Below are 72,089 nucleotides of genomic sequence, written 5' to 3'. Positions count from 1 at the left end.
CTAACAAAAGATGCAATCCTTTGTTTACTGTAAAATGTAGTAAGTTAGTGGTTGACATGTCATATCACATCATAGGAAGGGATTTGTTACTGACTTTTTAAAATGTATTTCCCATTCAAATTGCAATTTCTGTTTATTCGTTGTTAATAAGATTAAAAATCGAGCAACATTAGTATTTTACAAACTGCTGTCTGGGCCAGTGTAAAACAATTATTGTCTCCCATTGAGGAAGCCATCCCTTATTCCTAAAACAGATGTGATGATGAGCCATGCAGGGATGTATCTTAGTTTCCAGTGACTGATGGAAGTTGGTTTAGACGTAATCTGAGGCCTGGATGAAGATTTGAATGCTGAGATGAATGTGAGGTTACATTGAAGGAGTGTTACAAAAACATGTAACTAAATTATCTGTCAGACTGGGTCATTTGCTTTAGTAAAGTTCAGGGAGCAGACTGAGACAGATCGAGATGAGTTTGCTATGGTTTCTCAGGAACAGGTCGCTTCTTGGGTAAAATAAAAAAAAGGGGCTACCTAACTAACCATTCATACACTGCAGGAGCAGCCTGCTATGTTACCTCATGTTAATGTAATTACTGGTTGGCACAGTTTGTCAGGCTATTTGATCAATGCAGGTTTGACAACAATGGAAAACAAATGAGTTTGGATTAAAAATGTAGCCTTTTTTATGATTTAACAAAGTAAAAAATACAGACAGTGCACATAATCACTTCTGTGAATACAGCATATCGTTGAATATTCTTTGCTGCCATGGATAAATATTGTACTGACACAAGGGACACAGAAATATTGTCTATATAGATAGATAGATATGTACATACATATATAAATTGAAAAACATCTAATATAGTCTGTTAACTAGACATCTGGCATAACAAATGCATATCCACTCGGCCGGGGAACACCACTGTGTGTTCTCCCATTGTCTATCTTCATCCACGATCAAGTATGGTCATTACGGAACATGTCTTTTGTTTTTCCAACTCAGGATAACAGGGTACTTGAACAGAAGTGTTGTTTTCCAATCCATTATTTTTGCTGAGAATGTCTCTACCATGTTATATATGTTTTCAGCTAAATAGCCTTGGATAAAACATATACAGAGCTTAACACACCATGCATAAGTTGACAAGTAACCTGCTTGGAAGTCAGATAAATTTAAAATAGCCAGGTCAGCAGAGACCATTCATTAAAAACAGAAAAAATACACTTAATATTTTTTCAGAGCTTTCAACTGCATCAGTGAATGTAGCTTTCTTAAGTGTCATCACATGACCCTGGTGTTGAACTTGTCATCCAACACAGCAATATCAATTGCCAATGCTAAGCTGCAGAGAGTGTAGCACAACTGTCACTGAAAGTTTCAGACTTATGCAGTTATTATTTTCATACCCAGTGTCCAGGGTGTGTACTTGCACTTATTTGGTTCCCATTGGCATGTTGGTCTTAAAATCAGGCCTGGCCAGGCCCTTAGTTGGCACACTGATGTCTTGAGTCAGCAGAAAGGGATTGTGCTATTGACTAATAAAAGCATTTAAGAATTATTCAGATAGCAAGAATAATCTGCATTGGAGATTCTGTTGGTCATAAGCTTTCCAGAAAGATGCACCAATACATGCCAAGCAAGGCTGTGTGGAATATCGTTTATCCTTTGAAGTCATGTTTCAGTTTTTTTGGCTGGAAAGATATGCTATGTGGTTGTGCTAAGGCTCACAGGGGATTTAGCGGCATTGTCGTAAGCTTTCCAGAATGGCGCGCTAATCATGTGTGGCATCAAGCTTGGGATATGAAAATGTATAATTCCATAATTTGGGGAGCTCTCGAGAGTCACGTTCAAGTCCTCTTGAGTCATATTTATGGTTTATTTTAATATGGTTGAATTGTGTTATAACATATTGTGTTATTGCTCTTGTAAGGCAGGGCTGTGCAGTTTGGAGTGTCTGTCCACTCTTTGCCAGATCCTTGATACAACATCAGAGGTATTTTGCTCGTTCTTGGCTGCTCAGTTTAACATACTTTTTTTTTTAGAGTTTATCTAAGTGTTTTCCTTGCATTTACCCTGTTCTGTTCTTCCTGTGCCTAGAGTTTGCATCATCCTCCCGGTTCCCAAGTCTGCATGTCCTGCCCGATTTCCACCTTCCCCCTCCTGTGCTCGGATTCCCCGCTGTTCCATGACAGTTTTTCCTTTGTGTTTTCCCGGGAATAAAAACCCTTAAATTCATACTTTCTGGTCCGGGTCAATAGTCTGGAGTGCCATGCACTCCAGACTATTCACTATAGATTGTTAAAATAAGGCCCAACGTCTTGTAGAAGCTTTTCATAGCCAGCAGAGCAAAATATCAACCACCCTAATGACAGATGGTGATGTAGGAAAGGTATTTCAAAGCCGAAGACATCTTCATTCTATCAGTACCTATCATCCTAAAGCTCCAGGAGTAGCTCTCCCACCTTTTCTTGTGATTCATTCATTCAGTCATTAAGTCCCTCACACATGCTAGAAATATTGCATTTACTCCAACATCCTGGCAAGAATACCCCCCCTACCCCCCCCCCCCCCCCCCCCCCCCCCAGACAAAACTGCTTGGAAGGGACTCACTGCTTTAAACGCAAGCAATGAAATACTGACACTTACACAGGCAAAAATTAAAGAATTATATGATAATTTGCTAGTGTAAGGGAAAGACATGGAGAGCCAAGAGATTTAAAAAAAATATTAGGGAATATGAAATAGTAAAACGGACCAGGAAATGCAGTGCATAGAGAAACCATGATGAAAACAGTGAGGGTTTAGAGGTAGGATGGATCGCCTCTTTCAAGACGTGTCAAAGTCGCCTGGCTTTGGAATTGGCCGCCGGTCAGCGTAACTGATAAAGTGTGACATTTATTGAAGCAAATAGACCAGCATGTGCAGATAGAGAGAATAAATGAAAGGGAGAGAAAAGAGTATCAATTGTGTCAAAGAGACACAAGACACAAAGAGAGAGAAGAGAAAATAAGAATGAGTAAGCCACAAGGAACTGTGCATTTCTGCGTAAATGCGAGAGCTACTCATGAACCTCTGTCATAACAGAATATGTAGCCAAATGTTTCCTTCTTCATTCTAGCCTCATCTTCCTTTTCTCACTGCCCCTCCACAAGGCAAATGAGAAAACTCCAATATCTATCAGCCATTAGTGGTAAGGCAAAATACTTTTCTTATGAGGGGGAATAGGGCTTCAGTGCCTCATGATCCATTCTGTCCCCTCCCCTTTCCTCTCCTTGCATCACTCACCTTGGCATCTCAAATCCCATCACAATGACATTTATTCAGGAATCACATGCATCCATAGCAGCGTCACAAATACTACGCAGAATGTCCTAGTGTCTTTTTTTTGGGGGAGTGTAAAAGTCACTAAAAAGAGGAAAAAATGAATTACTCCACATTTCAGATCTTGACACGCATTAGTTTTCAGTTAACACGCATTTTGTTTTTCAGCAAAAGGGTCCTTTGGTAGGTAACTTTGCCTCTGCTTATGTAGGGTGACGCGGAGGGAGAGAGGGGGGGACCGCTTCACAGTCGTGCATCTATGCGATCTTTAGCTCATAAAAAAGAACGAATCGTGCTAAGCTACCCAAAAAGTTTGTCGCTGAAATTACAGTTGATTATTGATGCGGCGATGTTTTATGCCAAACTAGTTTCTTCAGAGCGTAACAGGATATTTGTCGCGGGTGGAGGTGACAAGGTGCTCAGTGTTGCCAGATTGGAAATGCCGTAGTGTTGTACCAAAGGCTCAAAATGGTTGTATTTGGAGGATAATTATCGTGCATCTGGCAACACTAAGATCGGTCGACCAATGACAGTTCTCTCTACAGTCAGAGCTCGCGCAAGAAGGTGAAACGTAAGGGAGATACCGTTTCCAAAACTTATAAGGGCGTAATAACTAGCTTGTAAACAACCCAGAGAAACACAAATATCCAACTAGGCAAACTCCTGGACGTTTTTGGAATCCCTGCCAGACACATTTTTTAGATCTTGAAAAGAGGACATGTCCGGGGAAAAAAGGACTTCGGGTCACCCAAGCATATGGAACTAGGTTTATAGTGTTTTGCAATAACTCATACAAGCTTTACCTGGAATAACATCGGCCCTCCACACTGACTGCATAAAGTGTAGATGCTGCTGACCAACTACCATCATTAGACACCCTGCACAACACATTCATCAAGGAGCACAGGGACATGTCGTTGTCGCCCCGCTGGATTCACCACAAAACAGCAAGCAACTGGGGTGCACTAGCGTTAGTTAACCCACTTTCTTAGTTGAGGTCAGTGAATGCTGCAAAGCTGTCTTTAATAGCAACTTATTCAGCAAGGAGAGCTCTAAAACTTCCAAGGAACCCCAACTTGGTTAGTTGTTAGTTGCACGGTCTTCGAGATGAATAAGCCCAGATTGACTCAATCGCACAGCAGCTACAGCACCGTGTCCACATATTCTCTTTAAATTAAGTTGCTAGTAGCCAGGGCACAGTCCAGCGTAGTCGTAGGCTATCCTCTGAAAGGTGAAACACAATGATATCCTGGGTTCAAAGCCACTTCAATCTGAAGCTCTGCACCTTAAATCAATGAATCCATTGCCACGTCAACATACGGGAAAGTCTTGGGGACAATGCACAAGTTTAGGTTGTAGAGATCTAAAATGGGTCGGGAATCTCCTGTCTTCGTGGGAACCAGGAAGTAAAACCATTTCTGTCTCTCACGGGTGGGTATGATAGACACCGTCTATTTCTCGAACAGGTCCTGGATTTCAGCTGAGAGGTAATCCATCTCCTTTCGGGAGTATATATTCACCTCCTAAACTTGCATAAAAGGAGGAAGAATGCTGTAGAGCTAGAGAAAATAACCCTGTCTAAATGCATCGCCACTTCTCATAAAACTGCATTCAGGGGGTCGAGCAACATTCTGTCTCAGACCTCAGAGTCACCAGACCCTCCATAAACGCACATAGGATGCCGAGATGGAGCGTCACTGCTTGGCCAACTTGAAAAAGATGCAGCAAATGAATCACTGAGTCCGATCTTTTCTGTTTGCAGTGTGGAGGTAAAGAAGATATTATCAGAAAACACCCCGTAAACGTTCATTGTTATGCAGATGATACTCAACTGTATCTATTAATCAAGCCAAACGAAATCAACCAGTTCGTAAAAACCTGGATGACCTGCAACTTCCTGATGTAAACTCGGACAAAACTGAAGTTATATTACTTGGCCCGGAACACCTTAGAAATCAATTATCTAATGGTATAGTTTATCTTGATGGCATTGCTCCGGCATCTAGCATCACTGTAAATAATCTTGAAGTTATCTTTGATCAAAACTCCAGAATGCTGTAGCTTGTGTACTAAGAAATTTTATTTTTTATTCGTATTAGTATTTGCTGCACTGCACTGACTCCCAGTAAAATCCAGAATCAAATTTAAAATCCTTTTCCTCACCTACAAAGCTTTAATTGGTGAGACACCATCATAACATAAGGAGCTTATCTTCTGACACAGCCGAAACGAGACTGTGTTTTGACAGTGTTCACATTTTTAAAATATTCATATCTTCGCAATAATACATCGCAGAAATATGGTTTGACATCTACCGGAAAGGGGACCCATCCTGCTTCCGCTGACTTTCCCCGTATCATCTTCTGCGACTCACACAGACAGATAGGGGCATCGGCGTGTCATATGACGTGGTTTAAAAAAGTACTCGTCACACGAAACCCTTCACCGAGATTTGTTGAATCATGTGTCCGTCACCATTTTGTGAAATAAACTAACCAATGTTCATTGGAAAATCACAAAGAACAAGCATGAAACTACAAACCTGAGCTTTGAAAACATGCTGGCTTTTTCACTCATAAAGAAGAGAGCTATGATGGCATAAAAGCTGTGGCGGCAATTTTGGCGATGAGGACGATGGGAGCGTGAGACCCTGAAGGCTTCGACTCCTGCGACAAAGAGGAATATGAAGACGGGATCCATTTGAAGATGGGTAAGTGTATTTAGCTACTAAACTTTGTGTCGCAATAGCATATTTACGCTAGCAGAGTAAGCACATTCAGCTGCCCCCCCCCCCCCTCCACTGGATTCACTGCATGCAGCTTCGCTCAGGCCACCAGCATCTACGCTGTCGTGGAAGACTGACCAAGACTTGGACGCTGCCCACCAGTTACACCGCTCACATGAATACCCGTTGAACTGTTAGAACTGTGTGAACTGTATTGACTAGTCATTTATTTTACGGAGAAGATTCGCCACCGCCATCCCCATCAGGGTCTGTTTTCTATTTCTGAACTTTTTTCAGTGCATATTTTATTTGAAAACAAAAAATGTTGTAATGGTCATTTTTTATTTGCACACACAATCTGAGTAATTTCTCAATAAGTAATTTCTCAGTCCCATTTTTTTTAATCATTTTGGTGAAAGATGTGAAAGACCACATTGCTACTAAAAAAAACCCATAATAAAATGTTTGGTTTTAGACATTTATTTTATATGTATCTACCATTTTATTCATATTCTTCCCTGCTTTTGTGAACCTAAGACCTTTGATAAACCAATTTCAAGCACCAAAACCATTTGACCACCTGAGCTTTCACAAGAGATATGAAGAATTTCCAAAAATCTAGATTACATTTTTCTGCTTTAAAGTCATATTTTCTCATTACACTTTTGCATTATGACAATGCTGCCTCATTATATAGAGTTGAGATTGTTCTGCAATGTTTGATGTAAAACACATATTTTATATGCCTTTAACCCTGAATTTAAGAAATCATGTAAAAGCGAGAAAATTACCTCAGAGTCTGAAGGGTTAAAGACCTGTATTATATTACTACAGACGTGAAAGTTATGCAACAAATTAATCAACATTGATGTTTCTTGTTTCACACAGGCACAAACAGCAGCCTATTGGGTGAAAGACAGTTTTTTGTTTGTATCATCCTTGAAGTTTGGAGCTAAACCTACATTTGTACACCATGTATTCTGTACTGATAGCAATTTAAATGCATCTGTGTGACCATGTTATACTCTGAAAAAGTGAGGTGTAACATGTAAGACAACAGCTCTTATGGGCTGTTGGGGAGGTAGATGGCCCAAACAAAAACCGGACTGGCAACCAGGAGAACAATTACACCATAAAATCCTAAAATACGTAATGATTAAATCTAATGCTATATATAACCACGAGATTAGCAATGCACGCAACCTCCTTGTAATATGACACTTCCAATCGCCATTGTTGTTGTTATACACAACGGAGAGGTGTCCAAAATGACTCATCACTGGTATCGTTAGTCTCAGACTATTCAACCTACCATGTTAGTTTAACCTGAAAAAGGCCGTCAAAGAGAGGATGATCACATTCATTATTCAAAATGGAGGAACCAATCTCCTCCAGGATTTACCTTTATACTTTGTGGATAGTGGGTGTGTGTGTGTGTGTGTGTGATTGTGTCTAGGTTGGCGTGTTTTAGGTGTCTTGTGGGGACATACATCTATTTAAACAGTCACATTGTAGGTGAATCCCCTTCGATATGGGTACAAAATGTCATTACCGTGAAAACTTGATCTAGGTTAAGGTTTCGGTAAGGGTTAGGAGTGTGTGTGTGTGTGTGTGTGTGTGTGTGTGTGTGTGTGTGTGTGTGTGTTTAATGGTCCATATGGATTTTGTTTTTCTTGTTTCTGCCAAAATGGTCAAACCATTAAAAATTAACCTCATAATAGGACTTACATTTTATAAAATGATTAAAAGATATTAAAAGAGGAGTATTAAGCAAATATTGTTGGAAAAGTATTGAATTAATAAATTGATAGAATGTAGGTTTACGATAAATAAACACAATTCTTTTGGAGATACCAAATAAATGCATTAAAAGTTTTGAAGGGTACATCCCAAGTTCTTAGATTTTAAAGGGAAAGCGGTTCATATCACTTCATACATGTACAATAAACAAAATGGTGTCGTATTTACAGGTAAAATAGTGTTTACTATCATTCCCAACTCTGTGATACACAGACATTCAGTTTGATTTCTCACATGACAAATGACTCGGTTTTGTGTTTTTTATTATGTTTTTACCAAAGTGATTTCTCTTGAGATTGCATGAAAGTCTTTATCCAGTGTACGAGATGAAACTTTATTTATCTTAGTTGAACAAAGTGACAGCAGAATTGTCAGAGACACACATCAAACGTAAATCTTCATTGTTGGATTACACTATAAGTAACTGAGAAAATACTTTTTGAAGGATTTTTTTTTAAGGCCTGTCCTTAAACATATTTTAAGTTCTCCATACTTTGACTCTACATATATTTCAAATGAAAATGAAACAAAGTCAGACAACCAGTCTCTGAGATGACACAGCTCTGACCAGAAGGGAGAAAGAGAAACCTTGTGGCATTGATTGTCTAGCAGCAATTTTCTGTCTAGCTTCCCCCTATTTCTGAGCCTCCGGGGTGATTTGTCAACTAAAAGCCCATTAATCAGTGAATGGGAGGGCGGAGGAGGGCTGTTTAGAGGCAGAACATGACCACCCATCCATCTATACCAAGATCCAGACACCGCACACAGATCCTGAGGGGCAGGTTCAAGGCCAAGGTGGAGAACTAACCCTCGGGTGGATACAAAGCTAGTGGCAAAGCAGATCACAGCTCAACAGTAAGTAGGTGAAGAAGTGTAACCCGCAGCTTCTAAAATCTTTGGAGGTGTGGACACAAGTTTAGGTTTCCAAAACAATAATGAATCTTACATAAATATTTAATCTATGAATTGTCTGATCTATCCTTATAAGACTATTTCTAGATTGCTACATAATAGTAGGCATAAGGAAAAAACTACGGAAATATCAACAACATCCATGCTTCTGTTTGTGTCGAGCTCTGCCCTTTACTGTGATTTGTCCATTTGCGTGTCAATCAACATTTTGTGTAAAACTATCCAATGAACACTCTAAGGACCTACCCACCTTGCACTGCAAAAAAACACTGCCGTTCTTAGTTAAAGAGACGACAGATCAGGACCCCATTCCTAAGATTATCCATCTTAAATCACCGCAATAATTGTCATCAGGCTAACTCGATTTCTCAAAGGTTGACCCGACCTCAAACGGTCTCGTTAATTCAAACCAGATGTCAGTCATCTGGATAATTGCGTGTGCCCATTCCTCTTCAGAAGGGGTAATAATGGAGCACTGACACCACGATGTTTTAACAGTATGATGGCAAATAAACTCAGAGGAACAGCCTATTTGCGAACACATTGTGAAGATTCACAACGCTTTTGCAACACTTTTGGTGTGAACGCAGCTTAACACCGTCACAGCTGCGAGGGCAAAATATGGCTAAATATCAGACAAGTTAAATGCGTCAGTGTTGGGAAAATTTATCGGCTAATTTTAAGTGTGTCATCACCCAAATCAATCAGATTATAATTATTTAAATGTTCCTGCTGGCAATAGTATACAAATTAATATATACTTATGAGGATATATGTACTGTATACACGTATGTACCATGATTATATTCATGTATGTGTGTGTGTGTAGATTATCATATAACTAGAAATTTGAATATGTGTTTGTGCGGATCAGTATGTATTATTCATAATTAGAAATACAATCAATTGAAGCAGTGAACATACATTGTGTGTGATTCCTTTTATTCTTATCATGAATCCACCCTAATCATGTTCTACAATATTGATATGTACAGTAAACTAATAACACTAATATAATTCTGAGTGTTTTCAACACATCCATAAGTTTCTTAAGCACTAAATAAACGTTACAAACAACACAGCATGCAGCAGCTTTCACAATGTTCTTTGCCGACGCTATACAAACATGTACCATTCACAAAAAAGCGCAAAGCTGTGATCCAGTCTGCATACAGTATGTGATCCAGTCAGCATACAATATGTGATCCAGTCTGCATACAGTTTGTGATCCAGTCTGCATACAGTATGTTCATACAGTATGTGATCCAGTCTGCATACAGTATGTGATCCAGTCAGCATACAGTATGTGATCCAGTCTGCATACAGTATGTGATCCAGTCTGCATACAGTATGTGATCCAGTCTGCATACAGTATGTTCATACAGTATGTGATCCAGTCTGCATACAGTATGTGATCCAGTCAGCATACAGTATGTTCATACAGTATGTGATCCAGTCTGCATACAGTATGTGATCCAGTCTGCATACAGTATGTTCATACAGTATGTGATCCAGTCTGCATACAGTATGTGAGACGGCCAATGCTCGGCTGCGTCGTGTGGCGTTCAATGTACGAAAGTCATCATGATGTGAGAACGGATTTTGGCGAACTCTCAAAGAACTCTCTCCCTATATAACTAATATTGTTCCTTCATCACTGAGGAAGAAGAGAGCTGCCTTTTTTAGCCAGTTCGAGTGGCCAACATAAAAAGTGAATTTTACTAAACCTGCTTAAGGGATTTCGATGTGTTTCTTTGGTGATTTTTCCAAACTTGCTTCGAGGAAAAGCCTGACCTGCGTAATCTTATCCTGAAAATGATCCGGCTAACTCAGTAAACCAGGTACGAGGAATAGGGATTAGCTCAGATTAGACCAGCTGTTCAGTTTTACTCTGCACAGCGCGACACACGGCCGTGCGCTGGTAAAGAGTAAATAATACATGAATAAATCTTGTTCTAAAAACTGAAACATTCAATAAACATGCACATTGTGTAAAAAATAGTAAATAGTTTGTTTTTCTATATAGTACATATTTTGACTCAAATATATAGTAAATATTTTAGTTTGAAAACAAAAACTGTTGTAATGTTAATTTTTCATGAGCACACACCCCATGAAGTATGAAGTCATTCCTCAGTCACATTTTATCTCAGTCCCCCACACATTTTGGTGAAAGTAGTGGCAGACAACACCTCTACTCATATTCAAAGCACATATGATTATTGAACAACAGTTTTTTTCCCCCAGATTCTTTATACATTTTGATGTTCAAGAGAAATGGAGGGGGCTTGAGCACAGGAAAGCAGTTTAATTATGAAGTTAAGTTGTTATGTTATGTTTCAAATGTTTAAATGAGCAAATTAACGAGCAAAATAAAATAGAATGCCTTCTCTGCCGGCCTAAACAGAATCACAAAGTTATAGCACATCCTATCATGCACATATTTATGTACACGATATCAGACAGCAGGCGTAGGTATGAAGTATTTTGGAAAGAAACTGTTGAAGCAGTATACAAGATTATCCGTCAGCAGACAGACAGACAGAGAAATGCACACGTGCAACAGGCACACACACTCACAAACTGGCAAGGCATGTTGTACGAGTAGCAACATGGACACATGCATACACAATCATCATATATCAGAATAAATAGCGTTATTCAGTCTTGTCAGTACAGCACTAATGACACCCAGCATGCTGCTGTGAACTCTGGTGGTCAATGGGTCAAAGTGGAACCTCATCCCTCACTTCCTGCTCTCTTCGGCCGAGCCCATGTTCTGTCAAGATTAATAAGCTTGTTTAGGGTTGAGTGATGGATCAGAGGAGTACTGCAGGGAGCCTGCTGGATCCAGATCCACTACTTACATCCGGCAAAGAACTTCTGAATAATGGACAGACATAAAATTCACTTTTGTTGGATGAATGTCGATTGAACACACAGTAAGTCCACATCTTCTAAAGAACTCTTCTTTGCCAGTTAAATTCACAATTGCTTGTCTGTATCATATCTTCCTCACAGTTGATTTTTCTATGTAGGCAAATGTTCCCAGACGTAATGCTGTGGCCCTTTGTCATTGGGTTGAAAAATATAGCCACTTGTCTTGTTAATGTGATGCCTGAATGTGTGAGGAGTGCAAGGTTGGGTTCTGTCTTCATCTGGACAGGAACTGCTTCAGGGAGATGAACAAATCTCTACAAGCCTTAACATGGACACATATAACAGCCTGTAACAAGGACACACATAACAGCCTGTAACATGGACACACATAACAGCCTGTAACATGGACACACATAACAGCCTGTAACATGGACACATATAACAGCCTGTAACAAGGACACATATTACAGCCTTAACATGGACACATATAACAGCCTGTAACAAGGACACATATTACAGCCTTAACATGGACACATATAACAGCCTGTAACATGGACACATATAACAGCCTGTAACATGGACACACATAACAGCCTGTAACATGGACACATATAACAGCCTGTAACAAGGACACACATAACAGCCTGTAACATGGACACACATAACAGCCTGTAACAAGGACACACATAACAGCCTGTAACATGGACACACATAACAGCCTGTAACATGGACACACATAACAGCCTGTAACATGGACACACATAACAGCCTGTAACATGGACACACAAAGCCACTTCATCCACCAGCGCGGACTCCCGCGCGGCGCACCGCACATACAAGACATGCAGCGGGACCAGCAGCCACAGCGCGTTGGCTTGTTTATGATTAAATATGACCGCAAATGTAACAGTAACACAACCAGGATTAACCGATGACCCCTTCCCCACATAGGGTTACAGAGAGTTATGTCTGTCTGGTGAGTGAAATGCCAGTAAATCCAGTATATCCTGAGATTCTTGGCTCTAGGTTCCAGATTCGAGCTTCACTGACCAACCACAGCAGACGTTAATGGTCATGTGGGCCCTGCAACGAATCAGACGTCCAGACACTCTAGAAGACTGTTTCATGTACTTTGTAATTCTGTTTAGGCCACCAGAAAGAAGGCCCTGACGGCCTGATGACACATATAACAGCCTGTAACATACACACATAAAACACATATAACATGGACACTGAAAGCTCTAGGGAAAAATGTAATGTAAACGTAAAATTGGTTCAATTTAATTTTTGTAATTTCAAAAGTTTACAATTGTTTATGAACAGAAACCTGATGATAATAATAATAATGTTTCTTTACTCTCTTTTTTTTAATTTTCTTTATAGTTTTTATAAACTATATAACAATAATAATAATAATAATAATAATAATAATGAGAAATTACATGTTATTTTTAAAGTTAAATTTCTCCTGAAAAAGGGAGCAAAAATATTGAGCCAAAGGAAATTTTCTGACACATTTATATTGATAAAAAAGACAAAACGGACCAGGCGGACTGCCATAATTCTAGATATAAAAGGGTTGATACTGAAGGCACTTTACATGGTAAACACAAAAAATAGAAGCAACAACAATATCAACAAGAAAAAATGACAATAGTAGGAAACTAAATAAAAACATAATGAACTAGCATCGCAGATTTAAATAAATAAGGTTTAAGTGCAGTTTTGAAAATGACGAGTGACTGAGAATGTCTGAGGTGATGGGGAGAGCGTTCCAGAGGGAGGGGGCAGCAAGTTCAGCATGTATTGTAGTTTGTTGATGATTTTGGTGGATGTGCCGTAAAAGGTTCGGTTCAGAGAAGTGAGGAAGACGTGGACGAGTGTTTCAGCTGCTGAAGAGGAGAGAGAGAGATGCGTAGACTGGCGATGTTTTTAAGATTAAGGAAGGCGGTTTTTGTGATGTGCTTGAAGTGACATTCAAAGGAGATGGTTGGATCGAAGATGACGCCAAGATTACAGATGTGTGTGGAAGCGGGAACAGTGGTGCCATCGTCGCAGAGGCACAAGTTGTGGTGGGATTTGTTGACTGATTTAGGGCCGATGGTGAGGATTTCAGTTTTGCCGCTGTTGATTTTGAGGAAGTTTGCTTGCATCCAGGTCTTTATATCTGTGAGGCAGTTGCTGATGGTAGAGTAGGTGGTGGGTGTGATAGATTTAGGGGAGTTATAGAGCTGTGTGTTGTCAGCGTAACAGTGAACGTGGAGACAGTGGCGGTGTATGATGTTGCCATGGGCGAGCAAGTTGGGAATGAAGAGAAGAGGGCCGAGTACTGAACCTTGAAGGACTGGGGCTAATTCAGACTGGCAGAGGCCAGTTGATTGTAGATGGTCTCAATTTTTGTTTTATAGAAACAGTCCATGACGTGTCGAACATTTTAAAAATCGATCTTGACCATTATAGACTGTTGGAGGGCGGTCTCATTGATTCCCACATGAACAATAATTTGCTGAACGGTGGTCGGGAATGGATGGAGGAGCCGAAGATTTGGCCAGTGATGACGGAGAGGACGAAGTAGGACTGAGAGAACAGAGCGTAGGATTTTTGCCGGTGTGAAGAGTGGTATCGAGCGACGAGTCCCGGGGAGTCTCTGTCGGTTTCAGTGAATTTGTAAACAACAATACAGTAGTATTTTCACCCGGCGTTACTGATAGAGGGTGAAAACATTTTTGGGATGATATTACTATTGAAGGGAGACTCTCCCTTCACAGGATAAGGAACGTGTCCCATGAACGGGTGGATCAAACAAGTTCATAGCTCTATTATTTATATTTTTAATTTTAAGAGCGGCATTTATAGACTGGGTGAGATAGCAACTTATCCCAGTGAGTTTGGGAACATGTGTATATTTATTGGTTTGTTGGAGCCTCCTTTTTTTTTAAAGACTTTGTATGTGTGTTTCCTGCTCCTGTAACCAGACACTTTTCTTGTCGCGCCTCATCAAACGAGTCCATTCACTGTTCCAGGGCTGATTTATGGCCTGCTGTTGTTGTTCCTCTCTGATATTGTTGAATACTGCAGACTGTGATTGTCTCTTCAGACCCCTTGCCACTCCGTACCCTGTACTGTCGCCGCGGGGGCCCCCTGAGGACCTTACATACACTTTAATTGGTTTGGGAAGGATTTGGCCGCCTTTGAACTAAAGAGAGACAGAGAGGGAAGTGGAAAGTGAAGCAGAGAGATGGAAAGAAAGAGCAAGAAAAAGGGGAGAGGTGGATGGGTGTGTATTTTCTGGGAGGTTGTTTGTCCTCAATCCTGTTATGTAAAAAAAAAAAAACAGAAACACATGCAGCAACAACACTGACTATTTAAAACGGTATGCATTTTACTCTTGAATAAACACTATTGACATGCGCAGTAATGCTCGTCGCATGCAAAGTAGCCATCAAATTGGACAGATCGGGGTGGAGTGAAAGGCATTCACACGCGGACACAGAAGGGGCAGATAAAACGTGTCAGCCAGTCAGAAAACTGTCAATTAAAAATGATCTCTGAGAGCCGAAGCTACTTTGAAGTCAGACCTACTACTGCCCTCTCCCAATGCAAGTCTGATGAGCAGAGTTGGTTATGAGACACAAATCTCTATTTTATCATTGGAACCTTTTCAAGTATTAGAGAGTAATGGCACTTTCTAGGGAAAGGAGTGGAACTCAGTTCAATGATTGTCCTAAGCAGTATGCAGAAGACTTCTAAATGTATTTGTGAGTGTACAGCCACCCAAGTCATACTGGGTAAGTCATACTGGGTGTGTCTCACAGTTCCCTGCTCCAGTGAGCAGTGAACTAACCATTCCCTGAATGATCCAATACCAAAATGATGGAAGCATCCATCCATCTACCCATCCGTCCATCCACCCCTCCATCCCTTAAGGAGTTTCTAGGCCATACGATATGACACTTAAGTACATTTTATACTACCTTGTCATTTGAAAATGCCTTCTTTATTTTAAGTGTTCATTGTAAAAAGGAAAGTTAGTTATGGTACGAATGTTAAAGTGTAACTAAAGTTTTCAGATGAATGTAGTAAAAAGTGCAATGTTATCCTGTTATTCTAGAAATAGAAAGTAACATCAAAGAGAAATACTCAAGCACAAATACTTTAAAACTGTAGCCTACTTAAGTATAGTACATGAGTACTTGGTGACATTCCTCTACTGTTAGCTTAAATACATTTAATATCTGTTTTTCCAACTTTAGGCAATACAGTTTGAACTGATTCTGTTAGAACTCGATACTGCTACTGTTATTGAACAACTAGCTATAAATAGCTATTCACTCTTAATATTGGAATTCCTAAACATTTTGCCGTTTGTCATAGATTAAGACATCTACTTTAGGTGTTCCACTTGCTTGCCAGTCAGTTGCTCAGCCCTGAGAAAGGAGACACTGAAGTCCACGTGCTGCATCCACTGTGCTGGGAGGGGACGGGGGGGCTGCACAGGTCTTAGTGATGGATGGCAAAGCCCAGCTGAGCATATTGCTCCCTTAATAAAAGCTGCCCTGCAATCCACATGCAGCTAAGGGTGTATTTTCTCCTTGTGGCTCCCTCCGCTCTCCTCACTCCACCATCATTTTTAAGAGCGAAAACTGGTTTAGGTGTCAGAAAGAATGATGCCCCTCGTCAGACTGCGACTCACCTCTGAGCGGTATCCACAGCTATATTCACACCGAGTGCCTCTCTGTTGGTGCGTGCTGTTTTCTTTCTCGCTCGTGTTTTGACCAAAGGTCCAGAACAAACAAAAAAGACAGAAGTCATCATCAAACTTTCACCTGCTGACTTCAGACCCAAAATGAGGCTGGTGTCTTTATTTGGCCTTTAGACAGAGTTACCCGAAATAATACATAATATGTTGGTGGTCATGAAACAGGAAGTTTAATATTTACTAATATAATAATGGATTGAATTTAATTCAATCACAAATTTCTAATTTTCCTCAGAGGGCTTCACAGTTTGTACACATACAACATCCTCTGTCTCGGGACCTCACATCAGATCAGGAAAAACTCCTTCAAAAAAAAGAAAAAGGAAGAAACCTTCCGAAGAGCAACAGAGGAGGATCCTTTTATCAGGATGGACAGAAGCAATAGATGTCATGTGACCAGAATGAACAATGTAACAGAGTTACAGCACATTATACATATGACAGAAATTATTCATAGAATAAGTAGTAGGCATACAACAACAAAAAAACGCAATAGTGGATATCGTAAAATAATAATGATAATAAAAGCAGTAATATATTATATTGGTATTGATATTGACAGTACTTATTGCAATGCAACAATAATAATAATAATGGCGTTAGGTGTCGGGTACGACCAGAGTCAAGATAAAACCACGATTGATGGATACCTGTGAGAGTTCGTAGAGTTCGCAGTACACATTGATGGGACATGAGAAGAGAGGAGCTCAGTGTATCCTTAGATGTCCCTCAGCAGTAGAGGCCTATAGCAGCATATGTATGGGCTGGACCAGTGCAAACCTGAACCAGCCCTAACTATAAACGCTGTCAAAGAGGAAAGTCTTAAGTCTAGTCTTAAATGTGATGACTGCGTCTGCACCCCAGACTGAAAGTGGAAGCTGGTTCCACAGAAGAGGAGTTTGATAACTGAAGGCTCTGAAGGTAATATGCTACTATGAGCTCTCCAGTGAGTTAATATGGTACTATGAGCTCTCTACTTGGGTAATATAGTACTAGGAGCTCTCTAGTGGGGTAATATGTTACTCGAAGCCCCTCAAGATTTGTTGGTGGTGCCTCACCAATAGCTTTGTAGGTGAGAAGGATTTTAAATGTGATTCTTGATTTTACAGGAAGCCAGAGCAGAGCAGCTAATACATGAGTGATGTGATCTCTTTTCTTAGTTTTTGTTAGTACACGAGCTGCAGCATTCTGGATCACTGGAGAGACCCAAGAAATTTGATAATAAGGAATTAAAGTAATGTAGTCTAGAAGTAACAAATGCATGAACACATTTTTCTGCATCGCTTTGAGACAAGATGTGTCTGATTTTTGAAATGTTACGGAGGTGAAAAAAAGGCAATCCTTGAGATCTGTTTTATGTGGGAGTTAAAGCACAAGTCCTGATCAAAGATAAGTCTGAGATCCTTTACAGTGGTGCTGCATGCCAGAGCAATGACGTCCAACTATATCATTAGATAATTGATTTTGGAGGTGTTCTTAGCTGAGAAAAATGGGGGGTTGACCATCAGACATTATAAAATGAAGTAAAATGAAGGTTTTATAAAGGGATTCTAGTGCTTGCAAACAAGAAACACCATTTCTGTCCACAGGGAATGCCAAAATCAACACAAACGGACAGTTTCTCATTGTTGCTTGAAATACAATACATGGTCAATAGGGTATGCAGAAACAAGAAAACTCAACTTTAAAAAATGTTTTAACGAAAGGAGATACATTCAACAAACTCTTGATTGGTCCCAAAGTAAGGGAACCTGAAAACTTTAACAGCAGATTGTATCTTATAGTTAGATTTAAGGTGGCCCTTTACCTTGAATGCTCTTGTATGAACAGTGTGTAAAAATACATGAAATGACGAGGAAGAATTATGTTTCAATGTATTCATGATGTATTTATTCATTACAGGAAACAGCATCAAAACATCTACACTGTAATAGATGACTGTTGATATACTTTGATGGTCTGTGGTCATCCTCAATATTCAGTCAGTAGACGGTGCAGTTAGCAGAGGAGCGTTGGGTACACAGGAAGTCACTGGTGACCTCTAAATAACCTCTGGCTTCAGTTAGACCACTTCCTGTTCAACAGAGAAGACACAAGTATGAGGAGAATCTGTCCACAGAGGAAGACAAGACTGAACTGAAACCATATGGGCCGTTTGGATGCTGCGTATTGTTTAAAGCTCTCTTCTCATGTGACATGTGTAACACTGCTGGCTTCATCAAGCTATTGAAGTAACGACCTTGGCTTTAGCGGTCCTGCCCACATATTAACGTCAGCCTGTCAGTCATGAGTTAATTTGATGTAAAAGTTTCTTATCAGTCATAACAGCAGATATGGAGGAACATGTGTGTTTACATGATAGTTGGTGTTACAGTTAAGGAAGAAGAGAGTTTGCTCTTCCCTCCTATCATCATTAGTGATGAATATTATATATATTTATTTGTTACCTTAAGTTTATTGTAATTCTGTGTTAGGAGGACCCAGAAAAATAAGATTTTCTATGTATAGAATAACTATTATATGTGCATATGACAGTAAAAACACCTTGAATTTTGAAATTTAAAATGTATTTTACCTTTGATTAATTCCCCTTGTGAGTGTGATGGACTTGTCCACGCTTCTGTCTAGTAACTCTCCAGATACATTTCCTCAGTATTTTCCTTATTTCATTCATGAAAACATGCTTTCCGCATCTCAAGCCTTTTACATGACATTTATTGATTTGTCCGTGGGGTTTGGACAGAAACGAATTAGAAAAATAATATGAGAAAATAATCCCTGGAGCATAATACTAATACTGCTGTGTCAGCTGTCCATTGCCCATCACCATCTTGTGTGATCTTACCTTCCATGAGGTTGTAGAGGTTGCAGTAGTTGGTGCCGTGGTCTTTAATGGCATACCAGGTCTCAGAGATAGACATAGCCTACAGACATGCAGCATGTGTTAAACAAAAACAATGCACAGAATCAGACTGAACCACAAAGAGACAGAGACATGAATAGTGACAAACTCCATGGAAGGTAATACTTTACAGTAGGAGGTTGAAACTGAGAAGAAACAGACGCTGAAGAAGGGAAGAGAAAGCAGTGGGAGGGAAACCTACTGAAACGTGACAGCAAGTGAAGAAGTGATAGGAGGACAGCCGGAAATTGATGTCGTCCACGTCCCTCTTGAAGGGAGAGGTGTGTTTGGCTGCTATGAAGTGGACAGATGCCGATTGTAGCTGCAGACAGAATAAGTCATATTTGATTAAAAGCCAGAGACATTAAACTTAATTTATTTTTTAAATTGTAATTTAGCTTTAATGTTAACATTTAATTGGTTTTGTTAAATCCTCTCAACCAGCAGGCCTCTATTGAAAATACAAAACATACGACAGTCAACCTATTTCAATGTATACTGGGAAAATGCCTTTCCTGCATGGATGTGAGTGCTGACAGCTGAAATGAATGGAAAAGCATCGCTGAGGATACAGACATCTCAAATAACAAATGCAATGCACGGCATATACCTGAAACACTGAATTGTAAAAATCAGTGCTAACAGCATTATGTAAAGAAAATAACAGCTGAAATGTATAGCTGAAAACTCACCTATTGTACTGTTGAATGGGGAAGTTAAGTACATTTATTTAGAATACTATAAAACAGTATTTGGTTGAAATAAACCTTTAAAATTGTGAGGATTTGGATAGAAATTATTGGGGAGGAATGAACCTTTAAAGCAAATCTTTGACGGTAGGAATATACAAGACTGAAAAGGTTCAAGTCATAAGTGTGTGTGTGTGTGTGTGTGTGTGTGTGTCAGTCACAGACAGCCATCATGTCACATGTTTCACCAGGATATTGACGGTGAACTGTTACGTTATTATTACGTAAAGTCGTCATGTCATTTGTTGTGTGTCATGTTATTGTGAAGGAATGTGAGGAAATGTGTATTTCCATTATATGCTGCTTTATACTTTTGTAATACTTCACTCTATCTAAGAGGGAACTATTGTACTTTTTTCTCTACATTTATTTACACATTTGACTGCTTGACTGGGATGATCTGTTGTAAATGCCGGTCTGTGCCCAGAGCTTGCATCGGCTGACACGGTGCATCACAGCACTCTGAGGTTTGTCACAGGCAGCAAAGCTCTCGCCCAGCATTGCATCCTTCATGCCCGAGTGGCATGGAGAACGCATTTAGTTGCCTATATTCGTCTTGGCAGACTGACTCACTGGCACATATTTATTTATAAGTCCATCCTCAGCCTGCTCTCTTTTCTTGCTGGGTATTCCTCCCCCCAAAGTCATGATTGTCTGCGCTTAAATGACACGTACAGTCTCGAACCTCTTGCAGACAGACTTACAGTAAGGTAGGTTGATCCCAATTTGCTTTTAAAAACTTAGTGAAGGGTTTGTAACTGCTTTAAAGCTCGATCTGTGTCCCTCTGTCTTTTTTCCTGGGGATAAGACAAAAGTTAATATTGTGTTTCAGGCTTTTCTAACTTTAGTTTAATAGTTTTATGTGTAAACAATGCTGCACAGAATCAGATGATGAAGGAATGGGTGTTATAATCAGTGTATAAATGGGTGTGAATGGATGAATGATGTTATGTAAGGCGACTGTGGCTCAGTGGAAAGCATCGTCTTTCAATCAGAGAATTGACGTTTGGATCCCCTAGCCCATTTCGATGTGTCCTTGAGCAAGACACTTAACCTTAAACTGCTCCTGTAGCTCTGCCTACAGTGTATAAATGGTTGATAATCCTGATGTGGCACCTCCTCCCATCAGTGTGTGAATTGGTGAATGATGTCATGGTCGGAAGACTAGACAAGCGCTTTACAAGTACAGGTGCATTTACAATGCATGTTAAAGAGCTTTGAGTCCATCTACTAGTTTTGAATTGTTTCAGTCTGGACCGAAGCTTAGGACCCTTATTGTTCTGCAGAGAGCCATGCCACACACACACACACACACACACACACACACACACACACACACACACACACACACACACACACACACACACACACACACACACACACACACACACACACCTTGTACAGGCATCTCTGTCCTCCCATGGTGCAGCCTGCCATGCTTCTCCACCTGTTAATCTGTGAGACCAGAGATTCATAAACCCCTTGGCATGGTATCCCAAAGTACCTGCAAGAGGAAAACAAGTACAATCACTGGATGTGTGTTTCGGTCCATGTGTGAACTCTGGTTGTCTTGGAACAACACGGCACATTGTCAATGAAATGACACCATCTACTGGAAATGAGCCATGAGTGCTGTTCTTTGGCTCTGCGACAGCTTTCTGTCATCTTATTGTGACGCGTTGACAGGCTGACTTAGTGTCAGCACATATATGACAACAGTATCGACCGTTTGCGTGCACATCGTTTCTCCATTGTTGATTTCAACTGTTTTGATTTTTTATTTGATTGATTTATTGAACTTTAAATAAAATAAACACCACATTTTAGAAAAGCTGCACAATTAGATAATTGTTTTCTTCATGGGATCTTGACCTGTTTTTTTGTTTGTTTTATATTCTGAAGGCAGGTTATCTGAAGAGATCATGCCGAGATGTCCGGAATCAATTAAAATGCCTGAAAAATATGTATTGTGAGGAATGCTGTTTCAGCCATGTTCAGGGGTGACGATCAGCTGGAGGGCATTCCAATTAACAAAATGAAGGACATCGCAGCAGCCTGCTCTGTGATTTGATTGGTCGGTTAAAGTAATCACATTCTAATATGTTGATCATGTTCATTTCCAACATGACTGGACACTTCAGAAATGTCTTAATATTTGGTATAGTAAATAAAGAACGAGTGTAAATAATAATAAAATGCTGCTGAAATACTTACAATAGCAAATCCAATTCATAATCTTACTTTGTTGACAAGTTTCTTCTAATCAACCTATATAGCTGCTTTAGTTTGTGATGAGTTACAAGAAAAGTTGGCTTCATGCTCATGAGATGTACTGGCATTACCCATGGTACACACACGACCAAAGAGCCTTTTGCAGGCCACAGCTTCCTGTTGCACGCAGGGAAAGTATGAAGATCTAATAGGCAGATTGCCACGAAGTGCGCTGGCTTTCAATGACATCATAGCCTTCCCTGTAGCGCCACCCAAAGGCCAGCAGCATGAAGCAATAACCATGATGTGGAGTGTGATGCCCTCTACAGGCTCATGCTGGGCTTTACTCTTCTGGTTTGTGCCTCTATTATTTTGTCCACCCCATCATAATTATAATAATACAAGTATTAAATTGATAGTGGCAAGTTGCTACAGGTTTGGCAAACATTTGACAATTCACAGTGAATCTCTCAATATAATTCTCACAGTAAAGAGAAGTTTTGATGAAGCAATGATGCATTGTGTAAGGATATAATGTGCTGCAGTAAAACTGCATCAGAAAAGTAGAAGAGTGAATACACACACACACACACACGCGCACACACACACACACGCACACGCACACGCACACACACACACACACACACACACACACACACACACACACACAACTCCAAACTGATGGAACGATGCACAACAGAACATTTCACTACAATGTGAATCAACACTTATTAAATATATTTCAGAACAAATTCATACCTTAGTACATTCATTGAATAATCATCAATTTGTAAACGTTGTTTTATAAATCATTCTATATTAGAGATGATATGTGTGTGAGTTATGCAATAGTAAGGTTTGAAGTAGAATATGAAAACCAAATATAACACATCTTCTATTAAAGTCTGCAGAACAGAAAAACAACATACCATTCCACTTTGCACTGGGCATGGAGAGGTCCTGCACAGCAAAACCCAGAGGAAGCAACCACCAAGAGCACCGCCACCAACCAGGGGGCCGCTGGCATTTTGCTCCAAACTGGCTCAGTTCATCCAGGATGTGAGACTCACACTGACAACAATTCAGACGACCGACAGACGTCAGATCACAGGACGGTCATGTGCTTTTCTAATAAGGAAACGGCCTAATTCAAATTGACTTCAGAGGAAGATTTAATAAAGAGAGGAGACACACTCCACCCTCTGCCTCTGTATGGTCCTCCACTGCTGCAACTCATAACGGAGTTTCCACCTCTGGCAGCATGTCCAGGCTTTTATGGTCATTTTGTAAATCCTATTACATTTCCACACTAAAGGTTATGTACAGTGTGCCAACCTCTTTGAAACAAACCCCCAAAATGTGGAAGAGAGCATGCAGCTTCAGTTGATTGATCAACACTCGGCAGTTGAGTCTCAACAAATCAATATTTCCCATCCCAAATCATTTCTATAGCAATAACTGGGAGAAGTAATAACGCAGCCGAGCGATCACAGTTAAACTCTTCCTGCCGGTCGGCTCTGAACAGCCCGTTGTCTTTCGCTAAAGGGTGAACACACACATGACTGTACAATTTCATATCTACACTTAAATGTACGGGTCTCATCTGTCAAGTGTCTTTTTCTTTTTTTCAAAGAAAGTATTACTATTGTCTAAAACTGATGATATTAGCTCTGACGGTCACCTGCTGATTTTCCTCAAAAAAGTGTCTCAGAACACCAGATTTAAAAGTTTCATGATATGTTCATGAATACCTGATGCTTTCATCATTTCACTGCCTGAAAGCTGCATTTTTTTACCTTTAATCAGCCAAAAAGATGGAGGCCGGAGGGGGATTTTCAATACATAGTTTCTTGATTTGAAAAAAGATTTGTCCGGGACAAAGTTGAAATACTTCAATCTTCATACATAAGGGTATGCATGGTAAAATACATATGAGTGGTAAAGTCACTATAATATGTTCAGGGAACAGTTATTGACATCAGCATTTTAATAGAAATTTTTACAACACAAAACAGTGTAAATCTGATTATTAATTGAAACATACAACATTTTCCAGTAAATTATTGAAATAAAAGCATTATTTATCAAATGCTATGTATATATTGGAAATGCTTATTCTTGAGCAGGTTGTTTTTGTTCTGTTGTCTTCTTATGACATCCCGATTCCAACCAACAGAGTCACCAAAAACGTAATATTTCCCAGGAAGAACAGAGCCATCAGAAGGACATCCACTTTTATCTGATAATACAACACAATTTACATGAGAAATTATCAGCACCTTATTGTTTCTTTATTGATTTTTACCCTTTTTCATCTTACCATTTTCGATTCCAAAGTATCTGAAATTCAAAGAAAATTGATTAATTGATGCTGCTGCAGGCTACTTATAATACAATATTAGTATTGTATATACTAAATATAGTAGTAAATATTTGTGTATGTGTAGTCAAAAAGACCTTTGAATATCAATAAAAGTGTACGCTAACAGCAGCTGGACCTATAACAGACCTGGTTTCACCAGGAAGTGGAGGAACACATGAATCTGCATGTGCTGCTTCATGTGAAGGAAGCTGATTTCTTTACCATTGACTCTACACGTATCATACGTGTAGAATACGCTACATGTAGCCTCATTTACCGATCTATCTGAATTTAAAACAAGACGGATTCAAATTCCAGCTCATCACCAAGATATCCAGGACTCCCCGAGGCCGGATTGCTAGCAGCGAGTTATTAGCTGTGTTTTTAGAATACGTCACTAATGGGGATGGCTACCAAAACCCAGTTATCAGCTATTTTATCTACATTTGTTTTGGTCTATGCTGATTTATTGTCCAATGCAGCGACCCTGTCATCTGCTCTCTCTGTTGTGACGTAGCTCCATCTAACTACACAAGCACAAACACACAAGTACACACACACACACACACACACACACACACACACACACACACACACACACACACACACACACACACACACACGCAGAGCAAAGTAAGCTAGCACACTGCAGCAGTGATCAATTACTACAACTACGCTCTGACTGTAAATGCAATAAAACTTAGCCAACACATAGGAACATTGTGAAGGATTCAATGGGATTTACTGGAAGAAATGGAACATAATATTACAATCTATGTTTTATCAGTGTACCTGAAACTAATAATTGTTGTGTTTTTGTTATCTTAGAATTATGAATATCCCAGATATTGCACAGGACTGTTTCTACGGACAAACCAAAAGACTGGCTTTACACTTCTTATGTTACCTAAAGACAACTGTTTCTGTATCTCCCACATGGAAATTGAAGGGTGAGAAGAGAGATATTCAGTTGGATGCAATCTACAACCTCGCGACTATATGCCACTAAATCCTACCCCTTCTCTCTTAAAACAACAGTGTGATTTAATAACATCCAGCGGTGAGTTGCAGATTGTAACCAACAAAATATCCCTGCTGCGCTCACCCTTGCCTTTTCAAACATCTTGGAGAACTACGGTGGCCTACAGGTGCATACAGCATCGCCAGTGCAAGACTGAAAGCTGACATCAAGGAGGCAAATAGGAGGGGTCAAGAGAGACAGCTAACTGATGCTAAATGATGCTAACTGTGCTGACTGATTTTCAACATGTCACTCGAGATGGTTCCCACCAGGACTACTGTCCTGTGGCACTCACCCTGATTCTGATGAAGTGGTTTAAGAAATTGGTTCTGCAGCTTTTCAAAAAGAAACATCCCAATAAACTTGTTCACATGATTAATTTTCTGTTTCCAAATACACGTTTAACGCTCATTCATTCGTAGCTTCTTCCATTCTTGTGGTTATGGTTATGTAACCGCAGTTACAGACAATTCTGCTTCAACCTGAAATCCCAACTTGCAATTTTAATAGTTTATAACATAAAAGCTCAATATATTCATAATGTATATATTCACCTGCATTGGTAAACTTCCATTTTAAATGGACTTCCAACAGAATGTAGAACAAAACCTCCCAGCCAACCAAACCACCCATCACCTTCATCAGCCATTGGTCCAGACTGCTGTCAATCAACTTCAGCCCTGTGAATATGGCTGCAACTGTGTGATGTCACAAAAACACTGTATTTTAAAAACTTGGAAAAAGGGTTGAGAGTTGTAGTATTAGAACATCTATTTTTTAATCAACGAGTGTACAAAAACAGACAATGTTTAGGGTATTTAGCAATTCTTAATTTAAGAAAAAAAGCTTACCAGCTAAAACTTTTATAAACACTCCATTTAAAGCATGGAACCAGTTAAAGAGGAACCTTCTGTGAAAGAGAAGAGAAAAAATATTAAATGGTGAGCTGCTGAAATAAAACAGTGTGTCATTCTTGACCTTGTTCTTGATCTTATGGTCGTCATCAATGTCACATCCTGTGTTGTTGGAGAAAATCATCATATAACTTAGTTTAGACACGTTACATTTGGAATCATGAGAGAAACACAACATGTAAAGTTGAACACATCTGGTTTTATAACAAATAGTTACTTGAAATTAGAAAGTTGACAATGACACTCTGTCATGACACTTGGGTCGAGTAAGCACATTTCCCGTGCATGAGTTCAGTGAAAGGTTAGTATGACCCGGCTGTAGGTCACACCAAAAGAGCATACCATATTTGGAAAGCCTAATGGGTTTTGTTTGTGTTTCAACCGATTGTTCTGATTGATGGAAAGTGACCTGGGAGGGCTGAACTACACTATAAAGCGTATGCTGAAAGTTTAAACTGGGGTCTTGTTGTATGTGCCTGTTGAGGTCATTAAAACACCACACGCTGGGTTGAAACTCCAAATCAATGTCTCTCTTGTCATTTTCGCCACAACATACTTAATTATGTTTTCTTATTTTTTCTGTTTTTGTATAATTTTCTGTCCTATTTCCCGCCTTTGTAATTACCTGCCCTGCCTTGTTTGGCTTCACCTACGGCCTCCATGATAAGAGCTGTTTGAATTCTCTAAATGCAAAGGAAAGGAGCTTCAATGATTCTAACTTAGCTCCTTTAGGAAAGGAAAGTCGATAATTCCACCCCACAATTCCTTGCGACGCCAACATTTGAAGTGACGCACCATTCGGCCGTAAAAATCATATAAATAACTGTTGCCATTACTTATTTTGCCATAAATTATTTGTTAAACCTGCTAGTAAACTACAAATGTTACATTGCTGTTGCTGAAAACTGCTGTAAACTAATCAAAGTGACGTATTTGATATTCTCTCTTTGGCGTTTGGGTTAGCTGAAATCTAAGAGGACATGCGCCTGGCGTTGCATCATAACTACATAGTTAGTTAGACTTAGTGAGAGTCGGATTCTCTAGACACCGCGGTTGTTGTTTTTTAACTCTGTGGAAAACGCCGTTTTCCACAGATCTCAATGAAAAGTGGTTTGGGTTAGACGTTGGTTAGGAGGACATTTTTTGACTCTTCGACTGCAGCCTGTGTGCTCCTGTTTGTCTGTGCCAGTTAGTTCATACTCCTTGCATTCCAACATTTCTGTTTTTTTCCCACTTTCTAGTCTCTAGACTTTTCCAATGGCAAGGACTGCCCAGGTTGTCTCCTGTCCATCAGAACTAAGTGACGATTTAAACCTTACGTACACCGCTTCAGGAACCTATTTGCCCAAGGACACATCAACATTGACTGCAGGAGCCGAGGATCAAGCCACTGATCTTCTGATTGGAATATTATCTGTCGACAAGCAGAGGTTGTGAATGGTTTGTGGTAGGTGCTGTGACTCCAGCACAATACTCGAGTAATTCAGCCTCATAAAGGATCCCACTGGAATCCTTTTATTTATCGGTATCCTGCTTCTGAGTTAAGTTGTCTCATCATCCACCTGCTACACCTCCCTCTCTCTGTCCTCATGACTGATGAGTAGTTGTGCTCTGTGAGCAGGTTTTCCACCACTGATATTGTATCTTTTAAGTGGTGGTTAGGGTTCAAACTGTTATATTCAGAACAATATAATACTTACATAATAATCAAGAACATGACATGTTTTTTAATAACTCCAGAAAAAGCTGGTTGGTGGACCTTGAGTTTAGATTTCTTTTTTGTTTTTGGTTGCAAACTATTTTAAGGTTTCCTGACAAAGTATTGTGCTTGAGTTACAAGCATCAGTTTGTGTTCTGTCTCCAACAACAATTCAATTTGGCTTATTTAAGCATGAAAGTCATCCTTGTTCAACCTTGGCCAGCATATTTGACTTAAGGTACACTAATGCATAGAAGACGTAAGGTTCAAAACAGAGACCATAGATTTGTTGGAAACAATGTATTTTGAACTGGATCATCAGAGAGTGAGCATCAGCAGAGAGATTTGCAGTTAACCAGATCCCATGCCCAGAGAAGTAAGGCCAGCAACCACCTCACTTAATAATATTCATTTTTCTTCTGTAATTGGGCAGTTTCTAATTTTACTTAATCTCGTGTGCTGGTTGTTATTTTTTTAAAGTAATGCTCATTTTGCTTATTGACTACTTTGTTTCTTTAGGTACCTCAACTACAGTGTTTTAAATTATAGTTATGTTTTTACATTACATTACCTTCCATGTCATTTAGCTGACGCTTTTATCCAAAGCGACTTACAATAAGTGCATTTAACCTTTGTACGAACTTAGAACAACAAGAATCAAGAGAGTACAATTTCATCAATAAAGTCAAACTGCTAAGTGCTATCAGTAAGAGACACTAAGTGCTGCCAAAGTGCCTGTGCTACTGTCTTTATCTAAGGATAAAGAAAAAGGTGTGTTTTTAGTTTGCGGCGGAAAATGTAGACACTTCCTGCTGGCCTGATGTCAATGGGGAGCTCATTCCACCATCGAGGAGCCAGGAAGCAAACAGTCGTGATTTTGTTGAGTGTTGAGTTCGCAGTGACGGAGCTACAAGCTGATTGGCTGAAGCTGAGCGAACGAGCTGGTGTGTACGGTTTTACCATGTCTTAAATGTATGTCAGACCCGATCTGTTCGTAGCACAGTACGCATGTACCAATGTCATGAAGTGGATGCGGGCGGCCACCGGTAGCCAGTAAAGATCGCGGAGGGGCGGAGTTTTAATTTGTTTCATAAATCTTTAAAAGGCAATGGCTGCTTTTATGACCAGTAACTATGTTTCTGACTTAATGATGTGTCTTCATGCTACTGATAGGGACACCGGATAAGCCGAGCACTGATTACTCGTTATATAGATTTAGGGACTTCTTGATTCAAACACACATGCAATGTACCTACCGGGGATGTTGTGGTCCACAACGCAACAGAGCCACTATGGGCTGGAGGAACGAAAGGATCATAACCAGGCAGCCTAACACAGGGTGGGCTCCCTGAAAACAGAAACACTGACATTAACTAACATAATCCTATGATGATAATAACTACTAGACGTTAACAATTGTCAAAACAACTTAGAGCTCAACATTCTGAAGACACTGGAGATGGTAGTGAACTTCAGAAAGAAAGCAGCCCCACCAGCTCCAATCTCCCTGTGTGACTCCCCTGCCTATGCTGTGGAGTCCTTCATAGTCTGGTACACTGCAGCCACTGCCAAGGACAAGGGCAGGCTGCAGCGCATCATTCGCTCTGCCGAGAGGTTGATTGGCAGCAATCTGCCGTCCCTCCAGGACTTGTTAGCTTCAAGGACCCTGAAGCCAGCAAAAAAGATTATAGCTGACCCTTTTCACCCTGGACACAAACTGTTCATGTCGCTTCCATCTGGCAGGAGGCTGCGGTCTATCAAGACTAAGACAGTTTATTTAAATTTTATGTTCTATTATAAGTATAATATGTTCCTATTTTGTGCGCTGTATTGTCTAAATACTGAAAAATACTTGGCAATAAATGATTCTGAACAAATACTTAAAATTGCTAAAAGACATATCTGCGATCAGTATTTGAGGAATATTTGGCCAAAATATGCGTAACATTAAAGTGCATTTTACTGATCAGGAAATCTCAAATATAATCAAGATATGTCATTGCACAGCAACAACCACATTTAATCGCAGAAGATTTGTCTTCTCATGCTGAGCAGAGCTGCCTGTCAATAATACATCTATGGTCCGCCTGCATATTGATAGTTCATTTATTCTATTAAATCCAAAGTAGCAGTAACTAGAAAATGACTTGCACCCTCGCGTCGTGCTCCCCACTGACCGTAGGCTGCTTTGCAAAGAGAAGAGTGTGCAGCAGCTTTGAGATACAGAACCCCAGTCACCAATTAGCTTGAATTCAGTCAGTAAACTAGCACCGTCCCATGTTGTGATCGGATGCTGTTCTTATTATCTCCAGAGGGAGTTCACATTGACTTTTACTGGGGCCCAGCCTGAGAAAGTTCTGCCAATATCATCAACAACGCAGACACATTGATGCATGCATTAGCTACATCGGTAAAAGCATCGGCGAAGTTTATGAAGATGACTTCATGGACATTCCCAAATCAGAAGCACCAGGTAAAATTAAAACATGGCCTGACGATTACAACCCGATCAGTTGAAGAAATCCAGCTATGCCCTCCTGACCCATTTCAATTTGCTTAAAGGTCAAACAGATGATCAGATGATGCCATCAACCTATCCTTCCACAGTGCACTGTTCCATTTGAATCAATGGAAAAACATGTGAGAATGCCGATCATAGACCATTGGTCAGCATTCAATATTTTTGTGCCTTCAAGCTCGGCATCAAGCTGTGAGACCCAGGACAGCACACCACCTTATTTGTTGGGATTATGAGCCTCCTTAGTACACTCAAAGCACCTCCACATCCTCCACCCTCAAAACAGGGGCCCCTCAGGGCTGCATGCTCAGCCCTCTTCTGTTTTCCCTGTTGATAACTCTGTGCCCACCTACACTTCCTACACCGTGGTTAAATCTGCTAGTGACACAATGACCACCGGCCTGATTACCAACAGCAACAAGGCAACCGATATAGAGTAGGTCAAAGCCCTGACAACTTGGTGCCAGGACAACAACCTCCATCTCAACGTCTGCAAAACAAATTCATCAGAAGGCTGCAGCATGATTGAGTGCTACATTACACTGACCCCAGACCAGGCTCTGACGTATGAGAAGGAGAGGATGAAGGCGATGATTGTGGCTGCTGTTGTCACACTCATCACTGCAACGTGGACCTGGAGGAACAAAAAACTTATAATATTAAACAGCACAAGCTGAATAGATAAAGACCTCAGAAGTTGTGAACAAAACAATCCCACACATACTCTGATATTGTCTCATTTGACTCAGGTTTTGATGGTTCCAGTGAGTGAATTTCCTTTTAATGTGGCATATTTTTGTTAATTCATTTCCTGTTTTGGTAGCGTGCAGCCATGGTGAAAGTCAGGTTAGATGCACAGTGCTTCCTGCTAAGATACTTTATATTTAAGGAGATCTCAGCTTTGGTAAATTATAATGGACATTTGGCGTAGTTTTTGACATTTTACACAGTATATTTTGAAAATAATATTTTGTGATGAATAAATCTGATTTATCCTTTAAAGAAGCGGTATTTCACATTAATATAGCACTACATATATAACTGTTTTGTATTTCATGTGGAGTAAATGTTTACCAAAGATTGAAGCATAGCACCCACCCTCCAATTTTCGTTTAGGTATGTTAGCGTAATAAGCAATGTTGCCGCGATTGCCATTGAGAAACAATCCAAATGCTCCCAATCTTGCATCTTTCTATCTCCCTGAATTATTTGATAGTGTAATTGTTTGGTCTATAATTCTTAATTTACAGGTTTCTTGTACCTTCAATGTCCCAATTTCCCAAGTGTCTGTATATTTTGAGAAGGTCTGTCTTCATATGATGTGTACTTACATTTCATAATTCATAGAATTTTGTGGTTGGTTTTCCACATATTTTGTTTTTAATTAAATAAAACTACTTGATGACATGTGGGATACATAGCAATGTTTTTCTATGGCACAAGTTGTATCTGGAGCTCACCAGAAACCAGACATCTTTGCCGCACAGTTTCTGTCTTTTGGTCACCCCTTTCAGATACCGGGCTACCATCATCCCCAGTGATCCCAGTGTCATCCAGGCTATCAGCATCAGTGCCCCTGAAACACAATTTAAAGTTGTAATACTGCAAAACACCAAGTATATAGCAGACACAGCAATCAAATCCTAAACGCTGGCTCTGGTTCTTACAGAAATGTTATCCATGTTAGATTGGTTCAATGTTATCGAAAGTTATCAAAAACCTGTTGATAGCTCATTGTGTTTAGAAGATAAGGACCAATTCACTTCTAAGGGGCGGGGCTTAATATGTCAATACATATAACTTCCAAAACACTTAGCCTGTCTTAACCAAATTTGTAGGAAAGGTCCACATCGCATCCCTTAACGTACCTTCTTTTTTTCATAATACTCAAACACTAGGAGGCGCTGCAGTTAATTGCTCCAGCCAGGACCTCCGACATGCACAAAGGTGCGACAGCCCCTACATCACTGCTTGCCCTTTCATTATAATTTTACCTGGATGTTTGTTTGTTTGTTTGTTTTTGCTTGCTTTTATCTTTCTTTCCTACAGTCAGTTGTCTGTGATATTTCAAAACAGGCCTCATGCCTTTTTTTACTGGAAAGTTTTCATCTGTCAATCATTTGGCTCCCCTTGAAAACAAAACGTAAGGTTCTACTTCGTACTACTGTTGGCATCCGTCTGGGCAGGATCTCACCATGTACTTTGATGATATGAGGCCAACCTGCTTTCCTGACAATCCAAGGTGTGGAGATGTCTACTTTGTCAGAGCTGATGAAGGTACCTGTATGCAACTGGATTCGGCCTGTAAGAGAGACACATTAAAAAGTCAAGGCTGAATAATCTGCTTCTAGTTCTTTGTTGAACTTTAGAACTTTAGTTCAATTAATAAGAGGCTACTGCTGCTCATCTTGTAAAAGAAGCCTGACATCTTTTTTCTTCATGCCATATAGCTCCATTGTTATTTGAAAACGTTCAGCAGCAGTCAGCCATAGGAGTCTAAAAGAGAGGAGGTAGAGGTAGAGAGTGGGGCGAGAGTTCAGCTTCCTGACAGCCTGGTGAAGCAGTTTGAGAGTCTGGTGGTGCGAGCATGGAGGCTCTGGTATCTTCTCCCAGAAGGCAGGAGGCCGAAGAGACCGTGTTAGGGGTGGCAGAAGTCGCTCACAATCATGGTCACTTCGCCAGTGAAGCGAATGTTAAATATGTCCTGCAGGAAGGGGAGTGAGGCACCAATGATACGTCCAGCTGCATTCACTATGCGCCGCAAGGCTTTCCTGATTCCGCCCCACACAGTGATGCAGTTTGTCAGAGTTGGTACCACGGTAAAAAGTTCACATACTGGGTGCCCTTCACCCATTCTCTCTCGCTTCCTTGAGTTCGGTGTGGCCGTGGGCGGGCGGAGCAATCCGAACTCCTTGATTGTTTCTGCTTGTGCAGTGTCCAGAGTGTTATGTAGCTTGGTCCTGCCAATGATTAATAATAGAACGTAGTGACTGTACTTGTGTTCCGACGAAGAAACATTCAAACATTTTGTAACGGAACAAAACACCACATTGTTGGGACAGAGAGCAGTCGCTGCATCCACACACGCCACCATCTCCACCCCCTTTATTACTTATAGAGGGTGGAGTATAAATTGAGGAGTCTCACGGCTAGGAAAGAAGCTGTTGGCTGTGGTGGGTTTTGTCTGTTAATATTCCTTTAGTTCTTCACAGGCTCCTCTTGGTGGTTCGATCCCCGGCTCCACTAGCCCATGTTGACTTGTGCTTGGGCAAGACACTTAACCCAAAGTTACTCCCATCAGTGCCAACAGTGCATGCATGTTAGTTATTCCTGATGAGCAGGTGATCAGTGTATGAATAGCTGAATGATGACAAATCGTGTTAAAATGTTTTGAGTGGTCGGGAGACTAGAAAAGCAGTCCATTTACCATTTTAGTAACAACCAATAGGCTTCAGACTGGGATCCACAGACAGAAATATTAAAACATTATTGCTTTTGGTCTTGTTATATAATATAATAACAACATAGTTATAAATATTTTATTCCATTGCTGCCAATTATACCCCCTGAATAGTAACTATGTTAAATTAAGTTAACTCGATAAGATTAAGATAAATCTGTGAAATTAAAAGATTCATAGACTCACAAACTATATACCTTTTTTCCACGTGGCATAAAGTTTGGAGGCCCTTGTTCAAGTAATTAAGTCTAAATTACCATTGCTGTTGGGTCCATGGGCAAACAGGATATAGTAGGTTTTGTTGAAGCCAGTGGTCCTCTGAGTAGAAACAATGTTTATGGAGGTGAAGGAACAGCTGATCACCCCGTTCAGCACTGATGCTCTGAGATCAGAAACATTACCCTGGTGGACAGTGAGATATAACTTAGAAATCAAGTTGAATCTACATTAACATGTGCAGTTTCACAATCAGAGAAGCAGGATTCTGACTTTCTACCATGTTCAGATATAAATCAGTGGTATCAGATTAACTTAATTACCAGAGGAATAGCTTGTGGAGTTGTTTTTCCTCTTGAAAAGGCATGCTGCAATCGCACCATGCCGTCACTGGCAATGCCACAGATATAAATGTCATCATTTCCCTGCAGATAGACAGAGTTGAGAATAACACATTTCAAAAACAAGTGACTTTCAACTTCAAACTGTCAAGATGCTCTGTTTGGTTGGAATAACAATACAGCTGGTTATGTATTTTCTAAAACCCAATGAGTTCCTCTTGAGAACAAGAAAATAGAACTGCTGGTTTGTCAGACGAGGCCTTATGAATGACACACGTATGATCTGAAAAAACTATGCTGAGTAAATGTCATTGTATCCAATAATTTATTAGATCTTCTTGATCGGTGACAGCACCTTTCTGTGTCTGGAGAGTTTCTGAGAAACTCGTCGGTAATGAAAGTAGGGATATTTGATAACACAATTTTTGTTGCCAGTTATGTCAGTGGCAACACCTGAACAAATAGATCGTTAACCGGGAGGCCTCTCTCAAGGACACGGTTCACCTTCTCCACCTGGTCCAGGAAAATCACCACAACAGTCAGTGCGTTTACATGATGGTATTAATTTGAGTTTTGCTTTAGTCGGACTATGCTCTCTTTCGGGGCAACTGCTATTATCCTAATATACATGGCAGTGAATAAATCAAATCATTGGCCGAATGCATGTCATATCCGATACGATAGGTGGCGCTGTTTTCATTACATGTAGTGGTGATATAGCATCTCCGCTTGACCTCTTCACTCTTCATAATGGAGAGAACCCCGCTAGCTTCGGTGGTTGTCGGGGAGCTAGCGGGGAGCAAACAGGGAACTAGCAGCAGCGCTAGCTGGCTACAGCAGGGAGCTAGCGGGGACACCCACCGAAGGGAGTATCGTTTTGTAACCCGGCTTTGACGTTTGTTTGTTTCTGCCGGCCGTGACAACTTATCGTCTCTTTCGACTTCCGGGTCATGACCTGGGAGGGAACGAGGGAGGAAGGAGGGAGGAGGCAGAAGGGAGGAAGGGGGCGGCGAGATCTTGAGCATGCGCAAAGACGCAAAGTCCAGTTCCTAATCCGATTCACTGTTTACATGCCGGGATGTCCGAATAATCAACCAAGTCAGATCGAGTTATCCAGGGGTGTTAATCAGATTGTAGCCGGACCGCAATTATTTGAACAAAGGTGTTTACATGAACGGGATAATTCGATTTTAGTCTGATTAAGCCAGTAATTTGAATGCATGTAACCTCGCAGTCACTGTTAATCAGAGGAGCCGATTTTATGCTGCTGTGTCCACCTTTTTGGCCCACAGCCAGCCCAATGCTCTCCACGCTGCACGGAAAACCGACACCAACTTGCATGCCGTGAGGTTGGACAATGTGTCTCCATTTCCCATCGCGTCTAGAGACGCCGGTCGGCAGTAAAGGGAGACACACCGGCAGAAGGAAAGAAAAACACCAACGAAAAAACCCAAACTCCCCAAAAATGTTACGATTAAACATAAACTAAAGTGAAACACAACCAACAAACCTGCCTCGGGGGCTGGTTGCGCATCGCCACACTGAATAATAAGGTATTGCTTTAAAAACATCCTGAGTATTCTTGGAGCGGGTATCAAACCTGCTTACATGTGGTTACAAGACAACCACGCTACCCCATGAGCCACACATATAGGGAGAGGTTGAGAGTGTTGTTTGTGTGTGTCTTTAGAACGTGGCGCTATTTATTCACAAGATGGAATTAAGCATGAACTGTGGGGGCTGTATGTATAATTCATATACTTTTTAATCCTCCCGGTACATAGAATGTATGAAGGAAAGTATGTGAACAATGCTTTTCAAGAGCCTTACCGTTAGAATTTTGACAAAACAAAAACAATGACATCTTAACATTACCATCATCTGATCATCTGAAAATCCAAAAGAGACGTATCCATCCGATGGACCTGTCATCTCATAGTGGATGGCTGCAGCAGTTGGTGACAACATCATGGCTGACATGAAATAACATTCAGCATTGGCTGCAGGGTTACAGTTTGAAGGCTGACTGAAACACAGCTTGGTGACACCGCAATCTGCATTGATGATACTCCCCTGCAGGAAAAAAAACAAACATATGTTCATGTAATCAGGGGCACGTTTCCGGGAAGTATGTTGAAGCTTAGGTTCAAGAGTGTGGTTGACATTGTAACATGTGTATAATGTGACATTGTAACATGTGTATAATGTGACATTGTAACATGTGTATGACGCGAAATGTTGGCTGTGCAGTACAAGACATCCAAATACAGTAACATACACAATACCAAACCAAATAATGCTCTGTGCCCTGAACTCCCAATGTAAAACAACAAGAGATTGGCTTGTATCATCAATGTACGTCATATTTATCTACCATCGCTTGTACATTTTCTTTTGATAAATGGCTGTGTTGGTTGATACATCGCTTATGCTTTGTTGGAGAGGGAATTGATGAATAGCTTGTGACTCTGTGGATTGAGAGATTCGAGAGAGCGACCAAAAATGTAATCAATAAAGTTGGTGTTTGACTTATTTTTGGAGCATAATAAGCAGGTTCATCTATTATTGTAGCCCAAGTGCTGCTGTATAATGTGATGTGGAACATCACATTATATTTGTTTGTGATTAGTCCATAGTTGTTTTACACAGCCAGAGAGGGTTGAGGGGTGAAAAATGTCACCTTACAGGATTCAAAACCCACAATATAATAGCCAAGACGTGCCTAAACCCAAAGGTGCACTGAAATTCTTCTCAAAAACAAGTCAATCAATCAAAACCTCTGAACTTTAATTATATTCTCCCGAAATACCATCAAGTCGTAAACTTTACGACACATTGCAATGTTGTAGCAATGCATAGTGTATAAAGATCGATGGGCAATACTATTATCATATTTTATCATATTTATTTTATTTTGTATAGCAATATTATTATCATATGTTTGTGCCTTATTTTATTTTTTTAAGTTAATTGTAATTCTGTGTTAGGAGAATAAAGCAAAATAAGCCTTTCATTGTATAGAATAACTGTCTGTTATCTGTGCATATGACAGTAAAAACATATCGAATCTATATTTCATGTATTTGTTTTCTGCTCTGTGAACTGTGTGTAGCACATTTAGCTGGTGTGGTTATCAGCCTACTGTCTGGTTTGGTAGTTAGACGGCCCGTTTGACTTTGTTCCTCATCATCATTTACTTACAACAGGTGGTGCAGGTTGATATATTGTGGTTGTCGGTGTCGTGGGGAGATGTGTAGATCCACCACTATTGTCATCAGTGAAGTTAATGGCAGGACTTGTAACATCAACCCAGAACGTTCTGTAGTTCTGCACAAAGGATGCACTGCAGAGACACCGAAAGCAGTTAACACGAATCAAGGTTGAAACACAAAGATGTTATTCATAGTAAAAACTCACTTGAGCAGGGCAACAGAAAAAAAGGGACAGAAATAAATAGTTAAATTCACTCCTACTGGAACTGAATCGGTTTCATGTCTTCTGATCTCCATGTCATCTGAATGGAGGTCTTAACAGAATCTGATGTGTGAGACACAGCTGAGTTCTGGACACAAACACACAGAAAATGAGGTCATCATATGTGCTATCTGAAGCTGTGTTACCTTATTGTTAACATTTTTATAGATGCATCTATTTCCTACTGTTTTAAACGTGCATGTCACACATTTCACCGCCTTATAGAATGTTTTCACCCCACCTTCCTGTTTTTTGACTCTTCTGTCATTTCAGACCCTTCCACTCTGACCCCATCAGCTCTGCACCACATACCCTGATCGGTCCCTCACTATCAATGTGACCCTGCACGTTACTTTGTAGATTGTCTCCGCAGCGTTATTCCTGATTACTATCTTATCTGCTAGTTCTGACCCTGTCTGTTTTCGACTTTGGAATCTCTGCCTGTCAGGACCGGGCGATCAGTCACAATGGCAAACATGTATGTTTGCCATTGTGACTGACCCCCCCGGTTTTGACCCTGCCTGAACGTGAGTAAACCGAACTGTCCTGGTCAATCTGTCTCTTTCTTATACTGGGCTCTTAAGTTTTGAAGACAGGCAAGCGTGACATATATCCCTCCTGGGGCCATTGAGGAGGGGGGGGGGGGGCGTGACAGTCACGCTCGATGTGTGACACTTGAGAGTCCTGCTTATATGAGTTAGTCACTCTCTTCATTTAGATCGACGGGGGCCTGCGGGAACAGACAATTAGAGGGGCGTTGCATGAGTGCCGCTTCGTAGATCGCCTGACCCGCTGGTGTTTCCCGCCAGAAGGGAGATCCGATGGTCCGGTCGACGCTTGAGCCTATGCTTATACTGCTGTCGGAGCGGCCATTTTTTAAACTCTTGTTCAGTAAAAGACATGGCTCACCAGTCATCCAGAGGGTGCTGGTGAGCCAGAACGTGAACTAAAAAATGCCCATTCATCTCTACACCTGTGTTGGAACTCACAGGTCTCTGGCTGCAGGGGAGAAGCTGAGTGCCCCCTGTTGTCAGAGTGAAGGAGCCCACAGGAGACCGACCTCCTGCCTCTCTTGCCTGTAACAGGAAACCGATGAATGCTTTGGAGGATGCAGCCCGGATCTGAACTGGGAAAAGAAAAGAAGGCCAGAAAAGCTCAACTGACAATTAAATAAATTGCATGCTGCGCGTAACTTTTAACAAATCTCATGCTAATCATGTTAAATTAATGAGAAGTCTTGGAGCATGCAGCCAGAACTGGCTTGCCAAAATTCCCATGGACCATCACACAACTGAACACCTGTTGGAGATCCTCACTTTGGAATTAAAAGAACTAGATAATGTTTGGTTTTGAACTGAATATGAAAGATTCAAAGAATATCAAAGATTCATCAATTATTGGATTTGTGGATGCTTAATTATCTGATCAAATAAACAATTAATCAGCAAATATTGCTGCATTGCTTAAAGTAAGCATATAACACACATCATCTGAGATTCTTTGACAGAAATGTGGACTTAACCAGAGCCTTTAACCAGGAATGGACAGACTGTTACATGTTTATTATTCCCACAACCAGTTCAAAAGCAGTATGTCTCATGTTCAGCGATATTATTAGAAGCAGCGTTATGAAGCGCCACCGCGAGACAAAGCACAAATCTTTTGAGCAAACGGACCGACTCAGAACTGAAATTAAGCCACAGAAAAATAAACCTGAGAGCTCAATGTGATCAGGACCCTAACACATGAATAAACTGCCCAACAACGACGTTAACAGAGGAGAAATGAGCTGAAACAAGTTGCTGCACACACGTTTCTCTTTTTAGATGAATTTAATATCTTGCCTCTTTTGATTGACATCACTTGATGCCCTAATAATCTGAATTTAAAGCTGCGAAAAAAATGAAATGAAGTACCTTATTTTAAGATTCACATTTTTCAAAAGCTTTCTCTTTTAAATCCAGCCTTTATTTTATTGGAAATAAGAGAAGATAATGCATGTATTATTAGAGTATGTATTATTTATAATTAAATCAGTTCGATTGAACTTTCTTTATTTCATTTGATTGATTACATACAGATGTTAATACTACTTCAATACATATGGCACAAAATCCGAGAGTACAAATTTGACATTATTGTGATGCTCTGGACCTTCGGGTGATCTGCATTTAATACAAACTCTGAGCATGCATATTCATACTGTCTCAGAACACATCGCGCACAATGACGTGCAATTTAGGAAGATGCTATATTAATAGATAATACATATAAGCTAAGCTACGGTAAGCTTTGAACATGAATAATAACATAACATGCCGGATAAACAACTGAGGGTATGTGCTAGTGTTTAAGGGAGTCGGTCGTACCTAAACTACACTGAGGGAGACTCTTGTGTGGGTCAAGAGCAAGTGTCAAGCTTAAGCTAATATTAGTGCATCAATTTAGTAAACATGTAAAAGAGATCCGTCCCACATTCATTAACTGAATGTTTGAATCAGCAACAACTTGTGGAACTGAAAATCTGTTTTTGTTGTAAGCTTTGTACTTGACCAGGAGACATGATGACCAGGATACATGATGTGTGTGTGTCTGTGTGGATGCGGCACAACTAATTTCTCCTTGGGGATGAATAAAGTAGACATTATCTAGTGTGCCATTGGGCCCAGTCGTAACTAGCTCATGTGACTGGATTTAGATCGACCTGATTCTTACCTTTCACCTCGTCTCCAAGTCTGTAGCTGCTGTGGTCTGTTGTGACGGTGTAGGGCGCTGGTACTGTCTGTGGGCTCAGCCCAGAGTGGAAGGGCCGCATGTCTTCGCAGCTGTCCATGACTTTACCAGAGCTGTAGCACCAAACCAGAGGGCTAACGCATAGCAGCAGCAGCACAAAACGTTCCATTGCAATGAAATGATCAGTTATCACTCTGACCATGAATGCAGCTGGTGAAAACAGAGACCTCGAGGAACATAATGCTGCTATTCAAGTGAGAGTAGGTCGGGTGGAGTCTGCGTGGGAAACAATGAGGGGGAGGAAAGGCAGAGGGAGGGAAGGGGTACTGTGAGGAGACTACAGGTACACAGATCCACACCGGCTCCGTTGATTCAACCGTTCAATTTTGAGATGATACCAGTACCCAACGGTACCTTTTCAAAGTACTTTACTCTTTCTGTAAAAACATGTAAAATGTCATTTCAGTTGTAAAAAACTTTTTCTAAAATCCTCAATTTCAACATTGCTGCTCATTTAAAAACATTCTGTCATTTATTCCGATGAATTCACTCGGCTATAATTTTAGAAAGAACAGACTGTCAAAATCAACTGTTAATGTTCATAATGACTATGTAAAAGTTTGCATGTTTCACATGTTAGGCCCTCCTTGCAGGACACATGTATATATCTATATGTCTTGTGACAAGGCTGATAAGAACTCCTTTGTCTGAAAATGTCAAAGCAGAATATTCCAACAACAGTCCCAAACCCTGTAAACTGTATTATAAATGCTGTGCGTTATTCAATCAGGAGCTCTCACTTCCATAGAATTGTTGAGGTACATTTTGCCACAACAGTGTGTGTGCGTGTTTGCTTGTGTGCAGCTGATGTAGTCTGGTGCATGAAGACATGTAACTCTACCACATGTCTTCACAGCTGACCATGACTTTACCAGACCTGTAGAACCGGAGCAGTGGGGTAACACACACCAGCGGTTGCATAAAATGTTCCATTGTAATGAAATGACACTTATCACCCTGACCATAAATACAGCGAGTGAAAACAGAGAACACGAGTAACATAACGCTGTGATTCAACTGAAAGTAGTTTGGGTGGAGTGTTTGTGTGGGTAACAATGACTGAAGGGATGAAAAGCAGGATCCACACCGGCTACAACTACTTCCCGGAAGTAAGAGGGTAGACGAGGATAGGGTTATATACACTGTTCAATTTTTAACTGATACCATTACCCAACAGCAAGTACTTTACTCTCTTTGTAAGAGAATGTACCATGTAATTCAACGTTTATATATTTTGTAAGTAAAATCTGAATCTGCAATGTATCCCGTAACATACTGTACTTTAATGTAAGTAAAAGTACAGTATGTACTTCCGAGAATGGTTTCTCTGAAGTAGAAATACAAAGAAAGTTGTGAACATTTAAGTTTAAGTTGGGGGCCTTTCGTAAGTAACATTATCCAATACTTTTAATAACTAAACATCATATTAACTAAAGCTGTTAGGATCAGTTTTAGTTGGGGCTACAGTCAGTTGTCTTTTTGCCTAATGGTGATGTCAGCCCGTTTGTTTTGCATGAACCAGGCTGTATTTTACTTGTGTTTTATGACTCACTGATTTTGAATAATTGCAACCTATGTGTGTTTTGGTTTTAGTGTCCCGGGGAAACGCTGTCTTGCTGGCGTTGTTGTGTCCTCCTAGGATTCCTTTCAGCAGCATTTTCAAGAGACGCTGCAAAAGAAGAAATGAGATCTGTCAATTTGAAACCAAACTCAACAGTAAACACTTCATTTTCCTTTGATTTGTCACGTCAATTAATAAATCTACACCTGAAAGAAATTGCCGAGGGATGCACTGCTCCAACTATTATTTTCTAATCTTTCTCTTTTTGCTTTAAATTTTACCCTCTGGATATCCCAAACTAATGCTACTGAACAATAGCCTGTGATCAAATGCTTACGCCCTAGTGGGCATATTCAAAATGTGCAAAACTAAGTGCATCCTAACCTACAAAAAACAAGAAGTTAAATAAATGGTAAATGGTAATACATTACATTTATTCTGTCCATTCTGACCGATGGATCCTCCTCTGTTGCTCTCACTGATGGTCTTTCCTTTTTTTTCTCCCCATTCTAGTGTTTTTTAGGGGGAGTTTTTCCTGAACCAATGTGAGGGTCAAAGGTCAGAGGATGTTGTATGTCCACCGATTGTAAAACCCTGTGAGGAAAATTTATGATTTTAGGCGATACAAAATTAATTCAATTGAAGTTTTTTCCATTGAGTTATGAAAAATGTTGTAGCAATATATAAAGTGACTTTCACAATTTTTATGCTCAAGCTCAGTGGTTTATGACACCACAAGGAAGTCGTTGCCTCTAAATATATCTGTAGAAAACTGCTTTCCCTTTATGAAGTTTTCCTCTATTTTTTCTAGTCTGTATGAGAATCAAAGACAAAGACATGCTGCATAGGTTAATTGGACTCTAAATTGCCCGTAGGTGTGAATGTGAGTGTGAATGGTTGTTTGTCTATATGTCTGCCCTGTGATGAACTGGCGACCTGTCCAGGGTGTACCCTGCCTTCGCCCCTTGACAGCTGGGATCGGCTCCAGCGCCCCGCGACCCTAATGAGGATAAGCGGTTAAGATAATGGATGGATGGATGGATGTATGAGAATTATAATAAATTTAAAAAAAGTATTCCAAATCCCAAACACTAAACTGAGACCGTCACTGAACTATCATTTTGAGAGAAAATACCTCCATAATAATGATGTGCATGGTAAAGCATTCATGGACAGATAATTGACTTTACTCACCTTTACGTCTCACATCAATCCACTTCAACTGGGAGAAGGGTCCACTCCAGCTGCACACTTATCTGAGCTTGGTCTGACTGAGGAGACCAACTCATGTTAAAGTTCTGTTGACCAAAACATTATGAGATTACATTAAAAACATGACATTAGAGTTGCAAATAAAAAATATGTCTTTACTGCCAAAATAACTGATAGCAAAAGTGGCGAGGAAGAAGAAAAAAGGGAGGCACAAGTAAACAGGGAGGAACATGAGGCAGCAGGTAAAGTAACCACAATAAGGGTGGGACTCACCAATCTGAGCAGCACACTATCCATCTTGGGGAAGCTTCTCACAGGAGTATGTGAGCAGTGCAGCTGTCGGAGACAGTGCATGTACATGTCACATGTCAGAAAGATAAGTGAGGTTAACTAAAAAGAGAAATTTAGAATTAACAGAAATATCAGTGTCTTAGGGTATTAGAAGTCAAGTAAAATGAATACTATGGCTGTTTGACTTCTTCTTGGTTTAATACACATGAGAATAGGCAGAGTAATGGTCGGGAATTGATCCAGTAGGTGGCAGCAACGCAACATATTGGGGGCCTCTGCCTCACCAACGAATAAGAAAACTCCCAGAATGCCATCGTGAACTGCAGCAACCTCGAGATAGCTTCTTGCTAAACCAAACCGTCCCTTGTCGTCGTGTAGGTAACATGGCGACTTTTAGTAAACATCTGACGGCAAAAAACTCCTCAATAGCAGGCGGTGTTTTGCTGGTTTTATATCTGCTGAAACGTAGAAGACGGACGTCGCAAAAAGGCGGGTAAGTGGGCGGTAGTATTCCCTTGAAACTCAGAAAACGCTGCTTTCAGCTGAGTTTGTGACAGCTACTTGGATGCTAAGTAGCAGCGGCTAGCTCCCCTTTCTGACAGCCAGGTGACTGCGACCTGCCGCTGGGACGAGCTTCAATTACCTCCATTCTTTTTTGGAGAGCAGGCAGCTTCTTTTTCTACGCAGTCAGCCGGTTTTCTCACTAATCCGACCAGTGCAACCTGCTTATAGCAGGTTACTACAAATGTCTACGTTATGTAAAAAAAAACTTTACTTCGTGCACACCCATGTATGGCAGATTTTTGTAACTTTGGCTAAATTGTGTATAGCTAAAAAAAATTTAGAATGGATTTGTGATTAGTTCTCTTTGTTGATTAGTTCCTTTTTCTGACCACTCTAAAAGTGCTTTTCGTTTGGAGAGGAGAGACAAACCAAACTAAATTTGATAAAAGACTGATTGAAGTGTATACTTCTTATAAGCAAGTAATTATGTTTCCGTGAAACACACCAAATTGGTCAGATTTGCTATAAACCACTTGTCAATCTGTCATTCATTAATTGAAAATAATATCATAAATAAGTAATGATTGTAGCCTCAATGCAATGAAAAAAATCGTGATAACATGAATTCACGAGGAGGTAAAATAGAAGCTGAACTTGCCACAGCTGTCCCTGACCCTGAACCCAGTTATCTACACACTATTTCAAAGTCAAGCCTTTCAAAACATCTGCTTTTGGTCCAATGGGACATTTCTTCAGATTATTGGAGATTTGGTATAATGGCCTTTGGTATAGGTCCCCTGTTATTTGTCTGAAATCAACCAAGGAGCAAAAACTAAGGGGCTATTATTGTAGCTATTTGCAAATGTGTGTGGAGCAATATTCAACTCTGTCGATCTGTCTTTGTGGAATCAATTTGATAAATGTATAAAAGAAAGTCTAAATGCGGATTGACATTTGTAAATGTGTTGACATTTCTGAATGTGTACATGAATCTGTAAATGTGTTGACAAAACTGTAAATGTGTGCATAGTTAATTATGTCTGAAAACTAAATATTTTGCTGGAAAGCTGGAAATGCATCAGTTATTTGCATTGCACACGTGTGGGGTTTGTCTGTACATAATCTGTGTATACTCTTATTTCTTTGCAGTAGAAAAGAAGGCTCAGATATAGCGCTGAACAACGAAGTAAGTCAATTATTTTTTTCTAAGCTTTAAAGTTTGTTTATTTATATATATATATATATATATATATATATATATATATATATATATATATATATATATATATATATATATTAGTTAGCTGTATTTCTATCACAGCCCTCTTTGTTATGTCTCTTCATTCAGAAAGATGGCAAAAAAGACCGTGCAGCAGTGGACAAGGTTTTCTTCCAACGAATCTTCCAGATTCTGCGGATCATGGTACCTCGAGTTTTCTGCAAAGAGGTATGACATTGAACTCGCATCTCAATCGAGGACCGCGGTTCATAGGTTTTACGGAACATCCCAGTGTCATAGCAGGCCACGACCGGAGGGGATGTGGCTTTTGACGGTGTAAATTGAAAAGTCCACTGTGTTTCTTGGGTCAGCCAAGACAAACAGCTTTAATCCCTTCTTTTTGGGTTTGTCCCTCATGTACTGGCCCATCCCATTTTTAGCCTTGCAGGCGACCATTCTCTCATCCACAGCCAGCGCTGTGTGGGATGGCGAAAGGCCTTACAGGCACAGTCTTGATGATGTCCTTCAGCAGTTTCACTCTGAAAAGTTTGCCATGTTCGACTGTGCCCTTTTTACGGTAATTGTGGGCGTCCTCATCAGGGTTGCTGGGATGAAGGTTTTTCTGAAGATGTACTTGTAAAATAAATCTATATTCAAGTCTGTCTTTGTATATTTTTTCCATTTGCTATTTGTTATGCAGCCTGTTTGTTTGTGTTTGCACACCGTGTCTTTACAGTTCAGTGAAGAACAGTTTGAACAGTTCAACGGGTCTTGATGTAGCGCTGATTCTGAATGTGTAGCTGCCAAAAAAGCAAATTAAGCAGAAATGTCTTAAACCAGACACCCCATATCTATCTATCTATCTATCTATCTATCTATCTATCTATCTATCTATCTATCTATCTATCTATCTATCTATCTATCTATCTGTCTATCTGTCTATCTATATCTGTTATGATATAATATCATGCAATCTTTATAATGGACAGGATGACCTTCCCCATGGAGATTCAGGAAACTAAATTGTAAAACATTTGGAAGAAGTAAAGCTTTTATATTTCCCTGAAACGCCTTTTTTTTAATTATTTAAAAAAAATCTCAAATACAAATGCCCTGTTCTATTTTTGTGTTGTGTATAATGACATTTTTAACAACATAAGTGATGTAATGGACTAGTTGTTCTAGTTGTACACACAGCAGAGACCTTTGGTACAGATACATCACCTTCCTAACCCAAGGTCACAGGGTTTTCTGGTCTTCTGTCTTATCTGATCAATTTTGTAGATATGAGCAAAGGCGTGATGGTAAAGGACTTAATGATCTGCAGTGTTTTACTGCGTCTACTAACTATTCTCTGTTGTCTGCCCTAAAGACTGGCTACCTTGTCCTTATCGCTGCCATGTTGGTGACCAGGACATACTGTGACGTGTGGATGATCCAGAATGGAACCATGATCGAAAGGTCAGACTGGCTTTGTACTTTGTTTGAAGCTTAATGGTGCCAGCAATTAATGATAAATAAAACATCAACTGACTGACAAGAGATCTACAGTCTGGGTCATAAGTATTTGGGCTGTGACATACTTTTTCAAACGTTGCCTTATTTCCATGACCGCAATGGATTTAAAAAAAAAAGCATCAAAAGTTTGAAGTGTAGACTTTCAGCTTTATTGAAATGGATACAACAAAAATGTGGCATTAACTGTCATGTTCAGAGGCTCAGAAGTAATTGGACAAACTAACATAATAGTGAATATAGTCATTTTTAATATCAATACTTTAATACAGTCAATGATTGTCTGAACTCTTCCACTCATAGTCATCACCCAACGCTGAGTTTCCTCCCTTGCGATTGGGTTGAGATCAGGTGACTTTGGCCATTGAAGAATATTCCATTTCTTGGCCTTGAGAAGCTCTTGAGCTGTTCTCACAGTATGTTTAGGGTCATTACCATCTGTACTGCAGAGCACCGTCCAATCAGTTTTGCAGCATTTAGATGAATCTGAGCAGATAGTGAATCCCTCAACACCTCAAAACTCATCCTGCTACTTCTATCAGCTGTGACATCATCAATGACCACCAGTGGCCAGTTCCATTGGCAGCCCTGCATAGCACTGCCTCCACCTTGTTCACCAGAGGATGTGGTTTGCTTCGGATCAGGAGCCGTTCCTTTTCTTCTCTACACTTTTCTCTTCTCATCATTCTGGAACAAGTTCATCTTGGTTTCATCGTCAAACAACCTTCATCTCAAACTGATCAGGCTCATTCAGATGTTTTCTGGCAAAGTCTAATCTGGCCTTCCAGTTCTTCAGTGGTTTGTATCTTGTTGTAAAACTTCTGTATTCAGACTCATGAAGGCCTCGCTTCATTGAAGACTTTGACAAAAACACGCCTCCCTCCAGAGTATTCTTTACCTCAGTATTCATGTTATGAAGGGTTATTCATCACCCCAGTATTCATGTTATGAAGGGTTATTCTTCACATCAGTATTCATGTTATGAAGGGTTATTCTTCACATCAGTATTCATGTTATGAATGGTTTTCTTTCCCAAGAGAAGAATTCTTCTACGTCTACTTTACATGTCTTCCGTGGTCTTTCAGGCCTTTTGGTGTTGGTGAGCTTGTCAGCACGTTCTCTCTTTTTAGGAATGTACCAAACTGTTGATTTGGTCGATCCTGATGTTTCTGCTATCTGCTGGATAGCTTTCTGTCAGCTTTTTAATGACCTCCTTCACTTGCATTGAGCTCTTTGGTCCTGATGCTGAGAGTTCTCTGGACTGTTTTCTCTCTACCAAAACGCAAACTCAACATGTTGAATCATCTCCAGACCTTTTTCTTATCTGCTTAATTTGTCATGAAATAACGTGGGAACAGGTCACAGCTGGCCATCAAACATTTGTAAGACAATTGTCCAAATACTTTTGAACCTCTGGCAATGTGGGGGACTGTGTACAAATAGTTGTAATTCCTAAACGCTTCGTGTGATAGCTTTGTTCTATTAATTGAATTAAAGCTGAAAGTCTACACTTCAACCACATATTGACTGTCATTTCAAATCCAGGAAAATAAGAACATTTGTGTCAGTCTAAATACTTATGACCCTGACTGTACACATATATCAAGAGCTAGAAGATTGTTGTCAATCGATGATGTGGCTTTGGAAATGTAGTCGTAGTCAAGGCTCTTGTAAAAAAAGATACATAGTTATTACAGTTTATTCTTCACCCTTATCAATTGATTTTTGTTAAGCATTTCAATGAACTTGTAATTGTCTTTTTGCTTATGGAAGTTTTAAGTCTTAGTAATAAGCTTTTAAAAGTGTGTGCGTGCGTTAGGGCTGCAACAACAAATCGATAAAATCGATAAAAATCGATTATTAAAAAAGTTGCCAACGAATTTCATTATTTATTCGTTGTGTTCCACGATTATTACGTCACTCAAGAAGTCGCGGAGAAGTTTGAGTATTGAACAAAACAGGACTGAAGGTCCAGGAGCTTCTGCAGCCCGTTGTTTCCTCTCGTATGTCACTTCATAGTTGCGTTGCGTGTACAATAACTTAACAGCTAGGCTAACCGTTGTCGTTAGCTAGTCCTTCATTCTCTGTGTTTGAGCTGTTGGGTTAGATAACGTCTTTGTTTAAAAATACCGTGGAGCTTTAAGAGAAGCAACGCGTAAACATCTCCTCTGAGGTGCAGAACACTGACCTGCGTTCAACAGTCTGATATAATGAGGCTTCATGCAGAGGAAGTGCTGCTGGGATTTGTAGTTTGATATCTAATGAACAACCTTTGTTTAGATAAAGTGCAGTCTGTAAGTTATCCGTTGATACATTGAGTGTTACTTCTGGAATATCATCTCTTGTTCTCTGAGTTCTGACTGTGTGTGTGTGTGTGTGTGTGTGCGCGCATGTGTGTGAGTGTGCGTCTGTGAGTGTGCATGTCTGTGAGTGTGCATGTCTGTGCGTGTGTGTGTGAGTGTGCATGTCTGTGAGTGTAGAGAACAAGTTCTGACAAATCCTGTTAAGTTTTCTGATTTGTATTGCTTTTATTTTTTATAAATTCTTTATTGTTAAGATGTGAATTTGCACTGTTAGTTCTGTTTTTGTAATAAAAGGTTGCAAATTAATGCTTTAAAATTATTATTTTTTTACCCGATTAATCGTAAAAATAATCGACCGATTAATCGATGATTAAAATAATCGTTAGTTGCAGCCCTAGCGTGCGTGCGTCATTATGCATCTATGTGATTCTTTGCAGGAAGTGATGACTTTGTTTTGATTTTCCACAGCGGTATTATAAGCAGAGACACCAGTCTTTTCAAGAAGCACTTTTATTCCTACATATCAGTCATACCAGGGGTAACTGTCCATCACAGGGTTCTCGTAGAAGTGAAAAATCAAGCTTTTAAACACTAACACTGCCGTTTATAACGTTTAACAGTTTACTTTGTGACAGTGCTTTTTCATCACTTACTGTTTGAGGTTGATTTTTCCTTCAGACCATAACACTGAACAGTGTGTTTTATTAAGTAGTAACTTAAAACCATTTGCACATGGAATTCCATTCAATTTATGGGTTTATAATATTCCAGAAATTTACATTTTCGCCTTTCTTAAAAATGTATATGGCACCTTATATGAATGAATTTAGAGTTTAAAATGTCAATAAAGCATGTATAATTAAGACAAACCCAATAATATATTTATTTATTTCACCATAATTTTGTCACAGCTGCCAATAAATATACTAAATTGTGTTTTTTTTTTAGAATTTATGTTGGCATATTTCAGTATCGTAACTTCAATAGTTATCAGTTATTAATAGTTATCCAGAATTATTTTCTTCTTGTAACATTCTTTTGTCTAATTTTTTTTGAGATTATCAAATGCTCTCAAGCACCTTTTCATATTTGTCATGGACCGCTTTACTTTTGAAAGATTATTTATTTTACCATCTTACTTCAGGCTAAATTATCTTTTTTTTTAACAGAGTACAGTGCTGCTTATTGAAATGATAAGAAAACATCTAAAATAAGAGAATATGAACATCTATTTATAGAATAGATGTTCATATCTGTCCAATATTTGTCCAAAAAGTCATTGTGCAACATCAGGAAATAACATGGACTCGCATAATTTGAATGGTATTCCTGAGTTTATCTGTCAGGACTCCACTGTGTCTGTTTAGCAAGTGCATTGTTCCAAAGGAAGTTTATCAAGCTTCTCTCTGCAATGTTTGCTCATCTCTGTGCATGTTGTGGTTTGCAGTGCAATTATCGGTCGCTCAACAAAAGATTTCAAGACCTACTTGTTCAGCTTTATCAAATTCATGCCACTTGTAAGTGTTTTTTTTTGTTTGTTAAATTTGTGTCACACTTTGTATGGTCTGTCAGAAGTGTGCTCTTAATTGCTACACATGCTTTATATTATTCTGTAGTTCAGAGTCATTTCATACTCCTGCACATAGTCTTGGGCAGTTCATTCTGAAAAGTGTACAGAGGAGACCTGATATGAAAAATACTGACATTTCTGTTTCTTCTGTCTAATTACTAATTCCGTGGTGATGGTTAATTATTTTCATTGAATCATTTTTATGCACTTCAGTATAATTTAGCATGGTTATTATTTTGATCTAACATGGACTGCACTGCAAATTTACTTTTGTATCCCTCAATGTTAAATGCTAAGGCTGGCTATATTCTGTATATTTTTAATTGTGAAAAAATGTGCGTTCATGGTAATGACACAACATTGTAGCTCATTGATGTGTATTTCATGGAGCACGGAGAATACATGTTAGATGTATTGACATGGGGTCAGAACAGTGTCGACAATAGTTAATGCTTAAAAGAATTCACAAATGTATTTTGTGATTTTAAAAAAAGTAATATAAAATGCTTTCTCTGTTACATACAAGTGTACCTTTGTGGTGTCTCACTCGTGATTGACACCTGTGGTGTTAAAAATCAAGGATAGATCTGATTGGCTACAGATAATTCCCTTTTAAAAAAAACTTCAGGAGTCTTAAACAAAAAGCAGTTAGGTTTACACATGACAAGCAGTTTGTAAATTTCTGCTCAACAGTTTCTACATAAATGTACTAACATCTAAATATGTTTTCGATGGAAATTTCCATTTTTATATACATATTTGACGATTTCTATTGCATTCATTTAAAACAAGGAAGCGTGTGCATGAGAAGTACATTTTGACAGTCTTACATTTAGTATGTGGATTTTGTTAACATTTTTGTCATTTATATATAAATCCCCAAATACATTTGTGAATCCTTTAGTGTGCATTGATTTAATATTGACACTGATCAGACCCCATATCCTCACCGCTGGTTTGTTGACCATTAGAAAAACATAGATTATCTCCTGCCTAATTCTTTAAGTTGTGAGTTTGTGTTGATCTTTTAAAATCAGACTAAATATTCAGCTTCTGCATGTTTTCTTCATTCCCTATCCTATTTATGCTTTTGAGTAGAAAAACAAAACCAACAATCAGCATGAATAGTATTAGGATTCTAAAACCCTTTCTCTTGTGCAGCAGTACTGAAGGAAAGAGCTCTTAGTGAGAAATGGATTCATGTCGGCTATCTGTGACTCGGTCTTTCCAGATAGCCTTGGTGAACAACTTCCTGAAGTTGGGTCTATTCGAGCTGAAGCTGAGGTTCCGTGAGAGGCTCACGAAGAACCTGTACGACCAGTACCTGCAGTAAGTACCACGGCAATACTGAAGCTGCTTTCCCACCCTATGCCTTCTTCTGATTATCATTTAGTCTTTTTTTGCCACGTATTAAGCAAAGCAATGACGCAGTAGTACGTGTATCTTGCACAGCAGCTGGATTCTCCCAATATGAGATTGCACAAAAAGGAAAGAAGAAAAAGTGAGTCAAAGTCGTGTGGCGTTTGTGTCAAATCAGTGTCCTGTTAGCTACTGACAGGTACGGGTGTGTGAGATGACACAAGAGGCAACTGTTAATTGCTTCACCTTTATCACAACTTTAAAAGTATTTTTCATTGTAAAAAGTGCAAAGAACCCCATGAAAGGCTTCACAATGGAAAAGATGTGTTTGCTTTTCTCGCAACTGGCTTGGAGTTTAATTGACAGATGGTTCATCATATGGCTTGTCAGATTGGTCTGCGTATCAACGGCACGTTAATAGTATTTTTCCCCACACATTCCTTGTGTAAGTACTTCATGTGGACACAAGGGATGTACATGTTTGATATATTCATATTTGAAGTCATCAGGCCCCTGTTTCAGAGAGCAACATCTGTTGAGCAAACTGAATGCCATCGAAGGTGCAAAGTCACCTTGACACAGTAAAAGAAGGTCACTTTTTTCCCTCACCAGCACCCATCTAATCATTTCAACACCGAGGCTAAAACCTGACAGTCACCTGAAATGTGGCAGCACATAGCAACATAATGACCCATTCTCTCCATAAATTCCTTTTAATTCTGTTTTCGATGCTTTTGGACCTTGAGACAAACAACTGTTAAGTCACAAGGAGTCAATATGTTGTGTTTTCCTGGTAGTTTTTTTGTGTTCACTATGTGTTCTGGTTCTTTTTAGAGGTTTCACCTACTACAAAATGGGAAACCTGGACAACCGGATAGCCAATGCAGATCAGCTACTGACACAGGATGTGGAGAAGTTCTGCAACAGTGTGGTGGACCTATACTCTAACCTCAGCAAGGTACGACACTTTGTTGGCTTTTAAGTGAATAATGTTCAAAAATCATCGAGCATGTATTTGAATTAATAGAGTTGTCGAAATGAAATGAACTTTCGTGGCAGGCAGGTTACCCTTTCATTATGACACGCTATTCCTGGGGTACAATCAGTAAACTGCACTTCCACAATGGGCCTGCTGAGGCTTATCAGGCATCATCAGGTGTCATTGATCACATCTGATGATGCCTGATATGCCTCAGCAATGTATACTGCTTTACTGGCACATAATTGATATTATGTGCAATATATAGCAGCTGAGTCAGTTCAATCCCCAAGAGTGTTTCGGCCAGCTTGGAGTATTATTTGTAAATCTGTCTGTCGTATGCGTGTCTTTCAGCCGCTGTTGGATATCGGTCTCTACATCTTTAAGCTGACGAGTGCCATTGGTGCTCAGGTAAGTACATTGAGGCAATTTATGGCCAAAACTTATATTAAATATGTATTTTCATCACCTTTGACATGTGTGGAAAGTTGTGGCCATCCCAAGCCTCAGAAGTCAGCTTTTTCACAACGAATGATGCGTTGCCACAGCAAGAGCATTCAATGAGAACTCACAATATTCATGACGATGCATCAGCAATGACAAGACACTTAACCCCAAATTGCACAGCTGTGTCTACGGTGTAATGTGTGTAAATGCTTGTTACTCCTGATGGACAGGTGGGCAGGTCCTGATTGGCAGGTTGTCCCTTAGCTATAGACATCCATCCATTATCTAAACCGCTTATCCTCGCGGGGCGCTGGAGCCGATCCCAGCTGTCAAGGGGCGAAGGCAGGGTACACCCTGGACAAGTCACCAGTCCATCACAGGGCAGACTTATAGACAGACAACCATTCACACTCACATTCACACCTACGGGCAATTCAGAGTCCAATTAACCTAACCTGCATGTCTTTGGACTGTGGGAGGAAGCCGGAGAACCCGGAGAGAACCCACGCTGCTACAGGGAGAACATGCAAACTTCACACAGAAGGACCTGCCAGACCAGTATCCGAACACTGCCCAGACCGGGATCCGAACCACAGACCCACTTGCTGTGAGGCGTCAGTGATAGCCACTACACCACCGTGCAGCTATACAGCCATTCTTTTAAATGCAAGACACCTAAAATACAAAATGGTTCACCAGTCTTAATATGCATGTCATGAGGAGTTTTTGGATATAAGAAAGCCCCCAAAAAGCCAATTAATTTGCAGAATAGGACCTTCTACGGCCTGCTGTCGGTTCTTGTGCCCTAAAAATTGAAACGGAATCGAATTTAAAATGGAAGATTTCAGATGTATTGGGAATGATCGAGACCTTAAAGTTGTTAATCAGTGCAATGATTCTCTCTCATACTGTCTTACCAGCTGGACACCAGCAGACAGGCCACATTAAAATCAGTACAAACCTTTTTATACGCAGGCTTTTTATAACAATGGACAAAAACTAAACATCATATAATAGTGAAATCTTTACCCTGTATGATATAGTTTGCAGATATTTTACTTGTGTATGAAATGTCTTTGTGATTGACCTGCCAGGTGGACTGTAGATGAAAATGAGCCATTTTATCCCATCGACAATGATAATATAAGTATCACAGGCTGTTGGTGCAGTCTGCATTTCCAGACTAGGTATACATAAAATAGGCAACGGTAAGGGGATCAGTGGATTGCCAAAATGTGGTTGAACTTCGATTGACTGCGCTTCGATCGACCTACAATAATTGTAAAAGCGATATGTAAAAAAACCAGCTTGCAAACACAAAGTGAATTTAATGTGTCCACCACCCTCCCCCACCTAGGGCCCAGCCGTCATGATGGCCTACCTACTGATCTCAGGTCTCTTCCTGACCAGGCTGAGAAGGCCCATCGGCAAGATGACAGTCATCGAGCAGCGGTACGAGGGAGAGTACCGCTTTGTCAACTCTCGCCTCATTACTAACAGGTAAACGCATCAACTGCTCAAAACCGATACTCTGCAGCTGTTTACTACAACACTGCATTGATGGTTTTTTCTTTCCTTATAGTGAGGAGATTGCATTCTACAATGGGAACATCAGGGAAAAGCAGACCATTTACACCACTTTCAAGAAACTGGTGGGTAACCTTCTTAAACAGTATTTTCCTTTGAATGTTAAAATGTTCTCTCCAAATGGACTGCAGTATCATTTATGACTAGGTGTCACCTCTTTACCAGCAACTCTGCTTGGGGTGGTTGCATTTGGCCTAGAATTAGTTTGTTGCACCTTTAACTACACCATGTTATGGTTTTGTGGAGTTTTAACTGTACATCACTGAAGCAACTGAACAGTTTAACCACTGGCAAACAAAGATGTTCAGGGAGTGTTGGGTTGCTCTTTCTATTTTGACTGCAACAGCAGTGCTTTGTTGCCATTAATTAGAGAGAGGCTTGTACAACGGAGCAAGTTCAACATACCCAGGATGTCTTTTCCTTATCTGACCTCACAAACCTTAACAACCACAAGTTTCACCCAACGATGGTAACTCCACCCGGGTTTTCTTAATATTGCTGTGAGCTACATACATGACGTTGGTGTTTGACCAATCACTAACACTTCTACTGTCAGCAGAGCTAAAAGTAAGAGCTGCTAAATGCGAAAGAATAGCTGGCAAAATAAATAGCGGACTGTGTGAATGCATAACTTAACAGGTTTTAACAAGCCCCGTTTCCGACATGTTGCACTGGCAACAAAAGTTTCAGAAGGTGACACAGATAAGTTTATGAATAATATGAGCGTATGCTCAAAGAGAGTACCATGTAACGGTGTCTCTATGCCGGTAAGAAGTACACAACCGTTGTAACCCTGAAAGCCAACTAACCCAAAATCCTGCTTCATACCACATGCCTGAGGTCTGTTACTGTTATGCAGATGAAGTCCTCTGCTCCTGACCCATTTCATGGAAGGCAGTGTTGTGCAACACAGCTGAAAACATTAAATTGCCTCGTGGAATATAAAAGAAAAGTTTGTGCTGTCTGCACAGGTTGCAATAGTAGCGGCGAAACATTACAGACCTATTTTCTTTTCTTTTCTTTTTAAGTAAAAGAGAATTAATTTCTACAAAGAGGAAACAAAGTTCTGTGCCAGTCCATATCACATATGTTTTCTGAATTTCAAAACATGTTTATTTTTGTCTTCCAGGTTGACCACTTGCATAACTTCATCTTCTTTCGCTTCTCTATGGGATTTGTGGACAGCATAATTGCCAAGTGTGAGTAGATAGAGCTCTTTAATCCCTGGCACTTAGATTTCTTAATGTATCTAATGTAATTGGTAACAACAACAACAATAATTATTATTAAATATCAGTACAAATTTGTAAGCAAACAAAAGTAAATAAATAAAAGAAAATACACAAACATGTTTTTTACCACACCCTCTCTTCGCCTGTATTTGTGGTATTTAAAGGTGTGATTTATGTATACCCAATTCATATTTCTATTTACTGATTCATCTATTTGAATAAAATGCTTTATTTTACTAAGGTCCTGTGCTCTTAAATATAGATCATGTTGGAAATATAACACGCTCTTTCACAAAACTTGATTTCATGCATGCAGAGGAGTTAAAAACCCTGGTCCATTTCTCATCTGACTGAGAATGTAATCCTTAACTACAGGTAGTAAAACTGCAACACAAGACATGTCTCTGTTTCAGTGTTTTAAAAGGATGTCAAACCTTTGTAGCATACATATAACAATACATTGTAAGAGTCATTATCCTTGTCTGGGGCCACATGACAAGAGATTTGTAACATTTGTGTAAATATAAGTAGTGAATGTATGTGGGAACCATATTTATAGAATTAGGCCCTGTCAAAAACATGATTGTGTGTCTTCATTCTGTTTTTGTGCAGACCTGGCCACCGTAGTAGGTTACATGGTGGTGAGCCGGCCATTCCTCACCGAGGCACACCCTCGACACCTGCACAGCACACACTCTGAGCTGCTTGAGGTCAGAGAAAGAACACACACACATATATACACACATACATACATTTGGGTGTTAAAATACAACTGGGAAAGCATTCCAGTTTTTGACATTTTTAAATAATTTGAAATCAGTTTTGTCTTTGAATTGCGCACACGGCTGCATACACACAGCAATGAGGTAGTTTGGCAATTATGCCTTCTTAATGTTAAGAAAAAACAACTGGTAGAATCGGTACAGCTTGCGTTGACTATGCTTTGCATGGATGCTTTGGGGCTCTGAGGTTTAACTAACGGGACGTGTGTGGCCTGTAGGACTACTACCAGAGCGGGAGGATGCTCCTGAGGATGTCCCAGGCCCTGGGCAGGATTGTACTGGCTGGCCGAGACATGACCCGTCTCTCAGGGTGAGTGTTCTAGAATAAAACATGAATGTGAAAAATTATAAAAAAGTAGAAACTGATATAAAATAGGCTGAGTGTTGATTCATCCATCTGAATGTCCTTTAACACTGAGTAGCAATTTCAATAGGATGAATAGATTTTTGTACCTCCTTAAAAGCATTTTGAAATACGTTTGCAGGTTACTGCCCTCAGAGTAGATTGATCTTACATCTCTCCTCCTGCTGTCTCTAAAACTCTTTAAATGTCACTGTTAAAGCTCTGGTAATTCTTACAGCCAAGAGAAGCAATTATTCAATTCACATCTTTGATTTGTTTAGCCTTAACATTTGTTCAGTTTAAAGTATTTTTGGGGTTTTGGTTTTCAGTATGCAGCTTGCATTCTTAACTCTCGAGCACACGATCAGTAACTAATTCACAATATATGTTGTGAGCCTGACGGAGCGTTCTTTACTGCGTCAACTATCAGAATGTAGAGTTGTTGCCAAATATAGGTCTTTCGTTGCTAGTGATCTAGACCCCACCTGGGGTCCAGGTCATGTTAGGTCAAACTAATTCTCAGCCTCCAAGATCCCAATCATAGAATCACTGTAATTGAGCAACCTCCACTGACGAAGTTGCCCGTTCTTGGTGTTCATGTGCAATTATGCTATGCAGCGTTCTGCAGTGAGGGTAAGGCTGGTGACCAGTCCTCTGGTTCTCATCGCATCGGCATGGAGTTGGTTTCTAAACGTCTGGTTGGATGAGTGAACTCTGGTAGCACAGTAGAAGTAAAGCATCCAGCTGTAGGCGATGACATTGCCAGTCTCATGTCACTAAATATACCTAAATAAGGTTGCAGTAGTCTGGAGGGAGATTGCCTGAAAGTATCCTACTTGCTGTTAACTAATTTGTATGTAATTTCCATTAAACATAAAAACAATAAACAAGATTTCTGAGAAGACGATAATGTGTTAAAAGAGCGCTGAAAAGCAGAAAGTACCTAACTTTCAGTGGCAGGAGGCAGACGGCCGCGGTGGTGCTGCTTTTTATTCTTTTACAAAGGAATATTAATTAATCAATTCTAAGACACTTAGAAAAGAAGAAAAACATGTTCCCCACACCAATGAACCACTCCACAGACAATGTCTCTGACCTCCAACAATGTCAGGAGCCTTCAATACCTCAGAATGAATCTGAGCCTCTTCACTACATCTCATTGCACGTTTTGAGTTGAGCAGCTCTGTGCGGCAGCGTCACCAGAGTCAACTGGACAGCAGGTGGTGATCAGTTGAAAGCTCTGCACCTCTCTTCACACACATCTGATGAAGTGCATTTATAACGCCGTAACATAAGCGTTAAATCCCCCCAGCAAAACTATAGAGTTCACAGTTGGCGGCCCTTCCCGGAGACTCTAACAAGGCCTGGTACTCCGAGCTGCTGTTTGGTGCATAAACACAGTGAATCGCAGTTGCATAAAGGCGACTCTCCCATTCACACGGTGAGCAGCCACACACCTGCCCAGCCTCTCACCCTCGGGGGAAAAAGGATAGAATCCAGCCCCTCCTTCAGGAGTTTGGTTCCAGTAGCAGAGTTATGCGCGGAGGTGAGCCTAACTATGTCTAGTTGGTAATGATCCACCTCCAGCATCTGCTACCGTTCTTTGCCTGCTGGAGAGGAGCATCTCTTGGCTGTGTTCCTTCTCCCTCGCTCATTTCAAACGCACAAATTTGTGTTTCTGTGTTTGTGGGAGGCGAAGGCATCAACAAATGAAATTGCAAAGACAAGCTACATTAGTAATACAGCCATTTGTACATTTGCAAGTGAATTTCGCACTTTATTAGGTGTACATTTAGTTTTTTTGAATGGAGGGTGAGGGCTGTGATGTCATCTTTTTTTTTGTGTTATTCACGTTCATGTCCTTAACAGATTCACAACACGTATCACTGAACTGATGAAGGTCTTGAAGGAGCTGAATGCTGGCAAATATGAACGCACCATGGTCTCCCAGCAGGAGAACGGTACACAAGACTCCTAATCCCATCGCCATGTGGCAGAAATGAGTTCCCATCTCAGATGACTGGAGTTGAGCAGCCAAACCATTTAACGGATTGTTGGTTTATTTCATTCACTGTAGTATCGAACGCTGCAGAGAAACTCGTCCTGGTTCCTGGGAGTGGTGAAATTATCAACAGAGATAACCTAATTAAGTAAGTCTCTTTATTCTGCACTTGATTACACATTAACATATTTTTTTGCAGAGGTTGAAGCAACATTTTTTGTTATTTTACAGATTTGACCACGCACCCCTAGCAACACCCAACGGAGACATTTTGATCAAAGACCTCACATTTGAGGTAAAGCTGATCATATATTGCCATATCTGATCCATACAGGCTATATATGCATGTGTTTGTTGTTGGTTCAGGGTTCATGCAGGCGTATGATTTTGCACAAGTGAGTTGAATGAAAACTGAATGCGATTGTGTTACATTGTGTTCCAACATGTGCTCTGTAGGTGAGCTCTGGCACCAACGTTCTTGTGTGTGGACCAAACGGCTGTGGGAAGAGTTCTCTGTTCAGAGTGCTCGGAGAGGTGAGACACTTTCGACTCAGCCGAGGCCACTCGGGAAGCTCACTTCATGGATTTGCTCTGTAAAATGATGTGCATGTGTTCTGCATGTTTTCTTCTTTGGCATTAAAAATCAATTCTGTATGTCTTTTGAAAGCTGTGGCCTCTGTTTGGAGGACAACTGACAAAACCTGAGAGAGGAAAGCTCTTCTATGTTCCACAGGTAAAGTCGCTTCCTATTATCTTCCAAAACACAACTTCTGAGACAAAGGTACATTTTGAACAGTAAACTTTAGTTGAGCTCATGGACTATTTTTATATATAATATACAAATAGTATTGTCTTTTAATGATGATACAAATAAGAGCATTATTCACTAACATTTATCTATATAAAAAAAGATCAAATATTAACGGAACTGTAGCCAATAACACGTTTATGGTCTGTGTATTGGCTCATATTTCCATTGATACCAATATCTCTGATATAAAATGCTTATATAAATAAACATAGTTTTGAGTCTAAAGAGCAACAATCCAACGCTAGTGCAAAGATTAGCAACTTGCATTAAAAAAGGGTATACTTGTACTGAAACTAAATAAAAATAACTACAATGTTCAATTTTGAATAATTTCATTAAAATTGTTGTTTTTTCCAGAGGCCTTACATGACTCTGGGTTCTCTGAGGGACCAAGTCATTTACCCCGACACCTTGGAAGAACAACGAAGGAAAGGCATCGCTGATCATGTGAGACACGACACACTCGCCCCGACACACACACACACACACACACACACACACACACACACACTATCTCTGTCTGTTTGTTTCTAATTACTTGCATCGTCTTGTCTCTGTGTCCAGATATTGAAAGAGTATCTGGATAATGTTCAGCTGGGTCACATCCTGGACAGGGAGGGTAGCTGGGACTCAGTCCAGGACTGGATGGATGTCCTCAGTGGAGGAGAGAAGCAGAGGATGGCTGTAAGGACTCTTTCACATCTACATTCCTAAAAACACAAGACGGGCCATCGATCATTTTTCTAGACTGATTATCCTGCTCAGTCAGGTGGTGGTGGACTCTCCCAGCTCGTACTCGCATCTACCGCTAATGTCTTAAACCTCTCTTCCTAATGCCGTGTGAGGAGAAATGTAAGGTCTGCACCTAATCCACCAACTGCATAATTTTGAAAAATGCCTCAAAGTGGCAAAGGGTCGAGATGAAGCCACTTCAAATTTGGTTTGTGAAAAGCTTTGACACCGTGTTGACCAATTTGAGAGCTACGGTAGCTTGTAAAACAGTGATATGGAGCACTGGATGTGATGAATGATGCAATGTTATATAAGCATGCAGGTTGTCCCAACAGTCTGCATGTTCAGGAAGGAAAATAACACAGGATTCTATGAGTGAACTTAACAACTTCAGGACATACTCATTTGAATTAGGCATATTCAAGTGTTGTATGTATTGTAGTTATGAGCAGATTTATGTCATTGTGATGGTTAACGGTGAACTATGTAATTAACCCGCAGTTCACACGTGAGCTGAACTGCGAGGGATCCACTTCTGGCCTGTTGTCTGGTTTATCAAGTTCACGTTTAGAATCGGTTCAAGAAGAATCCTCTGGGCTCTTTGATCGTTCAGCACAGAAATACTGGACTTAATGTTTCGGCTGTACACAAGACTTTCTTTTTGCTTGTACTAAATGATGACTGTGTGTCTCTTTCTGCATGTAGATGGCCAGGCTGTTCTACCACAAGCCCCAATTTGCCATTCTGGATGAGTGCACCAGTGCAGTGAGTGTAGATGTGGAGGATTTCATCTACAGCCACTGCAGGACGGTACGACCCAACAACACATCATGCACACAAATACAGTGCTTCTATGTTTGTATATACCTTTTAATTTCAGTTGAGCAGAGCCACAGAAAGCAAATACCAAAACGTTAAAAGTACAATTTTATAAAGGGGCCGATAACGTCAGTTTATCAATACTGTGGTCTTTATTAATTTAATGCTGGTGCCAGTTTAATCACATGTTTCTGCACCATAAGATTAGCTGGTCCACCTTAGAGGTCAGCCTTCCTTTAGTGAGCATGAACTAATGCGTTGCTAACTACAGGACTGACCTGCTGCACTTAAATCAACAGCTGGAAAGCAAACAATTTGGGTCTGGATGAGTTTAGTGACAAGTTAAACTGCACTGCTACGTTCACAGCAATAAATGAAAATGTCAGTTTGATATTTTGGAGGAACGTTCATCGTTGCCTGGTCGACTAATCTGTAGAATAGTTGATAGATTAATCGATCGCGCTGGAGACGGTACGTGATGGATTTAACCGGTTCATTGTCGAATCTTGTTCAGCACTTTGACCACAGCACTTCTGCATGCAAGCCACTGATTTAGTTGCTTAAAGGATAGTGATTGGTCAAAAAATGTGTATCTTTGTTAATATTAACTTGAATGTCTCACGATGTATAAAACAGTAAGTGATGGATGTTGCTCTCCATCCTGTAAATGTGGGTCGTATTTTGAATGTTTCTTCCTTGGTGCACTGTGTGGAGTACTGTACTGTTCTAGCTGTGTGTTCTCTGATCCGCAGGTGGGCATCACCCTGTTCACAGTGTCCCATAGAAAGTCTCTGTGGAAGCACCACGAGGTAAACACTGAATGTCATCCATGTTTTTATGATTCAGATGAAAGCCTCAGAGATCCTCAGACATTAATGCTTGTTAGGTTACAACAGAGCTGCCCACTAAATGTACACCACCGTTCAAAGGTTTGGGATCACCCACATTTTCAGTTTCTTCACAAGTTCTCTCATGGAATATCCTTAATTTAACAACAACAGACGGGCGAGTTTCACATGAAAGTTCTCTTTTTCTGGCCATTTTGAGAGTTTAATGAACTCACAAATGTGATGCTCCAGATACTCAACCAGCTCAAAGGAAGAACAGTTTTATAGCTTCTCTCACCAATAGAACTGTTTTCAGCTGTGAGACATCACTGCACAAGGGCTTTTCAAGGGTTTTCTACTCCTCCATTAGTCTTCTAAGGTGATGATCAAATACAATGTACCATCAGAACACTGGAGTGATGCTGCTGGAAATGGGCCTCTATACACATCTGTAGTTATTTCATTAAAAACCAGACGTTTCCACCTTGAATAGACTTTTACCACATTAACAATGTACAGAGTGTATTTATGATTAATTTAATGTGATCTTCATTTACAAAAACGGTGCTTTTTTTAAAATAAGGACATTTTTAAGTGACCTCAAACTTTTGAATGCTAGTGTATATTGTTCAAATTATGAATTGAAGTGAATTATTTGTATCAACTTGTGACTGTGATTAAGCTTGTCACTATTTTGTGTATTTGACAAAAAACTTGTTTCCAAGTTTCTGTTCTGTAACAGCCCATCAGATTGATCTGCATGCTCACATCTCTGTTTCAGCTGGTTTGGACTTTTCTTCTGTCTCTCTTCCTGACTTTGTGTTTTATTCTGTCATTAAGTATTACCTCCGCATGGACGGGAGAGGACACTACGAGTTCAAGCCCATCACAGAGGAAACTGATGAGTTTGGCTCATAACTGGTTGCTGCTACAGCCGCATGTATGCTCTGATGAAACCAGTCCACTGATGATTTGCACATAATCATGTTTTTATTTGTTTTCTGTTATTTAAATTATCACTCAAGTCCAGTCTAATCATTCATTTGTTCAGTGCGATTTAAAAAATAACATGTTATTTATATTGCCATCTTTAAAGTTGGCAATATAAACGCAATAAATGTTTCAGTGAAGGTGGAAATACTCCATTGTTTTAATCATCTCTGCACATGTGAAGATGTCTGGAATCAGGGAGATTGGCTTCTAGAGATCTGCTAGACACTACAGTGATGAGGCCTCATGTCCGGCACAGAATAATACTAACCTCTGTATTCACAACAGGATTCTTCTGGATGTCGTGCTCCTGGCGGTCTTGTTGGTTCTCATTACATTTAGACTTTCCACAGCTGGCAGAAAACAAAAGCAGTGGAGGCTGGGAATGATGTTCAGACCTTTTTAAAATAACAAAGGGAATTTGGGCTTTGATTTCCAAGGAAACTGTTAAATATCTTGTCACATCAAAGTATCAAGCTACACTGCCTGGCCAAAAAAAAAGGTCACACACAATATTTGGTTGGACCGCCTTTAGCTTTGATTACAGCACACATTCGCTGTAGCATTGTTTTGATAAGCTTCTGCAATGTCACTAGATTTATTTCCATCCAGTGTTGCATTACTTTCTCACCAAGATCTTGTATTGATGATGGTAGAGTCTGACCGCTGCACAAAGCTTCTCCAGCACATCCCAGAGATTCTCAATGGGGTTCAGGTCTGTAATCCATGTGTGAACATGTCTCATGCTCCCTGAACCACACTTTCACCATTTGAGCCTATGAATCCTGGCATTATCATCTTGGAATGTGCCCGTGCCATCATGGAAGAGAAACTCTATTGATGGAATAACCTGGTTATTGCTGAACATGGTCGTTGCTGAACCTAGACCTGAGCAACTGCAGCAACCCCAGATCATAGCAATGCCCCCACAGGCTTGTACAGTAGGCAGTAGTTAAATCCAGGTTGCGACTTTCTTTTTGGCCAGGCAGTGTGTTGTCATGAGGTGACAGCATCGTAGGATAACAAGCGGTTAAGATAATGTGACAGGTTTACTTGCTCGTAACCCACTTTGAAAAATCTGTCTTTTTAAAGCACGTTCAGTCCCCCTAAACAGCATCTACCAGTACCCTTAACTCTCTAATTATGTGTTTTTCTTCTTTAAATTTGTTTGAGAGCAACTAACTGACTAGCCGAAGTAGTCCGAAGTTTTCACCAGGCTTATTTGTAGGCTTACTTGCTACTTCCTGTCCTTTTTGCTCTGTTAATTTCTGGCTCTTTTTTTCTCATAGAAAGGGTTATAAAAGCCTAGTAGATATCCCATAGATTAAGGAAACATTGTAGCCAGAACACAAAGGGCTTATGAAATAAAAGTCCACCACCCATCTGCTCTTTGCTTCTGCAGCTCAGGAGGGACAAGACAAACCGGTTCCCAGAGGCCACTTCAGGCCCAGCTGGTTAGAAAGGTTTTGAAGGCAGCAGCTTGTAAACGGGTCTGACTGAGGAACCAGTCACACGGGCATTCAGACGAGTTGTGAAAATACGGACCCACCAGAGAGAAGGCTGTCTCCAAGGAGACCATGAGCAAAACTAATCTGACAGTGTCCTCATGAGCTGGAGCGCTGCCTGGTGGTGACCCTGTGTATTACCACAGTACCGGTGCCAGTCAGACTGCGGTCACCAGTGGCGGCACTGTGCTCCAGTGATTTTGTATTCTAAACATTCCACCTGTAACATTTGCGCAGAGGAAAGTTTAACTTTTATACATTGTGTGATTAGGCTCTGTTGACCAAACTGTTGGAGTGTTGACCTTTTGTAAACATAATGATGGCCGAGCACACCATCAGTAGGGAGCGGTCACATCAGCATGTTGTGTCGATTCAAACTGCACCACCAGTTAACTTTGTGAGAACGTGTTTCATGTAGTGCTGCTCTTTGGTCTGACTGAGCATTAATCCATTAATGTATAAGCAGACTGATCACGATTTTAATGAATAAACATGGCTTGAAAGCTCTAATAAAGAGGGAGCGCTTCTGATTTTTGTTTATTTTCAATTCCAACAGTTGGTGAAATAATTTAGTAAACGTCTGTTTTTTGCTTTCTCCCCAATAGGTTGTTTTAGATGTAAGTTGAGTTCTGCTTGCTGTGGCCGGTCGACCTGTAGGTCAGCCTTGTGTCTCACCTACAGGTCGACCTGTAGGTGAGACACAAGGCTGACCTACAGGTCGACCTCGTCACTCAGCTCGTTTCTACTTTTCTTGACTGATACCAGGAAGTATACATTACATTTTTTTATGTTATAATTATGTTGATAGCTGATTTTACATGAGCTCAATAGAGATGAGGACTGGGTCTAAAGTGTCATGATGTCCTCTGTCAATGAATCACTGGTACATTAATATGCAGCCCCTCTGCCGTCACTCAACAGCGCTGTTTTCTGACACTGATGTCAATCTGTGCATCTGCAGCCATATACAACCATGGGATTAGCTAATGATGCTCTAATGATCTCACTCTGCAATAAAATAAGGTGTTGGAGTAAAAAAATGTTCTTTCTCCCTTTGGCAGGGATTGAGTGAGAAAGCAAGTCAATGACCGATGGAAGTGTTGCCGTCCAGATAAGGCTTCCTATGTGTGCTAAAGGTCAACAAACTGGACTTCACACACACACACTGCTAGCACTGCACCTGGTGTGTATCAAACAGGAACGTGTGTGTAGAATATCGGATCATTGATTCACTGTTAATGGTGGTGTGCTTTGTCAGAGCTAGTTATTCCCTCATCTTATAACAAATGCTTAGACTAGTCATTGTTGAGTTATTGAATAACAACTAATAACTTGTCACAAGTATAAATATCTGCTAGCAGCTACGATGTTTAATGTTCATTGCAGCCGCAATATGGAAGTGCAGGACATGAACACCACTGGTTTCACTGTTCGAGCTTTACCTGGAACAGAGAGACGTTCATGGCTTTCACCTCTTACAGGGTTCTTACATGTAATGGAAAACCTAGAAAAGGCATGGAATTTTAAAATGGGTATTTCCAAGCCTGAAAAGGTTTTTGAAAAAAATAAATCCCCAAAAGTTTTGGAATAGGCATGGAAATGTGTTGCATTCATGTGTTCATGACGTTCATTTAAGCTGAGTGTGAAATAATAAATATACTTTTTAAAGAGACTCAAAATATAAGCAGGCATACATACAAGCATTTATTTAAATGTTTATTTCAATTTAAATTATACTTATTCATTTGTCTCATTTAATGTGTAATCTATGCTTTGGAATTCTCAGTTTAAATACTACATTTTCTTACTTTTTCATGTTTACACAAAATATTCGGTCATGGAAATTTGTTTTAAAGTCATGGAAATCCATTAGTTAAAATGTGTATGAACCCTGTTCTTAGGATAGAGACACGTCGTGAACCGCCAACACCTCCAACTGATGAAGTCCACCATGTTGTCCTCACACAGTGAAGCTCTCCTGCAGGGTGCGACTGCTTCTGGTGGCAGGAGTCCAGTCGCCTTGTGATTCCCGGCGTAGCTTGGCCCACCTTAAAGAAGCCGTATTTAACATTTTGAAAAAATATATTACTATAGCAGCAAACGACTATCTATGGAGTGGAGTCGACATCTGTGTCTCCCTTTGTGTTTGTTATCAGAGCTCCTGGCTTCGTGCACACAGCCGGCTGGCCGCGCATGCTTTAGCATGCCGTATGTTAGCATGCTCTCATGGGCTGTTCCAGCTGATGGCACCTCCCAGCGCTAGCGTCGCCTTGGGCGCGTGGTGGCACCCTCCGGTCCCTCAGGTCCACGCTGAGCTGTCAGCACATTGGCTGTTTGCCTTGTGGGCCATTAACCACCTTTTAGCCGCGAAATGTTGGCTAGCCGTCGACATGTTGAGAGCTGTTGAGAGGCAATCAAAATGCTCCCAATTTTCGCATTTTGAACCTTTAAAACGAAACAGTCTAATCAGTAATAAACAATAACCAACCGACACACCGGGACATCTTTCTGCATGGTTTCCTTGGTTCCAACTGACTGGTGCTCAAACGAGAGAGCATAGAGGCCACAGGAGTACGGAGTCAAGATCCACTGGATACATTCACGCATCAGTCTAAAAGAAATGAATGATGATCAATATGAAGTACCTAAATTCACTGAACAAATTGAAGGTTTCTAATACCTGAACGGAAGAATTTATTTTCTATGTATGTTGGTTATTGAATGTATAGCTCTGTTAGCTCTCTGCTTAAAGAAAGCAACAGTGTGCAGTGTTTAAATTGTACTGTTTGTCTCCTATTCTGTTTATTCATCATGCAAAATGCTACATGAGATTATTGCACAGGTGTAATAAATATAAAAACATGACTTTTGTAAGGGGATTGAATCAAAACACTTCGAGATGAGAATGACTGTCGTACTTTCACTGGATCCCACCACACGAGTTGTGATGTGATGAATCAGGGAGTTGCACAAGATGTCAACAAAATATCTCATGTACAAAGTCCAACGAAAGCCACATGACTTGTGTCGGAGATATGAATGCAATCATTGAGGAACTCAGTCAGTCTGAGCAGCTGATATCCTGTTGTTCCAGTATAACCCCATACAGGAAGTCATTGTTTAACTACACAGAAGTTAGTTTCACTTTGAAACATGGACCGGCTGAGGTGTGTGCTGTTGGTGCTCTGCTTCCAAAACTACTGGAATCTGCTGCAAACTCTGGAACAAGGTACTGACCGGACTTTTACAATTTGTATTTAATCCCAAACATGTTTTTAATGTGAGGAAGCCTACATAGATATGTGTTCTACACTTCCCTTACTGCGCTGAACATGTTACCTCTGAGACAGGAAGTGACAGGAGCTTTGTGCTTCTTCACAGATCTGCGTTTTGTTGCGCTGGCTGACTGGGGAGGCATTTCTTACCCTCCATACTACACCGCACACGAGGAGGCTGTTGCTGCAGAGGTGGACCGGCTGGCCCAGACTGGGGGAGTGGACTTCATCCTCAGCCTGGGAGATCACTTCTACTTTAGTGGGGTCAAGAATGTAGAAGACCATCGCTTCAAGGTCAGCTTACAAAGCCACGCCCACTGTGGAGGGTGAGATATGTTTGGTGATGAAGATGAAGCATAAGAAGGGGTTTCCTAATCCACATAACCACCCAATACCATCAATGCAGAGGAAATAGCCAGGAAAAGTTTAGAAAAACCCTGAATGTTATCTGACTAAAACGCCTTTTTAGTCACACTTCAGTGACTGTTGCATGTTAGATTTGACTATAGTGTCAAATTATTCTTCCAGTCGTGTCTTATCTTTATCATCCACGTTCAAACCAGCAGTGTTTTTTGTGCTTACATGCCAGTGAGCCATAACTATTCCATAATATAAAAAGCAACTCAAATTTTAAATTTAATGTAGCTTCATATTTTACCCGCGCTGTGTGAACCCTGGAGGGCTGGACTATGAGACTTGTGGCCAGAAGTGGAGCAGCAGATGAAATGATCATCTGGTACAGAAATACATATAAATCAGAGAACTGTAGAAGAGAGCGTCAATAGCCTGTAATAATAAGATAATATAATATCCTCTAATGCCGAGCCTATATCACCAATTACATCTGTTTTTCGTGAGAAGTAGAGGTTCTGCAGTGGACATGATGATATTTAATCATTTGTGGGTTTTTATATAAGCAGAGATATAGTTTATTTAAACAGACAAAGTGTCAGAGCCCACTGGAGACAGCTGCATGTTATTAATGTTGCACATTATGGAGAGAGAGATGAACTAGCAGAGCAGATGGTGAGGTCGAGTTTCAATATTATTTGATGACAGTTGTGTATTCTTTATACCACAAAGGTGAACATCACTGCTAAAAGCTGATGAGGGAGCTTTTCCTTCCCACTAATACATAATGGAGGGGTTAAAATACTGTCTGGAGTGTTATTCTAGTCAAATGACATGTTAAACCTGATCAGCAACACATTAACTATGAGGTCCTCATCGTTTCTCGTCCACAGCACACGTTTGAAAGGGTCTTCTCTCAGCCCGCCCTGCTGGATATCCCATGGTACCTGGTTGCTGGAAACCACGACCACAAGGGCAACATCTCAGCTCAGATGGCGTACTCGGACATGTCGCCCCGCTGGTACGGATCAAATAACACACACACACGCGCGCTTAAAGGAAACAGTTTTTAGACCCAAATAAGAAAGAATCAACCCTCCTACACTAATGGCTGCTTTGAGTCTAAGTTTCATATCAGTCATTAATTATTATTCTATTTTAAGATAATTTGATCAATTTTGGGCACACCCCTGTGATGTGACAATACATCATATCTGATTGTGTGATTGTTCTACATCTCCTGTGGCAAACCAGGTGAAGGTAGGGAGGTGATAGAGGGGGTCTTCATCCCCACTGGTCCCTTACCGCTGGTGACACGAGCACTCAATGCAGAGTGGACGAGTCCACAGATGGTGGAACAGCCTTGAGAGGAGGCTGAAGAGATTTGATCCCTACTTCTTTGTTGGGCGTTAAAAGTCCTGTGTGTTGCCACACTCGCTGCTGCCTTACTTGTATCGCTGCGTCACAAGTGTTGTCCCTGTAGGAACTACCCAGGTCTGTACTACGAGCTCCAGTTCCCGGCCCCGCTGGCCAACGTGTCCGTGAGCATCCTGATGATCGACACGGTGGTGTTGTGCGGAAACACCAACGACCAGAGCCAGCCCTCGGAACCGGAGAACCCCAGAGACGCGGAACGGCACTGGAACTGGATCAGCGCCAAACTGGCCAGCAGCAGGTGAGCGTGACAAGAGGAGCAGTCAGACTGTAGCGAGTCTGCATGTTCCTGCTGGACCCCAGAACCCTGAGCTCTGAGTTACACAACGCTTCAACTTCAAGTCAAATCCACCTGCATGTAAACACACGTGTAAACACTATGAAGACACATGCTGTTTTGAGTCCTTTGAACCTTTCACTACAGTCTATCACTTACTATGGCCACTATATTGATTATGTGTTATTGATTTTTGATGGAAGTGAGACTGGACTTTTAAATTTTCATAAATATATATATATCCCCAAGGGGAAATTTGTTGTCATAGTAACGCCTAACACGAGTGTGTTGTTCCACCTTCAGAACATCCTCGGTGCTCTTGTTCTCCGTTCTCCGGCTGTGTGGAACTCCACTCGCTTAATGAGCAGCACTGGTCCCTCATGTGGTTCAGTGTTTTGGTCGTACTGAGATATAGCTGCTGAACTTTCCCCCTCTCACTCTTCTTCACTAGACATGAGCAATGAGCTGCTGCTTTACTAAATTGGATGCAAAATACACACAACACACATGTAGGCAATGCCTATCCTCATTTATTCATGTTTCATTTTCCACCCATCTGAACTGGAAGCAGAAAGCAGCGCATTGGTTCCCGTTGAGCACATGATAGCTCCTGCACATTGACATGTCTGGCTCTTCAGGAAGTACAAAGTACAAGTCTGGATGAATACATGGATAAGGGGTCGAGGTACCACTTCCCCTATGTATGACAGCCAGTACACCTGAGATGGAAAGTATTTCCTCCAGTAGGTGGCAGTGTTCACTTCCAGTGTGGATGCACAAAGTGTCTCTATAGCAACACTGCAGCTTTGAAGCTCCTTAATCATATAACATATTCTCATAGTGGCTCTAAAGGTGTAATATTATCTGTAGTCTGTTCTTTGAACATATTTGTTTCATTATTTATTCTCACAGATCACTGCGAGTACAAACACTTCATCATGTAATAAAACCAGCATGCAGTTTGAAGCAATATTTCTACAGTTATTTCTGTATATATATATATATATATATATATATATATATATATATATATATATATATATATATATATATATATATTTATTGTCTGTGTTTTTTGCTGGTCTCTCTTACTCTTACTGC

The 72,089-nt window shown here is 40.3% G+C and overlaps 3 protein-coding genes across 7 annotated transcripts in view; 2 read left to right on the top strand and 1 right to left on the bottom strand.

The window, feature by feature from the left end:
• Window positions 1-24,412: 24,412 nt before the first annotated feature.
• On the bottom strand, window positions 24,413-41,083 carry zgc:163022 (putative ferric-chelate reductase 1). The gene is made up of 15 exons (XM_068582315.1): window positions 40,984-41,083; window positions 39,258-39,394; window positions 38,268-38,356; window positions 37,996-38,137; window positions 36,670-36,867; window positions 34,777-34,878; window positions 34,495-34,639; window positions 32,972-33,079; window positions 32,238-32,353; window positions 31,325-31,411; window positions 29,516-29,607; window positions 26,498-26,556; window positions 26,201-26,344; window positions 24,584-24,603; window positions 24,413-24,502 (listed from the first exon to the last, which is right to left on the bottom strand). The coding sequence occupies exons 1-15, from the start codon at window positions 41,081-41,083 to the stop codon at window positions 24,413-24,415; spliced, it is 1,629 nt and encodes a 542-aa protein (XP_068438416.1).
• A 3,395-nt stretch (window positions 41,084-44,478) lies between these two features.
• On the top strand, window positions 44,479-66,803 carry abcd3a (ATP-binding cassette, sub-family D (ALD), member 3a). Of its 5 annotated transcripts, none has more exons than XM_068581857.1 (24): window positions 44,479-44,618; window positions 45,779-45,815; window positions 45,978-46,076; window positions 47,221-47,309; window positions 51,114-51,183; window positions 52,468-52,565; window positions 53,430-53,553; window positions 53,929-53,985; window positions 55,379-55,521; window positions 55,604-55,673; window positions 56,738-56,807; window positions 57,453-57,550; window positions 57,841-57,932; window positions 59,835-59,926; window positions 60,043-60,115; window positions 60,199-60,262; window positions 60,424-60,501; window positions 60,635-60,700; window positions 61,136-61,225; window positions 61,343-61,462; window positions 62,216-62,320; window positions 63,082-63,138; window positions 63,997-64,096; window positions 66,713-66,803. In XM_068581857.1, the coding sequence occupies exons 1-23, from the start codon at window positions 44,509-44,511 to the stop codon at window positions 64,072-64,074; spliced, it is 1,980 nt and encodes a 659-aa protein (XP_068437958.1). In that variant the 5' UTR covers window positions 44,479-44,508; the 3' UTR covers window positions 64,075-64,096; window positions 66,713-66,803. The 5 variants fall into 5 exon arrangements, 4 of the variants coding, with proteins under 4 accessions (XP_068437958.1, XP_068437956.1, XP_068437955.1 ...); XM_068581855.1 differs by lacking the exon at window positions 66,713-66,803 and adding an exon at window positions 65,549-66,167; XM_068581854.1 differs by lacking the exon at window positions 66,713-66,803 and having other exon boundaries at window positions 63,997-66,167.
• Window positions 66,804-68,440: 1,637 nt separating this feature from the next.
• The window catches only part of acp5b (acid phosphatase 5b, tartrate resistant), a 5,594-nt gene continuing 1,945 nt past the window's right edge, over window positions 68,441-72,089 (top strand). Inside the window, exons 1-4 of the mRNA XM_068582037.1 lie at window positions 68,441-68,880; window positions 69,033-69,220; window positions 70,171-70,298; window positions 70,761-70,952. Coding sequence (XP_068438138.1) covers window positions 68,805-68,880; window positions 69,033-69,220; window positions 70,171-70,298; window positions 70,761-70,952 — 584 coding nt within the window. The 5' untranslated portion in view covers window positions 68,441-68,804. The remainder of the gene's footprint in view (window positions 68,881-69,032; window positions 69,221-70,170; window positions 70,299-70,760; window positions 70,953-72,089) is intronic.

This window comes from Clinocottus analis, unplaced genomic scaffold (genome assembly GCF_023055335.1).
Source record: "Clinocottus analis isolate CAN_PGR_092001 unplaced genomic scaffold, fCliAna1.0.p SCAF_18, whole genome shotgun sequence".
Classification (NCBI taxonomy): Eukaryota; Metazoa; Chordata; class Actinopteri; order Perciformes; family Cottidae; genus Clinocottus; species Clinocottus analis.
The sequence above is the reverse complement of the archived record's forward strand: the minus strand, read 5'-3'. Positions and strand labels throughout refer to the sequence as shown.

Excerpts from the sequence above, each read along its gene's own strand:
- zgc:163022 (XM_068582315.1), bottom strand. The coding sequence starts at position 41,083 with ATGCGGCCCTTCCACTCTGGGCTGAGCCCACAGACAGTACCAGCGCCC. Across the intron at positions 32,354-32,971 it reads TCATATCATCAAAGTACATG|GGGCACTGATGCTGATAGCC; the intron begins GTGAGATCCTGC and ends ATTGTGTTTCAG. Across the intron at positions 31,412-32,237 it reads GCAAAGATGTCTGGTTTCTG|GTCCACGTTGCAGTGATGAG; the intron begins GTGAGCTCCAGA and ends TTGTTCCTCCAG.
- abcd3a (XM_068581857.1), top strand. The coding sequence starts at position 44,509 with ATGGCGACTTTTAGTAAACATCTGACGGCAAAAAACTCCTCAATAGCA. Across the intron at positions 60,701-61,135 it reads AGCTCTTCTATGTTCCACAG|AGGCCTTACATGACTCTGGG; the intron begins GTAAAGTCGCTT and ends TGTTTTTTCCAG. Across the intron at positions 61,226-61,342 it reads GGAAAGGCATCGCTGATCAT|ATATTGAAAGAGTATCTGGA; the intron begins GTGAGACACGAC and ends CTCTGTGTCCAG.